This window comes from Nicotiana sylvestris, chromosome 3 (genome assembly GCF_000393655.2).
Source record: "Nicotiana sylvestris chromosome 3, ASM39365v2, whole genome shotgun sequence".
NCBI lineage: Eukaryota > Viridiplantae > Streptophyta > Magnoliopsida > Solanales > Solanaceae > Nicotiana > Nicotiana sylvestris.
Window position 1 is genome coordinate 190139436 of NC_091059.1, and position 72089 is coordinate 190211524.

General features: G+C 36.6%; 4 protein-coding genes across 4 annotated transcripts; 1 reads left to right on the forward strand and 3 right to left on the reverse strand.

Annotated features, from left to right (window-relative positions):
* The first annotated feature begins 16157 nt into the window (after positions 1–16157).
* Positions 16158–16493, forward strand: LOC138888506 (uncharacterized). Its single transcript, XM_070170376.1, has one exon. The coding sequence runs from the start codon at positions 16158–16160 to the stop codon at positions 16491–16493; it is 336 nt and encodes a 111-aa protein (XP_070026477.1).
* Positions 16494–17649: 1156 nt separating this feature from the next.
* LOC104241910 (casein kinase 1-like protein 2) lies at positions 17650–25328 on the reverse strand. Its single transcript, XM_009796871.2, has 14 exons — positions 24868–25328; positions 24739–24779; positions 24220–24289; positions 23978–24126; positions 23805–23900; positions 23645–23715; positions 20108–20169; positions 19943–20006; positions 19768–19852; positions 19560–19686; positions 19357–19439; positions 19219–19282; positions 18734–18870; positions 17650–18280 (listed from the first exon to the last, which is right to left on the reverse strand). The coding sequence occupies exons 1-14, from the start codon at positions 24941–24943 to the stop codon at positions 17987–17989; spliced, it is 1419 nt and encodes a 472-aa protein (XP_009795173.1). The 5' UTR covers positions 24944–25328; the 3' UTR covers positions 17650–17986.
* A 2679-nt stretch (positions 25329–28007) lies between these two features.
* LOC104241909 (probable phospholipid-transporting ATPase 4) lies at positions 28008–34862 on the reverse strand. The gene is made up of 11 exons (XM_009796869.2): positions 34673–34862; positions 31892–33865; positions 31693–31803; positions 30717–30993; positions 30537–30625; positions 30355–30442; positions 30061–30270; positions 29853–29978; positions 29376–29474; positions 29019–29210; positions 28008–28919 (listed from the first exon to the last, which is right to left on the reverse strand). Exons 2-11 carry the CDS (start codon positions 33694–33696, stop codon positions 28272–28274), a joined length of 3645 nt encoding a protein of 1214 aa, XP_009795171.1. The 5' UTR covers positions 33697–33865; positions 34673–34862; the 3' UTR covers positions 28008–28271.
* A 1640-nt stretch (positions 34863–36502) lies between these two features.
* Positions 36503–40186, reverse strand: LOC104241908 (coatomer subunit zeta-1-like). The gene is made up of 6 exons (XM_009796868.2): positions 40047–40186; positions 39509–39668; positions 38887–39034; positions 38709–38786; positions 37361–37445; positions 36503–36782 (listed from the first exon to the last, which is right to left on the reverse strand). Exons 1-6 carry the CDS (start codon positions 40059–40061, stop codon positions 36723–36725), a joined length of 546 nt encoding a protein of 181 aa, XP_009795170.1. The 5' UTR covers positions 40062–40186; the 3' UTR covers positions 36503–36722.
* Between the last annotated feature and the right edge of the window lie 31903 nt (positions 40187–72089).

Below are 72089 nucleotides of genomic sequence, written 5' to 3' on the forward strand. Positions count from 1 at the left end.
AGTTAGGACTGCATTTAAAGGGAACCAGTTATAGGCCCGCAGTTACCTCCACAAACATAACAAGTAAATGCACGTCTTCAAAAACAGTCAAGTATTTAAGACAAGATCCTCAAACATGATATCTAGGTGAGCAGGGATTATACAGTAGTGAATTAGGACAAAGTATCAAAATCTTATTTAGCTTGCCTATTGATTTAAACCTGTTAAATATGGACAGTTTTAAATAACCAAAGCACAGTTTCAGAGCTGCAGAATTTAAATCGCCCTATAGGCTTGCCTAAAAGCAGAACAGTGATGTCCTAAGAGCATGATATCTATATTGATGCAGTAAAACAACGAACAGTTTTAAACGGATACTTGAGATCCTATAGACATATTTTCTAGCGGTAGTAAATTAAGGCAGTGTTTGAAAACTCATTAAAGAAGCGAACAGTTAATTAAACCAGTTCAAAAAGGAACTAACATGGATTAAACCGATTTATTTAACTAAATTGATTTTAAGCTCTATAGGCAGGATTTCTACTAAAATTGATTTTAATTCCTATAGGCATGGTATCTAATTGTTAAGAGCTAATTTTGGAACTTATAGACATGATTTCTAGTGAAAACAAATGTAAATACCCGTTGTAACAGAAACTGAACTTGATCACCATACATTCAATAGGCATGATATCTAATTATAAAGCCATTTAGGTCCTATAGGCATGATTTTTAATTATAAAGTTGATTTTAACCCAATAGACATGATTTCTATTATTGAAGCCATTTAAATCCTATAGACATGATTTATAATATTGTGAAAGTAAAGCAAACATACCAAGTGCACTAACACAATCCTATAGGTATGGTATCTACCCGAATTACCCAAAAAATATGTAACTACCCACCCCTTTTCCACTAATCACCCCAATGTTGTTTATAAATAATTATTACAGGCCAGCTGAATGAATTACATAAATAAAGAAAAAGAAGAAGTTAGCTATAGGGATCCTGAAGCATGCCCAAATGACTTCCCAAGCCTCCAATAGCATCAAATGCCCAAGTTCCAGAGACAATGTCATGTCTAGGTGTGTCAAAGTTCCCTAAGAACCGGGCAGTGCTCATACCTAGACTTTTCTCAAACAAGAACTGATTTAAGTGCAGTGTGGAAAGGCCAACTCTAACATGCCAGAGTTCAGAGAAATCTCAAGGATCTCAAGGCAGTAGACATGCCAGAGGGGCAGAACCTAATACTCTAGGAGTAGTGTGAGAGCGCTTGACATAGTTTTGTTTTGAAAATAGTACAGAGATGACTTTAGAAGTAGGAAAGTTTTTCAGAAACAGGGAATAACTTAGTGGTAGAAGATAGTTTGAGAAGAGTACCAAAACAGCAGACAATCAGTTGGTCATAAGAGACATTCAGACTCAGGAGAGGAACACTTAACAAACAGATCTCACATGAGAATGGTGGCACATAAGAATCACATTAGAGTACATGGATAGGGATAAAGGAAACATATACTCACAAACTGCATACAACACTTAGGATCTTGGCGACTTTAACAGGTTAGTCATGTTAGGCAAAGAAATAAGTAGGAAAGAGTGCATACATTGAACATGACAGAAATTTAGACATGCTAGGAAAGGAAGTAAGCAAGAAAGAATGCAAAATGTAAAAGAATACATTGAACAGGAAGATTTTAGACATGCTGAGCAAAGAAGTAGGCAGGAAATTGAACTCATAACTGATGAACTAGTGCAAGAATGAAAACACATAGGGTTTGAATCTCAAAACTTAATTAGAGACATACCAGTTGAAGAAAGGTGTTGAATATGAAACAAATAAAGTTCCAATATCTAGCCTTGGCTTTCAGTCGGCTAGATCAGCAAGTATCACAAATAACAGAAGAGAAAGAGAACTTTAACATGTAAGTGTGCTTTTTGTGAACTCAATCTGTGTCTAGTGAGAGTGGAAGAAAGCTAGGTAAATAAGGTAAGAATCAAATTGTTCAGTAATAGGAGAATCTCGAAATCAATTAAACTAAAATCATTCCAAGTCTTCCCTTAATTAAGGGAGTCATTTCTATCATACCTCCTTTTTCTACCCAAAAGGGTATATAAGGGAGTTTTTCCAATTAATGCGACAATCGAAACAGGATTAATTTATTTAAAATTCAGAGTGGCCACTTGGGATAATTCATGGTGTCCCAAGTTACCGTTTTAAATCCTGAATCGAGGAAAGATTGACTCTGTTTTACAATCCGCGAACACAGAAATCCGGGTAAGAAATTTTGTTAACCCGGGAGAAGGTGTTAGGCATTCCCGGGTTCTGTGGTTTTAGCACGGTCGCTCAACTGTTAATATTGGCCTATTTATTTGATTTTTACAACACTCTTGAAACTTATGTGCATTTTTATTCCTTTTAAAATCGCTTTTAGTAATACAGTTGCTATACAATTAATTATTTGATTACGCATTGAGAATCATGTCACGGGAACCGTACCCACGATCCACAACGTGTTTAATTTATTAACAAGATTAAATTGTGGCCGGATCACATAAATATACCCCCGAATTTTAGAAATTAAACGTCACAACTACATCACGGGAACCGCACCCGTAGCTATGACCATTTATTTAATTAACGCGCCTAAAGCAAACTACGAGATTTCAAGGCATTTTCTTCACTAATTAAGATATCAATGTGATGGCCATAAACTAGATGATTGTATGGCACACCTCAATTTTTATTAAAGGAGAAGGCATTCAACTAAGTGAATTACGGATATTCATATTTAAAACTAATTTGAAATTAAGTATCACAACTACGTCACGGAAACCGTACCCGTAGCTATGATAATTTTATTATTTATTGCGCCTAAAGCAAGCTACGATGTTCAAAAGTCATTTCCTAAGTTCGAGATTATTGTGATGCCAAATTTATGGACAAAATATTATTCGGGAGCAAATAGGCTAGCTAAAATGATCTATTATTTGGCCCAAATTTCTTATAGTTCAAGACCCACTTTATGGCCCATTCTTATTTCTTGCCCAGAAAGAAACAACTCCAATTTTCATCTAAAAGAAACGACTCCAATTTTCATCTACCCAATTAAAAGCATATATTCAAGAACCAAGACTACATACATCCCAATCGAAATAAAAACTAATTGAAAATAATTTAAATGAAAACTAAAACATGCTACTCAAACAACGTAGAGTCACAAAGCTGAAAATTGCAAATCAATCGGGCTACACAAAGCAACAATCCTTAGATCGAAATCCCAAAATTACAAACCGGAACCTCGAATCGACACCAAAAAACCTTGAAGAATCTTTGTGCCATTGCAGCGACAGTATTTGCAAGGCTCATTGTTCGACTTAACAACAGTGGTGGAGAAGCAGTTACTTTAACCATTCATGCTTGCAATTTAATCTTTCTCGTTGTCAGACTGGTTCACCTTTTCGACATACTACCATTCTCTCCAATTTGCACCAAACAACAATCTTTTTAAGTAATCAAATGGCATAACCATCCCAAATAGCAATTCCACTCGTGCAATTTCATTTAGATAGAACATTATCAATGTACCACTAGTAGTGGCTATTACTGAATGTAGAATGCATATTGTAAAAAAACAGATGATCCCATTCACTAAAATCACTATATCTCAAAAACCCCTTTCCAGATTTTACAAATTCAGAAGCTTTTTATTGTCTTTTTCCCAAAAGAATGAATTTTTAACGAGAATTCAGACTAAAACCCTCAAAACCCATCTCAGCTACTTATATAACAGTCAATTCATGGCTCAAAAGTTTATTGTATAATCACGTGATTTGAAATTGGGAAGTGAAACTCAAAATATTAGATCATGGTTTTGTACAAAAATTGCAATTTTTACATAGAGAAGTAAGGTCCAAGTTGGGTTATAAATAAAGACATATTTGTATGCATATATTGAGAGTATCAAGGGGAATTGAGAAAGAAACAGAATTCAGAGAAATAAGAGATCTGGGATTGGGAATCGAGAGTGTTGAAGGGCGTCGTTCTAGCTTAGAGTGCAGATCGAGGTCCCTTTGATTTTAGGAGTTAGGTGTTAATTTATAGGGGTAGAAATTAGGTTAGGTCAAATGGAAAATACGTATGGGCTCAATGTTTTGGGCTATGGAATTATGGGCTAGGTCCGAAAATTAGGCTTAAAAATGGGTTGTTTGAACCCAAATTTTATTCTTTCTCCATGAACAAGACTAAAATACTACCTTGTTTACTAATTAATCTTATTTACATAAAATAACTATTAAAATAAGACTAATCGTTAAAACAAACCTTTTTTTTTGTATTTTCAAATATCATATTAAAATAAAAATAAGGTACTATTTTTTTGTATTTTTTAGCTTTACGAAAAATAATAAACTAAAAGCAACTAAAAAGAAGAAATATTTTTGTAATTTTTATTTTTTTAAAAATAAAGTAAAAGAGTCAAAACTAATTGAAATATCGATAGGCCTAAACTAAATATTTTACGCTAAAATGGGTAAAATCTCGGGGAGGGTCAAAAATCACATGTCTACAATTTCAAACGGTAAAGAATAAGTACCAAATAAGGAAAGAGTTCAAAGACCTAGGTACAGAATAAGCAATTAGGGGTAGATATATAAAGTTCTAATTAAGAAAATAACAGTAAGAATCAAGTAATAACGCAGACAAGGTAAGGGAAAATTAATTAAGGCAAGCAAATCAATCAAATCGAGTAGAAAGGTAAGAATCGAAAGTTTAAGGGAAAGTATTCAAATCAACCCAAGAAGTAAGGAATTCAGAATATTCAATGGTTCAATCAAAGAGAAAGTCATGAAAAGAGTCAGCATGTTTAGCATATAAATAAGGTAAAACATGGATAGTCAGGAATCGTCATATAACTTTAACAAAACAAAAGTTAAACAATACTGATTCAATGAGAAAGATATAGGTCTTGATGTGAATAGTCAAGATGAACACAAGCACATAAAATCAGTAAAAGCTCAAACTAAGAAACTCAGTAGAAGTATATTAAGGCAAGAAAGTTACGATAAATTACAAGAACTCAAAGCAAGAACCAGTCAGATATACTAATACTCAGAAACCAAACGAAGTACCCTAAAAATTAGGGCTTTCAGCACAGGCGAGTTAAGGCCATAGTAGACTCATAGAATCAATCAAAATATGTGAGAAACAGAAGTTTAAACACAAAAAATCATCAAATAAATTTTAAAAAGAAATTCTGGAAACCCTAGTTTTAGGAAAAGATGAAAAATCACTTGAAATCATATGATTCTTGTAAAGAATCTCAAGGCTATTGTAAAGCACACAAGACACAAACTTAAATCATCTTAGATATGTACAGATCTAGAAGGTTTAGAAAAGAAATTAGGGTTTCGAAGAGGACCATATAGAGATAAAGAAACATACTGAAAAACCCTTAGATCGTAGATAATACAAGACGTTCTCACTCGAAATCACACCAAAATGGCCAGGAACAGGCGAGAGATGAACCCTAGATGCAAGTCGACATGGCCCTGGTCTCTTGAGGGCCTTAGAGATGGAAAGAATGACATGAGAGAAGTCACTTGAGGCTTGAGAGATGGTGAGAGGTCACTAGACATGGCCATAGATGGGGGTCAGCGCTTTGAGATTAGGGTTTAGGTTGAGAGTGTTTGAGAGCAGAGAGGATTTTAGGACGGCGGGGTTGGTTGTGAAATGAATTAGGTTTGGGGGGTATAGGTTAGTTTAATTAGGAAAGGGAAAATCTGGGTCGTTGATCAAAACGATCAACAACCACGATTTGGTCGGGTATTGGGTCGGATAGGTGCTCCTAAGTTGGGCTGGGTAATTTTGCGGTCCGGTTTAGGCTAAATTGGGATTGGGGAGGGGTTGGAATTGGGCTGGAATTGAAATGAAATTAGGCTGGATTTTAAATATCCATTTTCAGTACTATATAATTTATAAAAATAATAAAATGATTTTCAAAAAATATTTTATGTACTAAAATGATTAAAAATAGTTGTTTAACATTTAAAAAATATAAAATACCAAATTATGTATTAATAATGTAATTATGCATTAATATGGCTAGTATTGCAAATATACGCAAATTAACTAAAAATATAAAATGAAATTATAGAAAATGTACAAAAATATTTAAGTAATATTTTGGCATAAATATAGAATTTAGATTGCTAAATTACCACAAAAATAATTTGAAGGATAATTATTGGAAATTTTATAAGTAAAAAGGAAGAAATAAATCAATTTGAGGCCTTTAAGATTATAGAAAAAATTATAAAAATGCTTATGCATGCCTATATATGCATATATGATATTATATATATATATATATATATATATATATGAAAAAATTGGGTATCAACAGCAACGTAGGTGGCTTGAGCTACTGAAGGATTATGACATCACCATTCTTTATCATCCGGGTAAGGCAAATATGGTCGTGGATGCCTTAAGCAAGAAGGCAGGTAGTATGGGTATCTTGGCATTCATTTTAGCAGAGGAGAGGCCACTAGCTTTGGACATTCAGTCCTTGGCTAACAGACTTGTGAGGTTGGAAATTTCAGAGCCCAGCCGAGTTCTTGCATGTGTTGTTGCCCAGTCTTTATAATTGGGATAGATCAAGGCTCGACAGTTTGATGATCCGCATTTGGTAGTTCTTAGAGAAATAGTACTAAAACGTGGTGCCAAGGAGGTTTCTATTGGCGAGGATGGTGTTCTGCGACTCCGGGGTTGCCTATGTATTCCTAATATTGATAGCTTAAGGGAGAGGATTCTAGAGGAGGCACATAGTTCTTGGTATTCTATTCATCCAGGTGCTACAAAGATGTATCGTGACCTGAGAAAATATTATTAGTGCCGGCGGATGAAGAAAGACATAGTTGAGTATGTAACTAGGTTCTTAAATTGCCAGCAGTTTAAGTATGAGCACCAGAGGCCAGGTAGCTTACTTCAGTATATGACTATACCTAAGTTGAAATGGGAGCGCATTACTATGGACTTTGTAGTTAGATTGTCGCGGATCTTGCGAAAGTTTGATGCAGTTTGGGTCATTGTCAACAGGTTGACCAAGTCGGCACACTTCATTCCGGTTGCGACTACCTATACTTCAAAGAGGTTGTCCTAGATTTATATTCGGGAGATAGTTCGGTTGCATGGTATGCCTATTTCCATCATATCAGATAGAGGCCCTCAGTTCATTTCACATTTCTGGAGAGCCGTACAGAGTGAGTTGGGGACCCGTGTAAAACTCAGCACCATTTCATCCACAGACAGATGGGCAGTCAAAGTGGATAGTTCATATATTCGAGGACATGCTAAGAGCATGTGTTATTGACTTCGGAAAACAGTGGGATCAGTTCTTGCCTTTGGTCGAGTTTGCTTACAACAACAGTCATCAGTCCAACATCGAGATGGATCCATTTGAGGCTTTATATGGTCTACGATATTGTTCTCCTATCGGGTAGTTTGATCTGAAAGAGGCTAAGTTATATGGTACTGATTTGGTAAAGGATGCCTTGGAAAAGGTAAAGTTGATCCAGAAGCGATTTCGCACAGCACAGTCTAGACAGAAGAGTTACGCAGATCAAAAGACGCGTGATGTATCATTTAGGGTCGGGGAGAAAGTTATCTTGAAAGTCTCGCCGATGAAGGGTATTATGAGATTTGGAAAGAAGGGCAAGTTGAGCCCCAAGTTTATAGGCCCATTTGAGGTGTTGAGGCGAGTTGGGGAGGTTGCTTATGAGCTTGTCTTACCTCCCAGCCTATCGGGGGTCCATCCAGTTTTTCATGTGTCCATGCTTCGGAGATATCACGTCGACTTGTCTCATGTGTTAGACTTCAGTACTATTCAGCTAGATGAGAGATTGGGTTATGAGGAGGAGCCAGTTGCTATTGTTGATAGACAGGATCGCCAGTTGAGATCCAAGAGGATTTCCACGGTAAAGGTTCAGTGGAGGGGCCAACCAGTCGAGGAGGCGACTTGGGAGTCCGAGGAGGACATGCAGAGCAAATATCCACGCTTATTTAGCACTTCAGGTATGAATCTAAACCCATTTGAGGACGAATATTTGTATAAGAGGTAGAGAATGTAACGACCCGACCGGTCGTTTTGCCTTATAGAACCCTGTTACCCTAAATAAGGCTTTCCGTACTTATTTTTACTGATTTATGACTTGCGGGGATGGTTGATTCAGGATTTGGAAGAGTTTGGGTTGAAATCGGAACATTTGGTTCCTTAAGATTGGCTTAAGGCCAAGTTTGACTTCAGTCAACATTTTGAGTAAACGACATCGAAATTGGAGTTTGACGATTCCAATAGGTTCGTATGATGATTTCGGACTTGGGAATATGTTCGGATTGGGTTTTGGATGAACCGGAAGCATTTTGGCGCCTAATAGTGAAAATTGATTCTTGAAGAACTTTGAAGTTCTTTAAATTTGGTTTAGAGCGAGTTTTGGTAATATCGAGGTCCAAATGAGATTCCGAGACTGGGAATAATTTTGTAATGTCATTTAAGACTTGCACGTAAAATTTTGTGTCATTCCGAATAGTATAAGTACGTTTCGGCATATTGGAAGTAAATTGAAGAACTTGAAATTCATAAGTTTGATTCAATTGGTTTTAGGGTGTGATTCTTACTTTTAATGTTGTTTCGGGCATTCCGAGAGTTTGAGCGAGTCCGTTTTATGATTCCAAACTTATTGGTATGTTCGGGAGGGCCCCGGGGGACCCAAGCATCGATCGGAGGAAGCCCATACCAAGTTGAAAGTTGGAGCAAGAGCTGAAACTCCAGCTTCTATCATAACCGCACCTGTGGTTGGTCAGCCGCAGGTGCGAGACCGCAGAAGCGGACCTCGCCTCGCAGATGCGGCCTAAGGAGAGGAGCCCAGGTTCCGCAAATGCGGCTCCTTTTTCGAAAAAGCGAGACGGCATGAGCGGGAGCCCATCCGCAGAAGCAATTCCAGCTGGCCCAGCCAATACTGCAGAAGCGGACATCTGGTCTACAGAAGCGGATCCGCAGGTGCGGCCTATGCACCGCATGTGCAAAAATTGCTAGGGCAGTGAGGTTCAATTAATATGGGACTTAAGCCATTTTCTCTCATTTTCTCTCGTTCTTTGGGCGATTATTGGAGCTTTTTGAGAGGTATTTCCACATAGATTTTGGAGGTAAGTAATTTCTACCTATTGTGTGTTCAATCATAGATTTTGGGTAGATTTCAACATGAAAATTTGTAGAAATCCTAGGTTAGATAAAAAAATCTAGGGTTTGAGAAGAATGAGATTTTTTTCCACGAAATTGACCATGAAACTTAGTGATAATCATATATTTATGTTCCTTGGGTTATGGGTAACAACTTCTTTCAGAAAAATTCAGAATCCCCTGGGGGTGAATTTTAGGAATCTTACCCTTGGGGTTGGGTAATCATTTTAATAGTTAGAATATGAACTTTTGAACCTATAATGATTGATTTTTATACTATTTGAATAGTTTTGGATTGTTCGGCTCCGATTTGAGGGTTTGAGCGCATTCTTGAGTTTGGAAGTAGGCTTTGAAGCGAATTAAGTCTCTTTTCTAAACTTGTAAGAGGTGAACTTAATTAACATGTGATTATTTATGGGTGAAGGTGAACTTAATTAACATGTGATTATTTATGGGGGGGCTACGTATGCACGAAGTGACAAGAGTCCGTACGTAGCTACTATTTCTGTTATGTCCGGATAGTTTTAGGTTTACACCGTGCTTTGTAGACACTATTCTTTAATTATACGTGCTAATTGTAACAAAAGGAATTAAGTTGAGGATTTCCGAGGATTTAAAGGCTTCAAGTTGAATTGTCTTCATTTTTAAAAATAATCAAGAAAGGGTTATGATTTAAATGATAAAATTATACTTGACCGCGTCGCGCGCATGATCCGCGAGCAGGGTAATTTCTTAAATTTATATTTGACCGTGTCGCATGTATGATTCGCGAGCGGGGTGAATAGATGCATATGGTTCACGTCGTTCGACCCTCGGCAGTGCACAATTTACATTTATGTTGGATCAGGCCGAACGTCCTCGGTGGTATTTGTGTGTGATAATAAAACTGGAGCTCTTTGTAATTTGTATAATTTGCTGCTTGAAAGGTTACTTGTTTCTAAATGAAGAAAGTGATTTGAATTCTTAAATATGATGGAAGGATTTTCCAGTTATTATTCTTGTTTTAAGCTTACTGTTATCTACATACATTATGATTTAAAATTGGGACTTCATATTATTATATCGTTGGCCCTAGTAAGTGTCGGAGTCGACCCATCGTCACTACTTCTTCGAGGTTAGACGAGATACTTACTGAGTACATATTTTTATGTACTCACACTACACTTCTGTACTTGATTGTACATTATTTGAGACAGGTGCATCTGGTCACCATTCCGGCACGTAGATCGGATCCCCCTTTCGAGATTTCACGGTGAGCTGCCTTTTGAGCTGTCCTGCAACAGTTGGAGTCTTCTTTGTATTATATTTTCTGTCTATTTTCTTTCAGACAGTAGACTAGTATTCTTTTGTACATTCTACTAGATGCCCACATACTTGTGACACAAGGTCTTGGCACACACGCTAGTAGATTTATGATTTTGGATTTCTTTACGTGATTTCAATTTTACTTAATTGCTTCTGCTTAAATTGTGTTTTATTTGCAAACTCCTAAACCTTAATTAAATTTAATTAATAATATTCACTTAAAAACTTATTTAAAATGGAGAACCACTAGATTGATTAATGTTGGCTTGCCTAACAGCGGCGTTGGGCTATCACGATCTGAAATGGAAATTGGGTCGTAGCATCTACTTTACCTCCAAGGCGGAAAGAAAAAAACAAGTACTTATTGCAATAATCTTCAAATATTACACCATATTTTGGAACCACCAAAATATATGGCCAAAGTTGTGGTCCGCACCCTATACACAAGTTACATTATTTGTGAAATTGAGGTTTTGAGGCTACAAACCCTCATTTATTAATAGGTATCGGTGTCCCCTTAGTTCCCCTTTCCCTTACCTTTCTTCTCACCTAATCCATTTTAGCATGATTCAAATAGTATGATTTTGTCTATACTATTAATTTAGTATGGTTTTCGGTTCATTTTAATTGATTTTTTTAGTATTTTTCTTATGGTACATAATACTTGATTTTTTCAGATATTAAAAAGAATTTTTTTTTTTCAAAGTTATCTTTAGAATAAAGAGCTTAGAAGTATTTGTTATATTTCGAATGAACAAATTAAGATTAATATGATCATTTTTATTATTAAGTCATGCTAAAAGGTAAAGTGCTTAATGTATAAAAATAATTTAAAAATTAATTAATGTGAACCGAAGAAAATATCAAACAACATGCAATAATTAATTAATGTTGTAAATAACTACGTGCAATAGAAAACAAGTGTGTAACCACCGAAAGGTGCAGTGGTTGCTTAGGATACCGCATCATTTGCATGGTATGGCGTTTATTAAAATGCTCTTAAATTATATCTAACTGTTAGCTCAATGGCCTAAATTTCATCTTCAAAAAGTAGTTGAATGGAATTTCTTTTTTCAGATAAAGTTGGTTTATTGGACACTCGGTTAATGGGGTTACGAGAGACGTACAGCAACAATAAACTCAGTGCAACCCCACACATGAATTTTTTGGGAGGATAATATGTACGCATACCTTACCCTACCTTATAAAGAAAGATAGATTGTTTTTGATAGACCCTCGGTTCAAGAACAGTGAAAAGAACACAATAAACAAACAGTAACAATGGCAAGGAAATAAGATAATAGAAACAAATAGCACAACATGTAATAGCAAAGAAACTAGGAATACAAAACTATAAGAGAAGTGCGAAAACTACAGGCAATAATGTCACATCGTCTAACAACAAGAAACTCGGAATAGGAGAATACACGACTAATACTAATACTACTAGTACGACTAGAAGAGACTCTCTACTACCTGTCAACCAACAACTCTAATCCTCGACTTCCACGCCTCCCTATCGAGAGACAGAAGTTAGAAAAACAAAAAAAAAAGGTTATTTGTGCAAATGTTTCTGGGATTTATCGATCCTTAATCAGAGATTTTTGTTTCAGCTCGTGGAGACATGAAGAGCCTTTTAAGTAGGGAATACTTTATTCTTTTAATAGATACTAGTGCTAGGATATGCGCTTTGTGCGTGTACCCCATTTGAATAAGTAAAGTTTTTAAATCATATAATTATTATATTAAAAGCTATATTTGAGTTATATAGTAAAAGTGAAAGAAAAAAATATAAATTTCTGAAAATTACGATTGTTGATCTTATTTAGTTAACTCAATAAAGGAAAAAACTTTCACATAAAAGTTCTCAAATTATCTCAATCAGTATACTAAGCTTAAATTTGTTACATTATATATAAATAATCTTTTAGAAATTTATTAGGGAAACTACCAACTATATCCATTTATAAGTAGCTCATTACAAAAATTAACCAATTCATAAAATATTATTAATATTAGCCAAATATTACTAATATTAGCCAATTAGCTATTTGCAGCAAAAAATATCAAATTTTTACTTTCTTTTGAGTGGATGTTATTAGAATAGATTGGGTACATCTTACGAAACGTGAATCTCAGTTTTAGGATGAATTGGTGAAATTTTGAGGTGGTTTGAATTGAAAATTCGAAATAAAAACTGAAACATGAAAAAAAATGATATGTATATCACACTGTATATCATTTGTATATCACATATGTATCATACTTGTATCAATTGTGTATCACATGTATATCCATGTATAGCTATGTATAAGATACATGTGTCACAGAAGAATTTTTTGAACTCGATTTAATCATTAATTTTGATACTAAACCAGTCCAAATCACCTCCAATCTTCCTCAAATTTGTATATTGACTTATCTATATGTTTTCAATGAAATTCAACTATACCCATTGAAAAAGTTCCTTTTTTATTTAGATTTTTGGAATATTGTATTTTTTTTGTATTTCATCACCTTATTTGCTACCCCATTCATGAAATTTCTTTTCCGTCTTGCATTTAATGTTGCTAATTACGCTTAAAAATATGGAAGGTGATTTTTGCATGTGATTCTTTGAGAGAAAGAACCTTATTTATTTGATTTTTTAATTTTTTTATGTACTTGGCTAGTTTTGGTAAGTGTATGACTAATGGCTAGAGATTGGTAAGTTGAGAATTATTTAGGACATTTGTGTAAGTTTTCTAATTTATTACATATCTACCTGTATTTTATTTAAAAAAAATCTTGTATTCGTATAATGTTAATTATCACATATTCATTTGTAAATTCAATCATTGAAATCATGTGCGCACAAGTGTTCATTTAGTAATTTTTTTAAAAGAAAATTTAAAGGAAATACTTGAACCCATAATAAGGATTGAACATATAATAAAAATTATTTGCTAATGCACTGATGTATTTTGATCCAATCGGAATGACCGTACTAACAAAATATTAAGCTAGCAACTTTTTATTTTGTCATCACGTTTGATCGAGTTAGACATTTAGACTCCTTCAATATTGCAGTTTTCTTCTGGAGAACGACGGTCCTCCAACAATAATATATTGAATTAGCATATAATTTAAATAAAATTGATATTACGCACAATATCTCGATCTCAAGGCTCGAGAAGAAATATATATATATATATATATATATATAAACTGCAACAAAGACAATACTTTTCAAGACGTACTAAAATTAGGCACTGCATAAAAGAGATTACATAAAATAAAATCTATGAGATAAGAAGAATTGTTTACCTGAACCAATAAAACTATCATAATTTTGTATAGATGCAGGGATGCTAATTACCAAAGGCTACTCTTGAAGAACACAAATTTGAAATTATAATATATTAAAGTAAAAGAGGTAATCAATTTAATTTTTTCGTACAAATACGAGCAGCTTGAGCTGGCATAACAATTAGTAATTTTAACTAGAGAACATAGAAAAAAAGATGGCATAAAAATTATAGTAATTTTACTATAAACCATTGAACAAAAATAATCTTGAATTGATAAAATCTTCAATTGTTACTTAGAATGCCTAACCAATTTTATGTTAGGAATGCAATGATCGAAACAACATGTAAAATATGTGTAAATAAGTCAATTTAAAACTAATGATCATATATCAGATATTATAAACAAAAATCACAATTGACAACTTTTCAATATGCAGTTATTTGCTTAACCTTAAGAACATGTTATAGGTTAGAAAATTTACCTCAAATCACAAGCAAATTTACCTATATAGATATCGATAATATGAAGAGCTTATGATAAAAAAGGTAAAAATTGTGGCTTCTTTTATAGAAGTGGTCAGCTCCTCCATATTGACTACCTTATTCTAAATTATTTTGATCCTAAAATTCTAAAATCCGAAAGAAAAGACACAAAACCTACTATTGATAATCTAAACCCAAACGAAATCCTCACCCTAATTAAACAAAGAAAAGACACATCGTACGTAACAATGAAAATAAAAGACACAATGTAAGTAAAGCATTGTAAACTAAGAAAAATCTATTCTAGTCTAGAATTCTAAACCTAAACGAAACAAAAAAAAAAATATAAAAAAGAAATACGGTAAGAATCTTAAACAAAGTAAAATCTAAAGAATCATAAACCTAAAGGAAAGCACACGCAATTATATTTTCTCCTAAAAGAAAAAAATTAATTACTACAATTACAATTATATCCAATGTAGAATTCACTTATTAAGGGTAAAAAAGGCGATCAACATTTCAATAGGATCTTCGTGCTTTAAATATAGTATAAAATAGTATAGATATATACACGACTCAAATTCGAATTAGTTCAATTACCTAATGATTAAACCGACAAAAGAAAAAGATGTGTTAAGAAAGAAATTAATTTATGTTAACTATCACACTCTAGGTAGCTCTAATTGTCTGATTGGGATTTCTACCCATTCCTTTTCAAATACAGTCTGCTAATGATTTATTTAAACAGAAAAGTTCCATCTCCTTTTTTTCCACATGTTTTATATTTTCAAAGAATAAAAGAAAGAATTTCATTGTGATTTTCGACGGTCAACATTGGCTGATATATGGCATGTGATTTTTCTCCTCTTTTTTTAAAAAAAAAAAATCTTGGGTGAAGGCGGCCATTGAGTAGTAGTAGAGGACAAGATAGAAAAGAAAAGAATTGATATTTAACTAAACCATTTACATAAATTGATATAATATGAATAAGACTTAACTTATATGTATATTAAAATCTTAAAGAACTTTTATATTAATGCATTCTAACGTGTTTTATTAAATAATTTATTTTTATATTTTAAAATTCCTAATTTCACCTTTTTTATGAATGATCATATGTAATTATAATTTTATAATATAATTTTTTTATTATATTGAAGTGCACCCTTACAAAAAAAAATTATCATGACATGCAAAGTTGCAAATTAGGATCCTCACTCACCAGTACTGATGAGTCATGCCCAAAGGCAGACCTATATTGTAAAGGGTGGGATACCGGTACCTGATAAGTTTAGCCAAAATTCCACGTCTACATATACAGTTAAATTTCTCCATAAGCTTTATTTGTTTCGAATATTTTTGGATATTATAATGTTGTTATAAAGAGTATATATTATAACATAATATAAAAATTAGTTCCGAAAAAGCTTGACTTTGATAGTAAAGTATTGTTATATAGAGATATTGTTATAGAGAGGTATGACTGTATATATCTTTAAAAATAGTAATATATTAATAATAACACATTGTACAAAATAAATTTTAATTAAATATAAAAATATACACTATCTTCAAATCTTGGGTCCGCATGTCCAATGATACCTGCAAATGGTGGGAATAACATTTAAAAGCATACAATAATTTTACATCCATTCTATCTTAGGAAAAGTCAAAGCATGCCTTTAATAATGTTAAAAAGTAGGAGAGCAAAAAAGAGACACTCAAAAATTACAATATAAAAGATCAAAGCCACAACCACTTTCAGTTGTTCCCATATATCAATCCATTTTTACACAAAACAAAAACTCAATCAAATACCAAAACACCCCAAAAAAAAACTCTCTTTTTGTGTCCAAATATGGAGAATTTTAGATCTGTATCAACAAGAGAAGGAAGGATGCAAATAGAAAATTATTATGGGGGTCCAACAAATATGCAAGATTTGAGAAGTTTTAGTACTAATTCTTATGTTCCTTATTCATATGGAGGCATAGATAAAGAAGTGAAGATCAAGAAGAGCAAAAGCACAGCATCTTCAAGAAATTGGGCTTTTAATGATCCTGAATTGCAAAGGAAAAGAAGAGTTATTGGATATAAATCTTATGCTATGGAAGGTAAAATGAAAGGTTCTTTGAGAAAGAGTTTTAGGTGGATCAAGAATACTTGTAATCATGTTGTCCATGGATTATGGTGAAACTAGACCTTCATCCAATTGACTAGTAATTTTCTTGTATTTGTTTTTTAATTTTAATTTAAGTATTTTTTACTTCCAAATGTACTATCATTAAGTGATAAAGTGGGGGGTTCTCCACACCCCCCCCCCCTTTTTGGTTATTTATATGAAAAAGGGATTTCAGAATCCTATTTGTTAGAGCTTAAAAGATTGTTCATTGTCGTGATCTTGCAAAAATCTATCAATGTAATATATATAGATTGGTCTCCTCTTGAGAAAGAAATTGGTCCTTTTGTTCTAGAGATATATTTAACAACAATAATTACGCCTCAATATTAAACTCAAGTTAGAATTAGTTGTACGACTATTTTCTTTTATTCAAGTTCATCTCACTCCAATATTATACAAAAATAAAAACACAAAAAAGAAAAGAAGAGAAACAGATATGTGATGATATTAATTCAAGAAAGCTGCTTTTTAGTCATAAAAATATAGTACTAAAAGGGAATTGGTGTTGGGTCGGAGTTTTTGTCTTTAGCACAAAGGGAATTTGGTAGAAAGGGAAAAGAGATATTTGAAGATTGTGCGAGGTTAGGCCTATTATTAACCTTTGTTATTAGCTTTTCGTCGTTATAAATATGTTTCGTAAAATCCAAATGCAAAAACTCACTTCGCTGGCAGATTTTCTTGATCGCTGACTGGCACAGAAAGAGAAGATAGATTTCCTTTTGGCTTCCTTTTACTTTTATTTACGGGTGCGTTTTATTGGCGAAAGTTAATTATCTATGAAACATATTTTCTTATAAAGAAAATGACTCACGTCGATAAAAAATAAGAAGTTATTTTTGCTTTTGGTGAAAAATTATTTCTTTCTTAAGCAAATACTGATATCTTTCGTCATATTCAAACACAATATCTTTATTTACTTTTTCTATCGGACAAAGAATGATTTCCTATCACACATCCTTAATATTTCTTTCCAAAAGATGGAATCTGCTAATAGAGATGGAGTCTCTTTCTGCTTCTTTTTTTACTTTATAGTTCACTTTTTAAATTGGACAAAAAGTGTACCACCCATCCTAGATATTTCCCTTCAAATACAAGGAATCTGGCCTAATATTTTGAATATCTAGCAATTGAGATTCATCCATAATAGCAAAAAGATTGACACAGTATGTCTGTCTCCAGTGAATATTTTAGTCTCCGATCATACAAAAATATCTTCATAATTCACAACATAGCACCATTTGGAATACTAAGAACTCTAATAAAGGAGAGGGAAAGAGATGAGGAAAACAGACAAAGCACCAAATGTATAGACAAGCATAAATCAGATTACAAGGGGGATCTCAAATCTGGCTTTGTGACCCATTAATCTCCTCATCATGTTATTGGTGTCACTGTAAATTTCTATTTTTAGTCTTTCGTGATGGCAACTCGTAGCAAAGTGCATCTTTATCCCCCAAGTTGGTGTAATTGTTTTGCCAAGATTTACAGTAACCAGAGAAGCACAGCTAGTAATGCAGCCTCTCATCATTTTTATTAACACTCAGGCCTTCTATTCCTTTAAGGGCGGCCTCGAAATTCTTGTCCATTTTAGTGGAGGAGCTGCGCTTCTGATCTGATGACAAAATTGGTGAACTTCTCTGCGCAGCACTGGTAGTTTTACGGAGATGTCCTGGACTGGCATCTGTTTTCCGGGTGTGAGAGGAATCAGGTTCACCACCAGCGAACACTGGGTCACGACTGCTAGACACAGCTGGACGCCTTGATGATCCACTTGTTCGGAAAAAATTAGAACTAGATAACTGCAATAAGAGCTCAATCAAAATTCTTTTATCTTCGCTGGTTGTCAATAGAATCACAAAACATGAGAATATATTAGCCTGTGATCTGCAAGCTGTACTACATTTTTTATCGCGCTAAATCCTGCTTCTACCATGTGGAATGAATTTTTTCTCAGGCAAGCAGTTATATTGACGAAAGAAAATGTCAAAGGATGGAAGGTTTTGTGATGTCTACTAGGAAAAGTGCAATGCAGATGAGAGATAAATACAAATAAGAAATAGTAACCAAAGAAAAAAAGGCACAAAATTGATGATATCCCTATTTGGTAAATTAAAGTAACACAAATTATGTCATCTATAGCTTAACAAAGTTGGTTGCACTCACAATCTTGTGAATCTTGTGCCGGCTGGTATTCTGTAAAAATGTCACAATTTGCTGCAAAACAACAAGAGCGACAAAGCGAGAGGACTCACCTCTTTACCCATGGATAAATCATTGCCAACTGTCCCTTTTTGCTTAGCTAAGCTTCCAGAGTTGAAATGCAGCCCTGTGTTCCTATTACGTGTAAGATTTGCTGAAGAATAACCATTAGGCCGACCTTCTTCACCACCTGCATAATATGTCTAGCATGTTATTTGTAGGTCCCATGGAAATAGCAAACTAGCAGATTGCATACTTCCCTGAACAAAAATAATTAACATTATGAACTAGTGAACACTTCACATGCTAATTGTACTTTTTCCATTAAAGGCTAAAGATAACATTTATTAGGAATGATCTGAGGATGCAATTCTATGGGCAGTAAGTAGTAAACGGCAAAGAAACTTATACAAGCTTTGTCGGAAGTAATGTCCAGTTTCATTCTAAGTCTACCATCGGCAAACCCCAAAGCTCTAACATGTACTGATTGCTCATAATTTTCTTTTATGCTTGAAGTAGAGATACATAAGAGACCCACCTGATTGCCTCTCAACATTAGCAAGAGCATGAGGCATCCCTGAACTGGGTCCAGCAGTACCACCCTGTACCAAAATACCATTTCATTTCAACATTTTGAGGCCAATTAACACACAACTGATCTGCCTAAGTCACTCACAAGAGCACGAGATGGAGGATTGGCAAGTTGTGACTGCTGATATTTCAAAATAGTCCAGTCAAATACATAATCAAACTGAAAACCTGAAAGGACAAGAAAAAGAGGAGAAGAAAGCAAAAATGAATAGCACGGATTCTAGAAAAAAACATTAATTGAGCTTATACAGCTATTATTATTTCATGAAAAGCAAGAAATGATCATACCTTCACGAATGAAAAGGTCACGAAAAATTCTCTTGAGATAAGCATAATCTGGTTTATCCTCAAATCTCAGCGACCGACAGTAGTGAAAATATGATGCAAACTCTGTAGGATAGCCACGACACAATGTCTAGAAAAGAAAATTTTGTGTCAGCATCATCATTAAAGATCATATCGCTAGCATAAGAAAAATGTTAAGAACATAAAATGCCTCTATTGATGTTGAAACTTTCTTCTCACTGATCCTCTCATACTTCTGCTTCTTTGTGCCTGCTTTCAGTCCCTGCCAAGGAAGACTACACATTTTGAAATCAGTAAATAGATATGTCAAGAAAGAAGAGTGAAAGCAAATAAAGAAAAAGGAGATACACATAAAGACATTCTACCTTCCTCTTAAGAAATACATTAGAACATAACCCAGTGACTCCAAATCATCCCTTCGGCTTTGTTCTATAGGTTTGAAAGCAACAAAGGAATCAAGGATAGCTTCAAGAATAAGCGCAATCCACATACACAAAGTTGTACAAAAGTTTAAAAACCCAAAAGCTTACCTATGCCAAGGTGAGTATTCATGCTTGCATATCTGGCAGTTCCTGTCAAATTTTTGTTTTCTCTGTATTTGAAAATTAGAAGAATAAAATAAAATTACTCATTCATTATCTAGAGATAAATCATTTCCTTAGCTAATAGATTGCATGAGAAAAGAATCTCAAAAGTGTACCATAACGGAACTCAACACAAAAAATAAATACTACAACTTTGACAAGCTCAAAAATCAAATAACCTACCTCAATACAAACCAACTGCAAAACTCTCCTTAAATTTCAGTAAAAAGTGCATCTTTCGAATAAATAATTAACACAACTCCATGGCAATCAGACATGGTGGCACTAGATTGATGAAGCCTTCTCCTTCCACCAGTAACTCAGAGAGAGAAAGAGAATAAATCAGGGGAACTTAGGAAAATGAACTATAACCATAGGAAAAGCTAACCAACATGCCTCGACGCCAAACTAGTTGAGGTTGACAATATCATGATTTGACTATTTTTACATTGGCAGTCAACTTACTGTAACTCTCCACCTTTATCTGGACTTGAGAAATAAGTTATCAGATTTTTTTCTGACGTCACTACCTAACCGAAGTTAGTGAAAAAAGAGGTAACTACAATTCATTATAGAGGTATAGGACTTGAATGGAAGCCAACATCCAGACCTATCTATATTATGTTAAAAGCACGAAGGACGTTAGCGAAACATCGTTCGCCTTTTTTATTCCTTTAAAATTGAATTCACACTTGACAAAATAGTCATTTGATTATTCTACTAATATTTAGAAATAGTCATTTAACTAATTTTCTACTATTTAGGAATAGTCATTAATTAATTCCCTACTATTTAGGAATAATCATTTAATTATCCAAGTCTAAGTAAAATAAAAGAAAAATAGCTTTCCAAGAAGGAATCAATATACTTTCAAATTATACCTTATTAAAAAGAAAATACTAACTTTTGTTATGAGAAAAACTTTCGGCAATTTTGCTGATTTGTCAAACAAAAATTTAGGAACATTTAATTTTACCCCTTTTTATTTACATTTTAGATTGTAGAAATGTATGTTTCCACTTTAACACAATTTAATTTCTTTTTGGGAAGTGGCAAATTTGTCTAATTTCAAGTAAGAAAAGAACTATCCTTAGATCTCTATAAAATTAATTTCAATGCGAATTTATTTTCAAAACAAAGAATATTACAACTCAAATAATTATTTATGGACAAACATATTATTGTAATATTGACATTTCCTCTTACCCTTCAATTACGTACTATTTCTTCAAAACAATATACATCTAAAATAATAAAATTATTTAATATTATAATGAATAATAGGTCAAACTAAAGCATATTATTTGTATGAAAACTGAAGTTGGACGTAAATTTGTGATATATAAAAAAAAGTAGTATTTGAAGTCAAGTTAAAAAAGATATTTAAAAATAATGTAAAATTTTTAATTTGTTTCCTAAAAAAAGTTTAAAGGTCATAGATGGACTGAAATACCGTTGTGACTTGTGAGCAATGTTAACACAATTTTTTCCCATAAAATTAGCTAAACACAATCACTATTCTTTAATTTAAGGAACTTACACTATTTTCTTTATCCTTGTATTTATAATTCACGATATTTTTTAATACTATTTATGCGAATTTAAAAAGGTTTTACTCATGACACGGAATGCGTTGCACGTACAAAGACCCTTAGTGAAATATTATTCATCTTATTATTTTCCTAATATCTAGGTTTTAAATTAACTAAAACTTTGACTATTAAATCTTTCCTTAATTGAATTATGTAAGAACTACTAACATTTAAGGTTTTAAATCTTTCCATAACTATAACATACGATAGAAGAAGGAATTATAATCAGGTGTCCATGACTTCTTTAGAAGTCCTTATTGTCATAAAAAAAATTATTTCAAAGAAAAATATAAATAATTCGTATTCTTTTATTTTCTCATAATAATCGGAAAAATTAAAATTGGACAACTAAATTGGGATGAAAAAAGTAATAAATACTCTCTAGTATAATAAAGAAAGGTTAATAATCTGAGCACCAAAGTTATCCACCAAGCATCTTTTTGTCCATATTTATATGATTTTTCAAAAAAAAAAAATTGTTTAAATAATTCATTGTCACTCTATAAAATTAAAAAATGAATATAAGCAAGCATTTGAGCTGGAAAAACAGGAGAAAGTTCCACAGCAGAAGCTATAAATGATGTAAGTTTCCTTTTTTAAGTTAATAATGTACATTTCATGTATTTTGTCTGTGTAGGAGCTAACTCACCTATTTTATAACCTTTAGCCTCTTCTTGATGCCTTTTCTAATGAAACTTCTTCCTTCATTAAAAAAATAGATATTTCATATTCAAAAATTCATAAGCCATTTCATCTGCTGCTTCTTGCCTCTTAAGTGGGAGTCAGTATTGTCAAAGGCAAAAAAGCCTAGAAAAGAGTCAAGATCTTCTAGGGTTTTAACTTTTAAGTACAAAGATCAAGTGAAGTGTGGGCTTGAGAAAGATGCCAGTGAAGGAAACAAAGTGTACTTCAAGAAAAATAGTTATAAATACAAATAATAATCATTTGGATGAAAAGCAATTGATTTTTTTAGATGAACGGTGAAACTCTTTTACAAAAATATCACATTTTAACATCACTTATTTCACTAAGATATCAAATTTGATATCTAAGTGAAATAAGTGATGTTAAAATCATGTTAGATAAGATAAAAACCCATTTTAAATTTCTGATGCAGTTCTAAGTTTCTAATGACTAATTTGCTTATACCAAAATTCTGATACCAATTTGTGATATACTAGTGATACCAACACATATAACGATCCTCGTAACTCTACATCACATTGTGTCAATACCAAGAAGTCCAGGAGACCCAATGTAGCTGGTAATTTTGGACTCACTTGGTGTTTGACTAGGATAGTATCTTATGATTTAGAAAGAGAAAAGAAAGAAACTGAAATTCCCTCCGGCTTTACTTACAACTCCCTCAAACCATAAGTACTTGTTTTACTTTTCTGTTTGGGATGTCTACCATCCGTTTTCTTTGAAAGTAATTTCTTGATTCATTTTACATGCCAAAAGAGGTTTTAACGGATAAATATATCATTCTTCTCAGTAGACCTTTAACCTCTACTTTGTTCTTCTGCAACACAAAAGTCAAACTCTGATCACAATAATTCCCTACAGGTATTAAACAACTCTTATCTTGAACTCTTCTGTTAATAAATCTCCCAAATCAAAAAGGGACAAACTAATTGAAATACAGGAGTATCTCTGAAGGAGGAAGAAAGGATCATAGTGTTATATAGTTGATGCAAACTAAAAGAAATCATCTTTTTTGTCCCTTCATAGAAAAATCTGCAACAAGACAAGATAAAGCTCACACTTGTTATGAAACCTTCCTCAATCCCATAGATAGAAGATTATCTTATCTTCTCTTGAAAAGTTCAAAGGAGCTAACCTATATGATTAATCAAAAAAGAGATGGGGCGGGGTGTTTTTGGGAGCTTACCTATATGGAATATGCTGATGAGTGGTGGAGTCCCTATACTTCTTGGCCAGCCCAAAATCAATTACATAGACCTATATGTAACCAATGGTAGTAAAGAATCAATAATTTCCCTACCAGCAACAGGTGGATGTATAGCAACCAATAGCTTTGATCCCAATACCTGATTTGCACGTCTTCCTAATCCCATCAAGAAGTTGTCTGGTTTTATATCTCGATGAAGAAAAGATTTGGCATGGACAAATTCAACTCGATTAATCTGAAAATTGAGTACGATGAAAACAGGTTTATAGATAGTTAACGAAATAAGTAACAAGTGCAAAACTTCACACCTACCATCTGGTCTGCAAGCATAAGAACAGTCTTTAAGGACAGCTTCCTGCTGCAGAAATTGAAGAGATCTTCAAGACTAGGTCCCAGTAAATCCATCACAAGGACATTATAATCTCCTTCGACTCCAAACCATTTTAAATTGGGAATTCCAGCTATCAATGTCAAAAAAATTCCAACTGATAAGGACAAGGTATAAACGTCGTATAAAAGAAGCAATAGTAACCAACAGGAGAATGAGAAATTACTTCCTCCTTGTAGTATCTTATACAACTTTGATTCATATAATAGTTGAGGATGCTTTGTCTTCACATTTTCCTGAGTAACAGAAACAGAAGAAGTATTTCAATCACAATGACAAAAATGTTCCACCAATCTTCGAATATAAATAGGACTTCGAATACTGATAAGGACAAGGTATAAACGTCTAGTGTTCTACAAGTTAATAACTATTTCAATATCATGTTATGTTATTAAGATCCTACTAAAAACCAGGGGGTAAAAGAGCTACCTGGGAATATCCATTTACTTTGCTGGTGTAAATATTATATTCAAGATTATGCAGCTTCTAGATCTAAATGCGAGTGAGGAAAAAACTAAAGTATTTCATACTAACAAATAATGAGAAATACTCCAACTTTTAACTAATAGCAGCTCAAAATCCTTACTTAAGCAATCAGGAAGCTACAAAAATACAGAATTATACTAAAAGGTACGTGCTGAATGTTAAAAATTTGGAAAAAAGGAAATGAAAATTCAATATTTACCAGCTTAACTCCAACCTCCTCATTAGTCTGAACATTAGTCCCTGAAAATGACAAAATTATAAGTATCCACAAATGAAAAACAAAACAAAAAAATTAATTACAAAGAGCAAAATTGAAGAATGTGTATACCGAGGTAGATCTCACCAAAGGAGCCGCTACCGATTTTCCGGCCCAAACGAAACTTATTACCAACACGAGGCTCCATTAATTAGAGGTTCGATGATTAATTGGGAAAATAATTAAAAGATACAAACCCAGTTATAAATAGGAAAACTTTGAATCCACAAATTAATCCACAAAAATGGATCCAAAGAAGAAAATCGGTACTATTAGGTTTATCTTATGAAAGAAATGAATGGATAAAATATGATTTAATATTTGCAGATTTCAGCTTTTTGTCTTGTTGTTCCCTCGGAGGTCATGGCATTGGAGCAGGAGAAGAATCATCTTTTAATCTTTTACATTACTGCTTCAGCTTTGCTTTTGATCCAATTTGAATTCATCTCTCTCTCTCTCTCTCTCTCTCTCTCTCTCATCTTCTTCTTCCTACTGCATTTTACGTTTTCCCTTTTTTTTCGCGGGTATTGAATTAAGACCCAAACTCCGTTATTCCATTTTTAACCTGACTTTTGTCAATTAATTTTGCCTTAATCTCAAATTACTTAGATAAATCCTTTATATTCAGCTTTATCATCTTACTTTGATAGTAATTAATGGAAAAAATCAGAAATAATATACATTTAAAGTTGATAATTTAAAAATAAACGAAATTTAATCACTTTTCATATAAAAATAAAATATGTCCGAAGACATTTCAGCATATTGTACTGGAGTTCAAATTTTTCACATATAAGATTCCATCGTAATATGCTGGAGTGCCAATATAATATGCTAGAAGTTTATACGTAGGAGTTCCATAATCCAACATATTATACTGGAACTTTCTGTTTCAACTAGAATATTTTTTGTCCAAATTTTATCTCCCCATAAAATAGTGATTATTTTTCAATAACTTGATAAATATTGGCTATTTTTCGATTACAAATCTGAAAACTGGCTAGCCCATGCTATTTTCGCATAATTAATTTGTCTTAAAGGAATTTTGGAAAAACATTTGACCAACCCAAGGTATAATGTATTCTTAACAACAAAGCTCAATTCCAATTACTTGTTGTGGCACGTTTGAATCATTTGATTTCATTAAATTATGTTTTTTTCTAAGTCAACATCAATTCCAATTGACTGGACGACATTTAAGATAATTTGATTTCATGTATAATCATCCACTTTAGTAACAATAATAACACACTCAATATAATCTCATAGGTGGGATTTGGAAAGAATAGTGTGTACAATCAAATCTATAACAACATCTCTATATTACAGTCATTCACTATAAAGGTCAAGTTTTTCTCGGAACCGATTTTTATGTTATGTTATAACATATGTCTTCTATAACAACACTTCACTAAAGCAGCCAAAAAATATTAGAACAAACGGGACTTTTATAAAGAGGTTCCACTATACCTAAACCTTACCCTACCTTGAAAAGGTAGAGATGTTGTTTCCAATAGCCTTTGGGCTCAATGATGGGACAAATTCAAAAATAGCCAGATTTACAACTGATCGTTCAAAAATAGCCCAGTTTCAAAAGTAATCAAAATTTAGCTACTTTTCATGTAAAGATAAATCTGAACGAAAACATTGTACAAAACCCGGAAAATACGCCAGTATATTATACTGGAGTTCCAGCATTAGTATGCTTGAACTCCAGCATATTATACTGGAGTTCCAGCATAAGTACACTAGAACCCCGGCATAATATACTGGAGTTCCAGAAAGTATAATTGTCCAGTATAATATACTGGAGTTTGGAGCATCGGTGCTCCAGTCTCTAGTATATTATACTGGAGTCAGCAAAGTATACCGGTCCAGCATAATATGGTGAAGTTCATACACATGTGCACCGAATTCCAGTATATTATGCTGAACCGGTCTCTGTTACAGCAAAATAGTGGTTATTTTTCAATGACTTCGTAAACGCTGGCTATTTTTGAATGACCAGTCCGAAAACTGGTTATACCGTGCTATTTCTCCATAAAAAAAAGTAGCAGTAAGCAGTAACAACATCAAGATAATAAGAAACCGAAGTGAAAGAAATAGAAGTTATTAATAGAAATTTAAGAATAAGAAAATACTAAACTAACACTAATACTAATAGCATGGAAAAGGAAAACGCTTCTATGGGTGCTACTTGAGATCGATAACAACCGCGTCTATCCCAAATCATTTGATGCGGACAACAACAACAACATACCCAGTATAATCTCACATAGTGAAGTCTGTGGAGGGTAGTGTGTACGCAGACCTTATCCCTACCTTGTGGAGGTAGAGAGGCTATTTCCAATCAGTGGTGAAGCTAGAAATTTTTTCAAGGGTATTCAAATTTGAAAAAAAGTGAAAAAAAATTCCATACTAAGGGTGTTCAATATGTTTTATATACCCCTAAAACATAATATTTTACTATATATGCAGTACAATTTTTTAACGAAGGGTGGTCTGACTATGTGACTTCGCCATTGTTTCCAATAGACTCTCGGCTAAATCATTTGATGCGTAAAACTCTCAAAATCAGATGGTCTATTTTCTAGCAACATCTTCAAAATTGAAAGGAGAAATGGAAATATAATATAGATTTGGTAGTAGCCAACCGCAACCAAACCAATGTAGTGGATTAGGTAGTTTGGTCTTGAATTAGTATTTGGCTCAGTCTACTAAGTTTAATGTGAAAGTTGTTAAGACTCTTAGGTAAAGATCACTCAACTGAATTAAGCTAAACACACGTTTGCAGTGCTCAATTAGTCATCGAGGTAACCTTGACAACAACTTCATAAATAATTGACTTCGAAAATGTTTAAAGGATGACTAATCTTTTGATAATGATGTCATTAGAAGTTGAATAAAATTATAAAGAGGCCACACATTCGCATGAATTATTTTGATGATTATAACAAAAGAAAAAGTTACATATATATGTGAGCCTTGGCGCAACGGTAAGAATTGCCGCTGTGTGGTCACGAGTTCAAGTCGTGGAAATAATATCTTGCAGAAATACAATACAAAGTAAGATTACATACAATAGATCCAATGTGATCTGACCTTTTCAAGGACACTACACAGAGTATGAACTTAGTGCATCGGGTTGCCCTTCATACCTTTTCTATTATAACATTTCAATGAAACTAGTCCACAGGTAAGCAAAACCAAAATAAGAAACCAAGAGAAATGTGTATTAGCTATTTCTCAGAACTATACATGGATGTATAAATATTGTACACTGCAACCAAAGTATTTCGTAACTAATGAATGACCTCATTTGTTGATCACTATACTGGACAATAAAAGAATCTTACAAATCAAATTAGAAGGGCCAGGGCGGGAAAATTGCAAAATGGCCAACCTCCATTTCTGTTAGTAATCAAAACCTGCGAAAGAACAAAGAAGATAAGCAATGCACACAGTTATGCTTATGTTTACTCAATCTGTGCATTCTTTTTCTGCAGCCTTCCTTTCAAATTCCTAATTTTGGCATCTACTCGTGCTGTGAAACCGATATTTGTCTTCTGTCTTGCTTTAGTTTGCTGTCTCTTCCACATACGCTCATCTTTAACGTCTTTCTTATAATACTTGATTTCTTGAATAATGTGATGATCCATCGGATGGAACGATCTCTGGAAAGCTATGTGGGCAAGGTAAGGCAAAATGCAGGCTAAAGTTACAACGAGGGTGGTACACCAATAGATTGGCGATGGACCTAACTCTTCCTGCAGGATTCTGAAGGCATATTTAGCATAATCTGGTAATATCATACCGTAGAGTACAAGAGATAGGTACCAAACAGCTATGCTCCCCCAAATAAAAACATGTTGTATCCATGTGAAATGGCTCATTGTGAGCGCGATCTGGCAGTTGACAGCCCAGATGATGCAGGTAAACATTGAAGTACCAAGAATAGTCAAATCAGCAGTCTGGCCTTCAGCGCAGAATGCTTGATCATAGAAGAACATAATGTTGAGGAAGAAAATTACGAGGGAGGTGTAGACACCGTTGCCAAGCCAGCCAATTATTCTATACCAGTCAAAGAACAAGTTTTTGGGTCCTTGCTGGTACAGTGCAGGAAACTGCAAGAGGGCATTAAGGTTTAATAAAATTACGGACAGACTCCATTACTCTTTAATTCGATAGGAACTACAAGAAAAATTTATTGGCGGAGGGCTCACCTGTAAGCAAATTTCAGAAGACACGTCCTGCTCGAATACTCCGAGTGCAATTACAGGCAGTGAGGTAAGAAGCACATTGAATAGAATCATATACATATCATTATAGACTGACTGACCCGAAAATCCAGCGAAAACCTCAAAGTAAAAGAGTGTGAGGCCAAAAGCTATATTCTTATAGAAGAAGTAGCATATCTGCACACAGAAGATTATGGTGCATATTAGATGAAATTTGTAAAAGGATCAAAGAAATGTAGTGTTTAATTGTTTTCTTGTATCTGATGAGGGCATTTTATATTATCAGGCCACACATGTATTTCATGTTCTATGCATAAACGAAACAGATATATACACAATTACCATCTGAGCAATTCGTTTGTAGCACCAGTGCCCATGTACAACGAGAAGTCGCTCCAAGAACCGAAACTGCGCAACAGCAAAGTCACTAGCCATCACTGCCTGCAAGAAGCTGATAACCATTTAAGCGGAGCTACAGCAAGAGGATATATACTCGGCAACATGGAAACGTGGCCTTAATTCATTCCTCAAGAATCAAGATTGATGTAAGGATCCTTTTAAACTATTCAAGTAACCTTTTTGTTTTGATAAGTGAAACATTTTAGCTAGAACCTTTTTCTTTTTAATAAGTGAGATATGTTTTCTCGATAACCTTTTCTTTTTGATAAGTGAAATGTTTGAGTAAACTGTTGTTAACTTCTAATTACAACATTGATCTACTTAGGCAAATGAATCAAGTATGATCTTCTGTCCAAGAAGAATGTAAAGTTGCTTTTAATAGATTAATACGCCAAAAGACCCGCTAAACGCATCACCAACCTGCATTCCTTCTGCACCGCTAATGCCAACACCAATGTCTGCTTCTTGAATCATCCCAACATCATTTGCACCATCACCAATTCCTAGGGTGATTTTTCCAGTTCCCTCCTTCACTAACCTAGTTACCTGAAAAATTTTGAATAGCTCAACTTACAAAGGATAGAAGGGATACAATTGAAAAGGCAAATCAAGTTTGACATTATCTTACCAAAGCCTTCTGCTTAGGAGAGACACGGCAGCAAATGACTGAAGCACAATCAACAGCTAAATTCAAAAATTGATGCTTCGTATCATCCTCCAATGCATAAGATAGTGTTTTCCCATCAATTATCAATGCAAATGCGGCATGGGGATCCTTTTCAAGCTTGACCATCTGGGAAGCATTTGTGATTTGCTTCAAAATGTTCTCCTTTATAGCCTGATCATGACAAATAAATGGAAGCTGTCATTAATCATAATAAAATCGAGAAGAACTTAAACTGTTTGTGTTCAACAAACCTACCTGTTTAGAATCTTGGGCCACTGAGTCTGCATTCATTGTTGTTATGCATATCTGTTTCATTCCTTGTCGAAGCAAACTACACGCATACCTGAAAGAAAGGAGGTATTTCCCATTAGCAGTTGGCGTCCACCGACTAAATAATATGAAATGGTGGATGAAATTTCTCTGTTTGAGAGACAGACCCTATGTTTATGGCTGTTTCCATCTTATCACCTGTCAAAACCCAGATCTTGAGACCAGCTTGCGCCAGTTTATCAATGCACTGAGGAACCTGGTCAAACATATAGAACGAAATAGTTGAAAGGACAGTGAATTGGAAATGCACACTTTTCATTTTCTAGTAAGTAATTAAAGGAACATACTCCCTTCTGTAGTTTATCCTCCACAGCTGTAGCACCAACAAGGATCAAATCCTTTTCCATCATATCAGATACGCGTTCAAGAATAACATCTCTATCCCCACCAATTGAAGTTTTTGCTTTAGTAAACTCTTCATTCCAAGTCGAGTACTCTGCCTCATCGAGCTTCTTGTAGGCAAGCACAAGGGTCCTCAAACCCGCTTCCCCATATTCGTTCAAATGCTTTGTCATAGATTCCTCAAACCTCCTTCCATTCTTTGCTAATCTATCATAGATGATGCTGCATAATCCAAAATAGACAACATTTCACTTGAAATTTAACCAATAAAGGGCTACATTGATAAACTTAACAAATAGCACAAGCAAGGGAAATTCATAAATTATTATACTTCCTACTTCATGCAGAAAATGGACCAAGCCCTTAGAAGATCTCTAATACCATTTCCAGCTGACAAATAGGGCCGGGTAGAAAAGAAAAAGCCGAGAGAATTAACACTTCAGAAAGAAAATAGTTTCACCCTCATGCATGCAAGAAGTGAGGATATAGGGCAAATTTTGAGTAATTCATAAAAAATGTATTTACTGTCTCAAAAAGCTTTTGCCTATTTCCCTTTTTGGGATGTCGTAGACTACTTTCCTCTGACAGAAATTTTTAGTACATTCTAAATACCACAAGAAGTTGTATATGATACGGGTATATATGATACAGGTCTATCCTCGATTATATTCATTTATAGCACAAAACTCAAATTTATATCCAATGCTTCTCAAACCAACATTAAACAACTCATAGTTTCGACTCTTTTCTTGTTTACGATACCCAGTCAAAAAAGAGACAAATAATTAGGTGTGAAGGGAGTTGCTTGGAATTTACAGACGTGCCGGCTGTATTTTTTACAGCAGAATGGCTCTTGAATCACCAACTTTGAGAGATGCAGGAGCTAAAATTGAGAATAACAAAGGGTAGGAAAAGAAAAACCTGTCTGCTCCTTTACACAAGAGAAGAATCTGGCCACTCTCATCCCGAACGATGACAGACATTCTCTTCCGCTTACTGGTGAAGTCCAAAAGATTAAGAACTTTGTATTCCCTGGAGTAAATGGAACAAAATGTAAGTGTACTACAAGGGTAATGCAATTCTTGGAAGCAACTTGAGAGGTTTTGAGACTTGATCTTACCTTTCAACTGGATCTTGAAAAGAAGGGTATCTTTCTCTTACAAAAACACTCGCATGAGTTCTTTTGCAAAACTCAAAACCGAATTCTCTTGCTGCAACAAGAAATGATACTTCGTCTGGAGACTCTGATTCATAACTAAAGCTTCCGGTCTCCTCATTTGGCTCAGGAATAGCAGCATGACAAATTGCAAGTATCTTAAAGAATAGCAAGATGACATCTGCATTTGGCTCTTTCATCCAACTTCCCTTCATAAGGCGGCTATCCTCAAAGCTGAACCCTTTTATTGCAGGTTTAAGGATGCTTCCATCTTTAGAGGTGACGACCGTCTCTAACTGGACTTCCGATGCACCAAAACCATTCCCACCATCAGGTCTCTGTGAAAGTTCAAGATCTTGCCCGCCCATGTCCTCCGCCAACTGCTTTGCAGCCGCAAGTTCAACATCACTAGCACGTGTTCCATAAGGATTACCGGCAATAGAGCATTTTAGGAAGTCCATTTGGTTGCACGTCAAAGTGCCAGTTTTGTCCGAGAGGATTGTATCAACCTGCCCAAGCTCCTCATTTAAGTTTGAAGTACGAGCTTGAGCAGGAGTTCCTGACTCATCATCGTACAAACTGATATCCTGGTTTATGAACGATGCCTGTAGGACCTTCACAACTTCAATGGAAACATAGAGGGATATAGGAATTAAATAACCATACAAAATAAGTGCAGTGAACAAATGCAGAAGGCCAGACAACTCAGGCTTGCTTAGATCAGTCGAATTATTGGAAGTGTCCTTAGGCTGCAGATACCACCATTTTGGCAGGTCGATTTTGACGTTTATGGCAAAGCCAATAGAACTGACAAATGATATCAAGAGAAGAAGGGCAAAAAGGAGGTAAATAATCTTGTCCATCTGTAATTCAACCCTGCTCCTCTTTGAAGGAGACTTTGTAGAATTCTGCATAACTTTGCTATCATGACCAGTGAATATTGCGACTCCATAGACATAAGCAGTATTCCTAAGCTTTGAATCCCGGAGGAGAATCTGACTAGGATCAAGAGGATAAACCTGACGATCATATTCAAGGTTGCCAACAAAAGTGTAAAGGCTAGGATTAGGATCTTCACATTTTATGGTCGCGCTGAATTCCTTGAAAGTCTCATCTTCATCCAAAGGTAAGGTAACCTCCAAAGCTCTTCTTACCTTCAAATTTGTCTCTCCGTCCAAGTTCATAGTTTCCACATAACAAATTCCATCTTCGTAACTAGATGATAAAAGAAGTAAATCAGCTGGAAAAAATTGATCCTTTTTCACTTTCACGACATCTCCAACCCGGATCTTCATCCATGGCGTATCTTCAAACACACCATCAATCTTGTGTACACTAGCTTTTCGACGATTTACGTTCATATCTTGTATGAATCGCTTTGAATCTTCCAATCCTTCCTTCGCCATACTCAAACCAACAACAAAGACCAAAGGAGCCACCGTACTAAATGGATCAAATGGTGAAAGATCCGTTGTGAGTGTTAGAATTGCACACATGAGAAAATACAAGTTAGCAACACGCCTGAATTGCTCGAATAATGCCTTAGGTAGGAACGTGATGACATTGTACTTTGTGGTGGATATGAAATTGGAGCGATACTTGAGAGGTTTCTTTTCATGGAGTTCAGGTTTGTTGCAATGGACTACTCTTGAAGAAGTTGGGCCTAAATCACGAGGACCCTCTTCCTCAGATGTAGGTGGCCGCTTACGACAACCAAACGTGTAAATACTACTCTTACGAATCTTTGCTCTTATCCGGCCACCCGCCATTCTTTTCCCCTCAAGCCAATGCACACGTCAGTTGTATCACCACATTATAATATTCAACAACACACAGCTATAGGTTGCCTTCTCCAAGACAATTGAACAGCATTCTCAAGCAGAGCATCATAGCAAGAGGAATAAGTCACAATTCACGTTAACAACATCGAGATTTAACCTGAAAATACCCAAAACCAGACATTTTGGCATCAACATATCTGAATAGAATTTGAGCCCATAGAGCAATTAAACTAAAATCGACCAACTCACAAACATTAACATGGAAAAGAAAATTTTGAGAGCTGAATATTCACAAACCAACAATATAGGTACGTAATGCCACCACATATTATATAGAATGAAATTAACAGCTTGTTTGTATGGTTGTTTCATATCGTATTGTATTGTATTGTTACTCTAAATACAATGTTTGTTTTGATTGTTACTTAAATTTTATTATCGTATTGTTAAATCAATCGTTATGTAACGACGAAAAGTGCCACTTTATGAAACGATGGATTAGGTGTGGTGGCGTCGTTTCTTTACTTTTTTTCTCTTATCTTGCCCATCCTTTATTATTAAATAATCATATTATATCCTTTATCCCACTTTTTAATATAATAATTCTACTCCGCATCCTATTTTTTCTTAGTAATATTGCAAGTTTATTCTTCGTATTATTGGTGCATGACATCGTAAAACGAAGACAAACGATGCAATCTATCCAAACATTGTATTCATCAAACAATACAATACAATACAATACAATACAATAGAAAATCACAAAATTAAGCTATTGTAGAGAGCATTTATAACATGCAGAAACACAAGGTATTGACCCACAAAAAGAAACATCCACAATTACACATTCCAAGAAAGGGGTTGGAGGGAAATACATTGTGTTAACATGCACGTTTAATTCGTGAAAAAATACACAGAAAACAAGAAAATTGAAAATGAGAAGGAAGAGAAAAAAAAAAGTTACCTGAAGCAGGGAAAGGTTGCAAAGAAAGAAGAAAATGGAGATTAGAAAGAGAGACAGAGGAAGAAATGGAGCTTCTGATTCAACAACGTGTGAATGTAGGAGAGAGAGAGAGAGAGAGAGAGAGAGAGGAACAATATTTTTTAGGAATGAGAAGAAAAGCAAAGTCCTCTCCGTCCCAGGTCCTCAAGCAATGTCACTATTTTAGGGGCCTCCTCTTTCTCTCTACTATTCACTTTTCTTTTTATTTTCTTTATATTTATGTTTGTTTTTTTTTTATAAATGTGATGCCTATATTCATTTGTTACATTTTAAATTTGCAGGGAGAAACTAAAAAATAGCCAGATTTACAACTAGTTGTTCAAAAATAGCCCAGTTGTAAAAGTAATCGAAATTTAGCTACTTTTCATGTAAAGATAAATCTGAGCGAAAACACTGTTCAAAACCTGGAAAATACGCCAGTATATTATACTGGAGTTCTAGCATAAGTATACTTGAACTCCAGCATATTATACTAGAGTTCTAGGATAAGTATGCTGGAACTCCAGCATAATATGATGGAGTTACAGCATAAGTACACTAGAACTCCAGCATAATATACTGGAGTTCCAGCAAGTATAATTGTCCAGTATAATATTGGAGTTTGGAGCACCGGTGCTCCAGTCTCCAGTATATCAGCAAAGTATACCGGTCCAGCATAATATGTTGGAATTCATACACAGGTGCACCGAACTCTAGTATATTATGCTGGACCGGTCTCTGTTGCAGCAAAATAGTGGCTATTTTTTATTGACTTCGTAAACGCTGGCTATTTTTGAATGACCAGTCCGAAAACTGGATATACCGTGCTATTTTTACAAATTTGCATCCTCTCCTATCTGCCTAACTCCGTGTTTATTGTGAGTGAAAATCTCTCTACAATGGAATAACAAATGGATAAATGTGGTTGATTTTACTTTTCGAAACTAAACTAAGTGGGCGTTTGGACATAAGAATTGTAAATTTCCGGGGGGAAAAAGTGAAATCTTTTTTCAAATAAAAATGGTATTTAAAAATTAGAATTGTGTTTGGACATGAATATAATTTTAGGTTGTTTTTGAATTTTTGTGAGTGATCTGAAGTGATGTAAAATTTTTGAAAAATAGCTTTTTGGAGTTGTTCAAATTTATAAAAAATTCTCAAATTTATCTTTAAGTATTTCATGGCCAAATACTGATTTCGAGAAAAGTAAAAACAAATGAATCTTCTCTTATGGCCAAACGGCCGCCCTAAGTATTATTGTAACTCTAATTTACCCAAATTGCAAAATTCAAGCAAACGTCTATTTTTACTGGCTCTACTTTAGATATATTTTTATATCAAAATCATCATCACCCTCTCAATTTCAGTGGTTCACTCCATTATTCAGCAAGTAATAATCACAAGTATTTGTTCTTTTCCTGTCATTTTTCTCTTCTTTCCCCTCAAGTTATGCGTCATTTTCCTATTTTCTTTAAAGGATGGTCTGTACTAATTGCATAATTAAGTTTTAGCACATTCTAGTAGTTTATTCTCAACTTAGGATAATATTGAGACTGTGAATTGATTAATCTCCTTTAAAATGTGTCGAAGAATTGATATTGAATTTGGCGTGGTTCCAAGTCTTGTCAATTTCATCTTATAAGAGACAGCATACATGACCACCTCACTCTCTTGTAAAACAACAAATATGGCAACTCTCAAATAAAAAAGAGAAATGTTTTTTTTTTTTGCACAATTATTTTAAAAAATACACGGCCTAAGACACGGTTTGTTTATGATTTATTAGGCTTTGGGCAAGGTAAAGGAAATGGATTATAGAAGCACAAATTAATATGTTGATCCAAAATGCATAATAGCTGGCCTCCACTTACAAGATAGATAAACCAAAACATAAGCAGCAGAACATTTGAAATGGTATAAAATTGAACGACTCTATAGATAAGCAACATCACAATCCCAGAGAAAAATGACTACAAATATAATCATAAAGAATAATGCCAAAAATAATCGCTCTGGCAGACTTAGATATTATTCATCTGAGAAGTGATCTTGTCAAATGCTCGCGTGCTGTTGCCAACGCTTGAGTTATCGTCTGAAAATTGCAACACATATTAGCATACACGTTTTAAAATACTATATTAAAAGCACTCCAACTAAACAGGTTTAACTGGGGGGGGGGGGGGGGAAGGTGTTTCTAAAGCTTCGAAGGAGACTCTGACTAGAAAGTCATTCAAAACTTGATCAAAAAACCAGTGTTTACTAAAGAAGCTATAGAGCCGATTACTAATAGTACTAGTTAGAAACCGGGGGGGGGGGGGGGGTTGCGTAATAGTGGTAAAACTAACTATTATCTAACAAGAAAATGAATTAACTATGAACATTACCAAAACAATTGCTTTTCTTTATAAGCTAAACAAGGCCCCGGAGCATTTTGGGACAATCCAGGAGAGTTCTAACTACAAACCTTGAATAGAAAACATTGACTGCAAAATGGTTCTACTAAGCTTAGAGCATGAGATGTCTTAAGCCTGTTAGTTTACCTGTTCTATAACAAATGAAATTCCGAAGGACTTTTATACGAAGTCAAGGAAAGGTAAAACAATTTTACATATGAGAGAATTGTACCACAGTTAGAGTATGATTCGGCAATAGAAAGAATGTGTTGCTTACCTGTTCAGACAAGGGTGCTCCATCATCCATAGTATGACTGGAAACTTTTCCCGCAATAATATTACCATCAGTCTCAAGAACCATCCTGCAGCATACATTCGAAACACCAAAACATTTTAGTAAACCTTCCGGTTATAGAAGTTGGAAAATAAGGCAACAGTGCAATGTGGTTAATAGGATGAATATGGTATCGAAACTTAACTGTAATAGTAGTTGTTAATTATCTATCTCATAAAAGCAATCAGATATCTAGACCAATAGAAGTATCCTCTAACAAGGGAGCATTTGAATAAAAATTCTTTCAGTGCACTTATGAAATGAATGTTCATTTACCCTAAATATTAAAACTGCTCTTCCGTCATGGCAAATAAGAAGAAGAGAATTAAAAAAAGGCAAACTAATTCTTGGATTATGGCACAATGGAGCAAAATTTCCTGGTCACAACAGCATAAAATGAATCTATTCTGATGTACAGTGAACTAGTTGTTTACATCCTCAAACTAGCAGCCATTGGTTCAGCTTTCACATGAAAAATTCTGTTTGTTCGATTTCCATAACACACAAAAGCTGATGAAAAGACCATGGCAATTAAGTCTAAATAGCATGGTGTTCTTTAGATAGGAGGATGCCAGGAAATGCAAAACTACTGAGGGCAACCATATCCATGGCCAAGTCAGAAAAGCAGCATGTTGCAGTGCTATCCTCAGTTCACTCATATTGGTGCTTTTAAATGTGTGATAAGGGATTATTTAGTCTTTGTACGAGGCTTGCAAAAACTATGAACTTATTATCTTTCTTTTTTTCTTTGATAACCCAGAAATCATTCGTTCCAGTGGCCGTTCAAAACTATGAATTTGTTATCTACCTATACACAAACGAAGACCAAATGCCCTAGAGTAACTACCATAGTCTCTCCTGTAAAAAGTCTGTATATATCTGCTCAAAGGCTTCTCTTCTAACTTGAAAACCCAAGGCTAAATTCTTATTTGCATTAAGCTTTTCACTACACTCACCTCCCAAATCAGTGTGCCAATTATCTCTTGTTTTTATATTCTTTTGGCTTGAACAAGTAATTAATTTAATATTCCACTTTGAATTAGAGCATATTTGAATTGAAAGATTAGTTCAATTACAAAATATACACATGTATCTAATATGCCACAAGTTCTAGCATCTATTAAAATGCAAGTATTGTTTGATCTTGGAAAGAATAGCATGACAATTTCCTTAGTAGCAACAGAACACTAAGCAAAGAAGGCGAAGGAGGGACGACAAAATAAAAAATGGAAAGTGAAAACCAAAGACAGTAACATGCTAGAATACAACTAATAGAGAGCCAATGACTTACCCTCCATCCACAATCTCATCAAGGCATAAAAGAATGAGATCTAAGTTCTCAAGTGCTTCCCTCTGTTCAACGTTATTCCTGAAATCATTGCACAATGTATCAGACAGAAAATTTGCACAGATCAGAAGACCTCAACCCCTAAATCAAGGAGAACTTTTAGTGCCTTCACTCTCTATACCTGAGGAGAAGGGTAACTGCATCAAAGAAACCCTGAAGAACTGTGGCTAAAACTAGTTCATTTTCATCATCACCTCCAGTCACAAAGAAGTGGAGGTCTTGCACAAATTTATAAACAATAATATTGTTGTCGAACATTGTTATTTCAGCTGCAGATCAAAACTTGAAAAATGAGCTCAAACAAATTAAATTTAGAGAATCCTAAGTACATGGGATTCATATTTCACGCATAATTATGCAGAGTATTTTAACCTAGAATATCAAACAAAAGTAAAAATCAAACCTTTATTCAAGAAAAATAGGTCACTAAGCAATCCACTAAATATGTACAAAGATAAAATTCAGAACCCAGTTACTAACACCTAATTTCGCTAATCTTAGAATTTAGATCCCATAAAGTTCAAATACCAGCTACACCTCTGGAGGTCGCTGTCCTAGCGTACAGAACCCGTAAAGTTCAAATCTTGGATCCGCCTTTGCCTATACAAGACAGCAAAATGCAACCATATTTGCAGAAGCATGCTAACTATTTCAGAATGCAACCGTATTTGCAGAAGCATGCTAACTATTTCAGACACGAAAATCAAAGATCATGCAAGCAAAAATAGGTCACTAAGCAATACCTTCGGTGCGAGCATTTGTCTTTTGAGTCTTGGTAAAAATGGACTTTTCAAAGGCAATCTTGGCGCTGTTTGTAGGCCAATCATCGGAGTAATATTTAACAGCTACACGTTTTCCTTCCGAATCCAAAAGAAGTATGTTCTTTACTACTGGACAAGAATCCTATACAATCAAACGATCATCATTCAATCACAGCAGGCAAGTTTCAAGCTCACTAATTTAACTGGTAGTAAAAAATAACACATGGAAATAATAGTCCCAATTCCATGCCTATAGCTATATGGAGTGAGATCTAAATTATAAAAATCAAATGGCCAATGACTAACTAAACCCAAGATTAACTACAATCGCAAACATTGATACGAAAATTAGAAATCCTAAGCGAGAAAACAGAAGATTATCTAGATCATTATACAATTGACTGATTGAGCATTGCAAACTCAGATCCTGCGGAAACTGTAATTTTTTTTGTTTTGTTTTTGGAGAATTAAATCGTGCGCCAAATAAAGGTGCGAGAGATAAAGAGAAAGAAGAACGTACATAGTTTAGAGCCATTGAAAGAACGATTCACTATGGAAAATTTCTTCTTCGATTTGCAGTGATAGAGTAGCTGTTCGCTTCAGATTTGGAAACTTGTGGGGGTTAGAATAAATATTTTTTGATGAGGATATAATTGGGCCGTTTAGACAGAAAACATGGGCCGTTAATGAAGGACTAGCGCGATGATCCTTTTCTTAAAAGAAAGGATCCATTTTCTATATCCATTTTCTTAAAAAAAAATAAAAAAATATACTCACTTTTTAAACAACTACATGCTTCTTTCTCCTCCGTTTTTTTCTTCTCCTTCTTCTTCTTCGGGTGACAATGATTTCATATGGTGGTTGTGAACATATTTTAATGTAGTTTATGATGTTTTACAATAGTAAGTTGTTATGACGCTTTTATTTTTTACTATTGCTTAGGGTTTCTTCTTCTTCTTCTTCTTTTTCTTAATTGCAAAATGGGTTCATTAGATTTATTATTATTTTGATAAATTGATGATTGAGGTTTGTTCCTGATGATATTTGGAGGTTATGTTTCAAATTTGAGCCTATTTGGAGTAGAATTAGGTATTAAATCGTATACTGGATTGTTATAATTCGAAGAACAAACTTCTGTTTCTGGGCAATTTGCATTTTAGGCCAAGTTGGCTTAAGTGCATAAAAACGTTGGGTGCACTTCAGACCTTTTGACCTTAAGTGCATCTGAAGTGCAATTTTTCACTTCAAAGCTATTGGCCTTAAGTATAGCAAAACGTTTGTTGCATTTCAGACCTTTTGGCCTTAAGTGCATCTGAAGTGTAATTTTTTATTTCAGACTTATTGGCCTTAAGTGTAGCAAAATATTTGTTGCACTTCAGACATTTGGCCTTAAATGCATTTGAAGTGCAATTTTTCACTCCAGACTTATTGGCCTTAAGTGCATGAAACCATTAGTTACACTTTAGACCTATTTGGCTTTAAGTGCATCTGAAGTACAAATTTTCACTTCAGACTTTTTAGCCTTAAGTGAATGAAAATGTTTGTTGCACTTCAGTATTTTTGGCCTTAAGTGCATCTGAAGTGCAATTTTTCACTTCAGGCTTATTGGCCTTAAGTGCATCTTGAAGTGCAATTTTTTACTTCAGACATATTGGCCTTAAGTACATGAAACCATTGATTGCACTTCAGACCTATTTAGCATGAAGTGAATTTTTCACTTCAGACTAATTTTTTTTAACTTCAGACCCGATAAATCTGAAATTGATCATAAAGTGGGTACACTTGCAAACTTTTTTGCAAAAATGATATAAGTTCAATTGTGACCCCAAAATCGGGTATAGATACAAAAGCCCCATCCTTTTGAGACTATAAGCAAAAGCCCAGCCCGATAGTCTATAGTTCTTATATGTTGTATGCTTTTATTTCATTTTTTTTTTCTATTAAAGAAAATTACTAGTAACAATTAAAAGACTACTAATTCAGTTTTTCTTTTTTGTTTCACTATTTTCGTCTCTTGTCTCTCGTTTTGCCAGTTGAGGAATCATGTCGATCAGACTATCCCGTTATGTTTGACATGTGTTTACCTCGAAAATACGAGTAACAATTAAATTTGATTGGCGATTTTAAAGATACGTGATTAAGTTCAATACTAATTCATAACCTAGAAATCTGATGTATAAATGAAAGAAATAAGTAAAACCAAACCAGAATGCAGACCAGTCTCGACCTCGAGCCAAAGTGACATCGAGATGGATAAAGAATAATAAAGCAAGAATGATAAAGCTAAAGGACAATTCTGATAAATAATGAGTGAAAAAGTAAAAGAGTATATTCTTTGTCAATGATTAGATGATGGTTACAAATGATTGGGGTCCCCTTTATATAATAGGGGAATCCTAAATATGATACATTTCTATTTACAGTAAGGAATATCATTGGGACAGCTGTCTAACCGCCCATTACGGATTAGTACTAACTCGTACAAATTATTCCGGAATTTACGCTATGATCTTGGGGACGTGACATGAATCTTGCTTATTCTGTTATAAACTTGTAATGGCATTATCTTGAGGTCAGTAATGTTCGGCCTATATGTTCATCGGATACTTTGACCTTCGAAGCCTCCCATCGGGCTCGCTCCTGGTCTATTCCGATCTCTCTCTCGAAGTGATCCTCGAGCTCACGAAATCGGGTAGCCCCAATTTTTTCGAATACAGATAGTCCCCGTGTTTCTTAGAGTATAACGATAAGAAACGAATTGAGTCTTGATTTTTACCCCGATTTGCCATGACATCATCATCGTGATGCAAGCGATTAAGGAAACGGAATCTTGGAAGCTAGTCTTTCCCGAGGAAAACTCCGAGAACTTTTAGCGATTCCGGCAGCGGGGAAAATTCTGAGGGCGAAGACACTTCTGCCGATAAGGACCATGATGTTTAGGTTTTGTGCTCTTAGTAATTTTTTACTTTTGAGGTTGATCGGCCCTTGCGGGGAACTCTTAATCGTGACCTATAGCTCTTGTAAAAAGGTTTGTGAAAAGCCTTTTTCCTTCCATGGCTTCTGAATTTGTTACCCTTTTGTGCGGGTCAAAGCGTCTCAGCATAAAATTCCTTTCGAATGTCCAAAGTTTGATATGGTAATGACCGACAATAAGTTATGTCCTTGAACGTTTCTGATCAATGGTCCCCGAATGACCATTCGAACTTGAGTTTGAGTAGCTCTTAGGCTCAGCAGTCGATGAGGTAAGATAGCCCTTGGGTGTCATGACCCGGATTTCCCGCCCTCGGGAGTCGTGATGGCGCCTACTAGTGAAAGCTAGGCAAACCAACCAACTGAACTATTTACATTGTTTCCATTTTTAATCCGATAACAGTTAAGAGCCAATAATTATATAACAACAGAATTGAATAAGCGGAAGGCTGCATTGTAAAGTTTTAATAGTACTGCTAATACCAATCCATAACAAATCTACCCAAGACTGGTATCACAACTTCACAGACTGTCTAGGAGTACTACAAATAAAGGTCTGAAAGAAATAAATACAACAGTGTCTCTGGAAATACATGAAGGAAACAGTAATAGTAGATAGAAGGAGACGTCAAGGCTTGCGGATGCCTGCAGGACTACCCTCGGGCCGCCTGATGAACAAGAAACAGCAATCTCACTGTGGTCTGAAGTCTACAGCACTGGGATCTGCACAAAAGAGTGCAGAGTATAGTATCAATACAACCGACCCCATGTGCTGGTAAGTGCCTAGCCTAACCTCGGCGAAGTAGTGACGAGGTTAGGACCAGACTACCAAATAAACTTGTGCAATATAGCGTACAAAAATAATAGGAAGCATATAACAATGATGACAACAATGATCAACCACTGATAAAAAAAAAGCAGGCAACAAGAACACCATAAATATTTCTCAACAAATAATAAATACAAGTGCAATCAATTAATCAAGTCCTTCAAATATAAATCTTTCAAATAAGCATCTTTCGAATATAATTCTTTCGAGTAAAGGTCACCTTGTGACGCCTCATTTCATAATCATAAATAATATAGGTCTCAACCCACTTTCACATTTTCACGGCACCTCGTGCCCATATTTATATCACAATTGCATGACAACTCACGAGCCATTAAATAAAACCATAATATTTTCCCCGGCACCTTATGCCCACATATTTTTGTCTCACATTGCACAACAATATTCTCATGTTACTCAGTTCATAGGTTCCATAATCCAATACAATTAAGAACGTTCAAGGAGCCTCATTCACTTAACATAAAGTAGAGTACAACTTCCAACCCAATTAGGAAATCAACAAGAAAAAATAAAGTTATTTTTAGAAATCATTTGATAAAGAAAATACCCCTTTTAATTAAAGTACAATATCGAATGAATCATTACCCTTAATACGAGAAATCAATAAATCAAAACATAGTAGAAATTCCTTTTAAGTAAAGTACAACCTCAAACGATTTAAGGGGATATATTTGAGAAACTAATTGAATTAAGGATGTAACAATTATTGAAGTTTGAAGTATTGGAATGTATATATATGTATAAATGCGGTGAGATATTGCAAACACTGTAGGTTCTAACATGAAGGATCACAACAATAAAGGAATTCAAACAATTTAAACACTTGAATTGATAACAACAAATAAACACAACAGTAGAAAGTGCAAGTCATCACCCTTCGTGCTTTTTTTCTCGTTCTCACCATAAGAATCAATATTCACTTTTATTCTTTCTTGTTGCGGCGTGCAACCCGATCTCATTTCATATATCTCGTTGCAGGCGTGCAACCCGCTCCCATTTCATGTATCTCGTTGCAGGCGTGCAATCCGCTCCCATTTCATATATCTTGTTGCAGGCGTGCAACCCGATCCCATTTCATATATCTCATTGCAGGCGTGTAGCCCGCTCTCATTTCATATATCTCATTGCAGGCGTGCAACCCGATCCCATTTCATATATCTTGTTGCAGTCGTGCAACCCGCTCCCATTTCATATATCTTATTGCAGGCATACAACCCGCTCCCATTTTATTTATCTTGTGGCAGACGTGTCACCCGCTCCCATTTCAAATCAACAACAATCACAAAGAATCCCGGGAAGGGAACAAGAGCAATATAACATCCCGGCAAGGAAACAAGAGCAATATAACAACATCCCGGCAAGGGAACAATAATATTTCAATAATATCCCGGCAAGGGAACAACAATATTTCAATAACATCCAGGCAAGAGAACAATAATATTCCAATAACATCCCGGCAAGGGAACAATAATATTTCAATAATGTGAAGTGCAATAATTTATAACGTAGTCATAACAATTACAATACAAGACTCACGGGCATGCTTGACACCGACGTATAGATACTCGTCACCATGTCTATACGTCGTACTCCACAATTAATACGTAGAAAATAAGACACAACTCCTAATCCTTCAAGCTAAGGTTAGACCAAACATTTACCTCGCTTTGCAACCAATTCAAAATTCCAACAGGCCTTTGCCTCGCGAATTCGTCCGAAGCTTCAAATCTAGTGATAATAATTCAATATACTCAATATAAATCGTACGAATTAATTCCATATGAAAATACTAATTTTCCAACAAAAATCCGAAATTTAACTCAAAATCGCCTGTGGGGCCCACGGCTCGAAATCCGACAAAACTCATAAAATCCGACAACCCATTCAACCACGAGTCTAACCATACCAATTTTACCAAAATCCGACATCAACTCGACCCTCAAATCTTCAAATTAAACCAAGAGGGTTTTCAAGATTTTACCAACTAAAATCACCAATTAAATGTTAAAAACAACGATGGATTTGAGTAATCTAACCAAAACTGAGTTAAGAACACTTACCCCGATGTTTTCCTTGAAAATCTCTCGAAAAATCGCCTCACCCGAGCTCCCTTGGTCCAAAAATGGAAGAGTGAGACGAGTTTGTACTTTATTCTGCTGCCCAGGGATTTGTTCTTCGCGTTCGCGAAGAACAAAATTTCCCAAAAATCATTTTCCAAACTCTTCTCGGACAGCCTCTAGTATAATGGCCATAACGTTTGCTGCAGATTTCCAAATGACTATTATAATATATTTCTGGAAACTAGATTCAAAGAGCTACAATTTCGCTTTTTGTATCATCTCAAAATTCATTGTAGATTAAGAGATATGAGCCTCTGAAGTAAGACCTGCGCAACAGAATTTCTTCTTCTTCGCGAACGCGAGGCTCACTTCGCGAACACGAAGAACAAAATCCCATAAGCCAAATCCTTCTTCACGAACGCGAGAGGAACCTCGCGGACGCGAAGAACAACACCAGACACCAGCTTCAGCTATTGTAAAACAGCCCGAAATGATCCGAAACCACCCCGAAACACACCTGAGGCCCCCGGGACCTTAACCAAATATGCCAACCAATCCTAAAATATTATTCAAACTTGTTCCAATCTTCAGAACGCTCAAAACAACATCAAAACACAAATTTTACATCGTATTCAAGCCTAAGAATTCCAAAAACTCTCAAATTACGCTTTCGATCAAAAAGTCTATCAAACCTCGTCCGAATGACCTGAAATTTTGCAAACAAGTCATATTCAACAATACGAAGCTACTCCAACTTTCGAAATTCTATTCCGTTCCTCAGATCAAAATCTCACTATCGAAGAGGAAACTTCAAAAATTCAACTTTCGGCATTTCAAGCCTTAATTAGCTACGGACCTCCAAAACACAATCTGAACCCGCTCCTAAACCCAAAATCAGCCAACAGAGCTAAAGGAACCATCAAAATTCTGTTCCGAGACCGTTTTCACACTATTCCGACTACGCTTAAATTTTGAGAACTTAAGCTCTCATTTAGGGACCAAGTGTCCCAAAACTCTTCGAAACTCCAAATAATTCCTCTCGGCAACTCATAATAGTAGAAGTAAACACGGGAATGCAGTTAATAGGGGATCGAGGCGTAAATTCTTAAAACAATAGGTCGGGTAATTACATTGGGCTTGATAGTTGAGTGAGTGCACGCTCGAACTTGAAATGAAAATAGCCCTTAGTCTTTATGGCCAAGTGAGGGCATGCTTGAAATTGAGATGAGGTGGACTTTGGGCTTGAAAGATAGTCCCCGAGTGAGAATTTTCTCAAATTCGGGTAGCCCTTGGGCTTAGTAGTCAAGTAAGTACTTGCTCGAACTCGAAATAAAAATAGTCTTTAAGCTTTATAGCCGAATGAGGATTTGCTCGAACTCGGAGTAAAGTTAGCCCATAGGCTTTATAGATAGTCCCCGAGTGAGGGTTTGCTCAAACTTGGGTTAAGATAGCCTTTGGGCTTTTATGATCGAGTTGGGACTTGCTTGAACTTGAAATAGAGTTAGCCTTTAGGCTTCATAGATAGTCCCCGAGTGAGAATTTTCTCGAACTCGGGTAGCCCTTTGGCTTAGTAGAAGAGTGAGTACTTTCTCGTACTAAAATGAAAATAGCCCTTAGGCTTTATAGGTGAGTGAGGATTTGCTCGAACTCGAAGTAAAGTTAGCCCTTAGGCTTTTTTACATTGGCCTTTAGGCTCTTTTAGATCGGCCCTTGGGCTCTTTAAGTTGGGCCGATTCGGCCTCTAAGACAACTATAGTTTTTCCCTTTTTTTGGCTAAAAGACTTAGTGAAAATTTCTTTATGCCTTAGCACGTGTTTTTTGTACCCGTTTGGTTTTTCGAGGGTTCAGTAGATCAGAACCCGTTGGTATTAATACGTCTTGAGGCTTTTTCGAAGGCTGATGTTATCGAAGCCTTTAAATTATTTGAGGGCTGATTTTATCGAAGCCCTTTTTGTTTTTTCTGAGGGTAGCCGAGCTTAACCATTTTTTCGAAGTATTTGAAGGCCTTTAATTTATGGCGAAAATCGGACGTCTCCAAGCCGCATTATTTCGATCGTAGCCTTTTACATGACCGTATTCTTTAATATGGCCGTAGCCTTCGGGTATATCTCTTAGACTTGTTTTCTGATAACCTTTCGAACTTGTCCGAAAGGTTAGTCTCCGAGTATGATGGCCTTGGCCTTTGCGTCGAAGGATGCCTCTTTGAGGTCTTATAAATTCGGCAGATACTCGAATGTGTTGATTGTCGATGACGGTCCGCGACTATTCGAGGTGTATTTGAGTTTTGGCCCTAGAGCCATTTTTCGTGGAATCACAAGTATGATGTTCGTATAGTAGCAAGTTTCTTTGATACACAAAGTGTGTCGATATAGAAAGAATGCTTCTTTGGATAATTGATACATGCGTATATGTTTCGCTATTGGGGCTCGACTATTTTATACGGACGCGGTTCATCTGACCGTTTGGCCCATTACAAAGTTCTCCTATCGAGACCCGATGTCCTGAAGTGATTTTTTTGCAACAAAGTAGACATTCGAGGGCAATGCCCTTCAGTACTCGAGGCTTATTGTAGGGAACCTCGGATACCATTGAATTGCTCTAAGTTAACACGACAATGGTTGCCTCGTTAAAAACTTTGCCGAAAAAACTCATTTGGGACAAAAATCGGTCTAAGGGAAGAAGAGTGCAACGCTTGCATTAAGGACCAAACCTTCATGCCGATCCTTGTCGAAAACCTGCAAGTGTTAGTAGAAAAAATAGAAAGGATTGGACTGGGGTTGTACCTTTATTCAGATGCTGGATATTTAACGTGATCTTCCTCGGCATCAAGCCCCCGTGAATTTTGACCTCGATTATTTCTCCTCTCATTTCGTGCAAAGCTTTGCCCAAACCCGTTGCTTTTACGATCTACATTATACGGTTGATATCGATCTCTATTCGACCTCGGCTCTCGATCGACGTTCCTTTTGATCCCACCCGTGGGTCTGCTAAGATAAACGGACCCTGAAGGAGTCCCAGTTGATCATCCTCGATTCTAATCTTCGACTGGTATCGATTATGTACATAGGCCTAAGTGACAGGCGGGTAGTCGAGTAAACTTTGCTTCAACTGAAGTGAAGATAGAGAACTCTGAGTGTTGAGACCTTGAGTGAAAGCTTGAACAACCCAGTCATTGGTGACTGGAGGCAAATCCATTCTCTTTGCTTGGAACCGAGATACCAATTCTCTGAGCATCTCATAATCTTTCTGCCTTACCTTGAAAAGGTTCAACTTTCTCATTGCAATTTTAATGGCTTCGGCATGTGCTTTTACAAAAGAATCTGCACGCATAGAAAACGAATCTACAAAATAGGGGGTAAGTTATGATACCATATCAAGGAACCCGTGGATAGAGTCTCCCCGAAATTCTTCAGCAGTACGGATTCAATTTCGTCATCTTCCAAGCCGTTTCCTTTGATGGCGCACGTATACGAGGTGACGTGTTCATTCGGATCAGTCGTCCCATTATACTTGGGAATCTCGGGTATGCGGAACTTGTTGGGGATTGGCTTTGGAGCCGCACTAGCGGGGAAGGGTCTTCGCATGAACTTTTTAGAATATAGTCCTTATAAGATCGAGGTGCCCCCAGTATTTGATTAACACGAGAGTTATATGTCTCAACTTTTTTGTCATTATCCTCAATCTTCTTCTCCCCGGACTCAATTCTCTTGGTGAGTTCCTCGAGCATCCGCATAATTGTGGGGTCAGTCCTCGAGCCATTACCGTTTGGTCTCTCCAGCACTGGCTCAGTACGTCGAGTGTTCCCTGGTTCGACCACACTTGGAATTTTATTCTGGCTTTGAAGTTGAGCAATTGTAATCTGTTGAGCTTGTAGCATCTCGAATATTACTTGGAGGCTGATTCCCCCGTCTCATATACCCTGTGTCATTGGCCCCCAGATCGGGCTTCCCTGTGTACACTTCCTCCGGGGTTTGTGCCTGGATCCGCATTCAAAGCAATGTGTGAACTAATATCAATTTGGTTCCACATTTGGCATTTCCTCAGGGTTTATCCATGGTACATCGACCCCTACATTATTGTTTTCCCCATGAAATCCAAGACCATTGTTATCGTGTACATGTGCGTTTTACGAGGTTGACATGTTTTTACCTGAGAACAAAAATTCTTGACAAGAACAAGTGTGAAAATAACGTGCGTTATCAGAATCAGTACTGAAATAATCACTATTATCTTTAGGCCCACGGTGGGCGCCAAACTGTTTACCTCGAAAATACGAGTAACAACTAAATTTAATTGGTAGTTTTAAAGATAAGTGATTAAGTTCAAAACTAATTAATAACCAAAGAATCTGATGTATAAATCAAAGAAATAAGTAAAACCAAATTAGAATGTAGACCAGTCTCGATCTCGAGCCAAAGTGACCTCGAGATGGATAAAGAACAATAAAGCAAGAATGATAAAGCTAAAGGATAATTCTAATAAAATATGAGCGAAAGTAAGAGAGTATATTCTTTGCCAATGATTAGATGATGGTTACAAATGATTGGGGTCTTCTTTATAAGATAGGGGAACCCTAAATAAGGTACATTTCTATTTATAGTAAGGAATCTTATTGGGACAACTGTCTAACCACCTAGTACGGATTAGTACTAACTCGTACAAATCTATTTCGGAATTTACGCCATGATCTTGGGGACTTGGCGGGAATCTTGCTCATTTTATTACAAACTCGTAATGGCATTATCTCGAGGCCGGTCACGTTTGGCCTTGATGTTCATCGGACACTTTGACCTTCAAAGCCTCCCATTGGGCTCGCTCCTGGTCTATTCCGCTCTCGCTCTCGAAGTAACCCTTGAGCTCACGAAATCGGGTAGCCACGATTTCTACCGTATATAACCTGATTGCCACTTAACGAGTGAATTCATATAAAAAAAAGTATATTTTTGTTATGAAATAAAAGCAATTTAGTAAAACATGAACAAAAAATGAAAGCAATTTAGTAAAACATGAACAAGAAATAGAGATAGAGAGAAGGATGAGATTTTCTTCTTCAATTGTGTGTATTTTCGTATCTATTACAAGGCTTTTATATAGGCATAAAAAGTGAAGAAAATATGTCATGGAATATGTCATTGAACACATAAAATATGTCATTGAATATGTCATTAAACATTTGAGATAAAGATCATGGAAGAAGAGTACACATCCACCATAATGTATATTTATCATAACACTCACCCTTGGATGTCCATAGATAATGTACCTCGTTAAAATCTTACTAGGAAAAAACCCTATAAGAAAAAAATCCTAGTGAAGGAAAAAGAGTACACAAGTTTAGAAATACGCCTTTTGGTTGCCTCATTAAAAATCTTGCAAGGAAAACCCAGTGAGACAAAACCTTGTATGGGAAAAAGAGTACAACGCGTATTAACTCCCCCTGATGAGAGCATCAATTCACATCCTTGATCATTCACATCCCAATCTTGTATACTAGTTTCTTTAAGGTTAATGTCGATAGAGATTTGGTGAACAAATCAGCCATATTATCACTTGAACGAATCTGTTGCACATTGATATCACCATTATTTTGAAGATCATGTATGAAAAATAACTTTGGTGAAATGTGCTTTGTCCTAGCTCTTTTTTGTGAATCCTCCCTTTAATTGGGCTATGCATGCTGTATTGTCTTCATACAAAATTGTGGGTAGTTGTAACGCTTCAAACTACATTTGTCTCGAATAATATGTATTATAGACCTCAACCATACACATTCTCGACTTTCTTCATGAATAACAATTTTCTCAACATGATTAGATAAAGTAGCCGCGATTGATTGCTTTGTCGATCGCCAAGATATGGAAGTGCCTCCATATGTAAACACATAGCATGTTTGAGATCAAGCCTTGCGTGTCAGATAAATACCCCACATCGGCATAACTAACAAGATCGGGATTGCAATCATTACCATAAAATAAGCCCACATCGGTAATCCCCCTTAGATAACGCAATATGTGCTTGATTTCATTCCAATGTCTCCTTGAGTGGAGATATATCTTGCTAAGACATTAATTGAAAAAGTTATGTCACGCTTTGTAGTGTTAGCAAGATACATTAGTGCATCAATTGCACTAAGATACGGTACTTCAAGACCAAGAAGTTCATTATTTTCATAAGGTCAGAATGGATCTTTATTTATATCGAGTGATTTCACAACCATCGGGGTACTCAATGGATGTGTTTTATCCATATAGAATCGCTTTAAAATATTTTCAGTGTATGCTGATTGATTGACAAAAATTCCATCTTTTATATACTCAGTTTCTAGACCAAGACAAAATTTTGTCTTTCCAAGATCTTTCATTTCAAACTCTTTCTTTAAACAGTCTACTCCACCACAGGAGAACATGCCTCTATATAATCAATGCCAAGATATTTACAAATACTCTTGTGACACAAGTCGTCTTTATGTCTATCGACTTGACCTTTTTCGTACAAGAACACATTTACCTCAACTGAATTTATACTTTCAGGTATTGGGACTATCCGTACAACTTTATATTTTTCAAGTGAAGTCAATTTTCGTTGCGTATTTTCATTTGGCCAATCATTTATCTGTCCAAATTTTATCACAGATTTGAGCTCAAGATCCTCGTCAATATTAATAATATTGAGCACTATATTATGTTAACAATATCGCCGACGATCATTTTATATCGGTTCAATTATTACACAATAAAGACATAACTTATTGAGATCTCTTTATCTCATTATTTTCAGGTACCTGAGCCTCTCACATGAGATCTTACGAAGTGTTATATCGTGGTGCTCTTCTAGAGCACTTGCCTCCTTATTATGACCATCTTGAACATTTGCCCCTCACCTACTTCTAAAAGTTTTATCTTTGGAACCGGTTGGTCTGTTACGCTTCATGCGTGCCATAGACTATATCCCTTATGGACTTTATTCTATTTTGAGCATTAGCAGCTAAAATATGACACGTATCACTTTCTCAGCTGTCCATTTTCTCTCCCTAATGTTGGGATCACCAACACATTTCCCAACCTTCTTTGGGAACTCATCTCTGTGCATTATGGTGGCATAATTAAATCATATAGCACATCCATATTTCTATATAGAAATTATTTAGTTCCTGATCCTGAACCGATTGTGATAGGGAGAAATTTTCATAACTTGGCTAGATGCGTACAAGTGCCGCTGTATATTAAATAATACATCTCATACCAAATTTAGTTTTTGGAAGTTTTGTTCTCATAACCATTGATTTAGCTATAATTGGAGGCATATAATTTCTGCTAAACCAACATGGATTTAAACCAGTATTAGCAAGATAAATCATCATAATTTATAATTTGGAAATGTGCTCTAACAATTTGAGCATGCTATCTTGCAAAAGCCAAACTGCAAGTTGATAACAAATGCACATGTGACCATAGAATAGATGTATCTATTAAAATTATATAATAGTAAATGGTCCACATGGCAGGTGACTGGGCCCATATATTTATCACATTTTATTCGTTCCACAAACCAAGGGATTCAGTCCTAACCTTAACTGGTATATCATGAGAATAAGCAGCACAAGAGAATTTTTGAAGAATCTTTTATTCTTCAATATATGCCAATGTAATTCTCAATTAATTTTTCGCATCATAATTGAACCAGGATGGCCAACCGGTGATGCCAACTAATATTTATTTCAGTAAACCTCTAGTTTACTTGTGGATTGTGATTCTATCACCATGCTTATACTTGTGTAGTACAAATAGAAGATAAATCAAGTAACCTTTCATATTTACCCGGTATGATTATAGTAATATGAAAGATATTCAATCTTCATTTCATTTATAGTCTCAACATGCCAACCATTTTGGCTAATATATTTGAAACTCAAAGTTTCTTTTGATACTTATTACAATATCATCATCATGAACAATTTCATCCGAGTAGTAACAAATTAGCTCTTCTGAAGCTCTTAGTTAATAAGATCTTTTATCACACCATCCATATGGTGAATGTCTCCTTTATGGAGAAAATCATATCATAATTATCATGGTCAAACTCATCATAAGCAAAATCATTTCTTGCTTTAATTTTACCTTTAATAACTTTTATAAGGCATGGCAAAATATTTTTTGCATATCACATATAAGCAACGAATAACATATTTTTGTAACCACATAATAATATTTATTATCTTTATTTCACTCAAACCTCCTTAGAGGTGAGTTATGTGGTATTAATCCAATCATGCATTGCATGCCTTTATTCATTACTTTTATCTCATATTGCCACATTTACCGTCATGAATTAGTATGCATTCTCAATGTTTATCACAAGTCACATTCTCTTCCAAGAATGGAGTATAATCACAGCGATGTATTTTATTATTTTTCATACCAATTTGATGGTAAACATTACTCTCACCTTTTCGAAGATATATTTTGAGAACCATTATTGTTCTCCCTTTTTATAATTACCATAATGATGACTATTTTTTTTTATTTGTCACAACAATGTTCATTCGTCAACCACTTGTCTCTATTTAGACTTATTATGCCAACTACTAGGGCTGTGCATTTGGATCGGATATTCGAAATCCGATCCGACCCGCTCTATTTTGGATTTTTGGATATAAAATTTCGGATTGGATACGGATTATGTTTTATAAAATTTTGGATTTTCGGATTAGATTCGGATTGGCATGATTTTAATCCGATCCGATACGAAAACCGAAATTATATGGGCCTATATATAAATACTACCCTAAAATTTTAGGGTTAAGTATACTTATTCATTTATCAGACTGACCCTAGGTTATATCGATGTTCACTTCGTTCAGTCCTCTTTTCCGCCTCTCTTCAGTCTTCACAGCTTAGTGACTCAGTCTTCTCGAAATCTTCACTCTCATCTCAGTCCGACCAAGCTTCCGCCTCTCGTCTTCACTCTTTATCTCAGTCCTCTCGAAGTCTCAAGCCAGTGAACTCCAAGTTCTCTCGAAGTAGAACACTAATCTCGAAGTCTCAACTCTCAAGTCTTCACATTCAATTTCCAATCAAGAGCAAACGACGCAAAACCCTAATAGACGGTAACCCTGGCATTCTCTCTAACTATTAGTTATTATTGGTTCATTGTTGCTTTCCCCCTCTCTCTTAGAGCTCAAATGTGATATTTTCCACCTTTTATTTCACAACAGAAATCAAATAATGTGTCTTTTTTGTGTCTTTTTTTTGTGCGAGTTAGAGAGATATTACAACATCTTTATTTTGAATTTTCATACCGTTTTTTCAATTTTTGTATGTATGTATCGATTTGTCTTTATGTTCTATTTTTTATCTCTATTTCATTTTCTATTCTTCTATTTCTGATTTTATTTTGGTTTTTTTGTTTGTTTTGGTAGATGGAAAACGAGGCAGAGACAGTGAATGAACTTCAAATTGTTGAAAAAGTTGGTGAAAGTAATGCTTCAACTTATTCAACAACCAACAACAGTGAATCTAAACCTGGTTCGAAGAAAAGAAAAATGGTTAAAGAAAGATCAATGGCTTGGCGCTACTTCAACAAGTTCACTGATGCCGAGGGTGTGAAAAAATCGAGATGCAAGTTTTGTTCAGAAGAATATGTAGCTGATACCAAGCATAGCGGCACAAGCAATTTGTTATTGCATATTCCCAAATGCCCGACCAATCCCTACAAGGCAGAAGGTAGCCAGACAACATTAGGTTTTCAACCGCAAGGTCTAACAGGTGATGTTTCAGTTATCCCTTGGTAATTTGATCAAGAGGCATGTAGGAAGGCTTTAGCTCGTATGATTATTAAAGATGAACTTCCCTTTATTTCTGTTGAAAAAGATGGATTTAGAGACTTTGTGAGTGTTAGCAGGTGATTTTTGCCCTACAAGAACTACTCCCAAAAAATTCAAAATAAAATAGTTTTGTGTTGCTTGTGATTTATTTGTACTTGTCTGTGCATGTTCATTTTTACTTTAATTAAGAAAAATAAAAAATATATGTGTTGCATTTGCATTTAGAATTTAGGATTAATTAAACAGTAATTTGTTTTACGAAAATGAAAAATCGAAAAATAACGTACTTCGCATTTTAGGGTTTAATGTCAAATTGTGTGATTATCTTTGTATTTAATTTTGTGTGATAATTATTATTAAGGGTTAATTAGTATTTTCTAAGTTAATTTTGAATTTTGGTAATTAGGAATCAAAAAGAAAATAAAAGAAAAAGAAGAAACAAGAGAAGAAGAGTTAAAAATCGGACTGGGCTGGTTTTAAAAGAAAGGTTCAGGCCCAATGTCACACCCCAAACCAGGCCCAAACCGGCTGGTCTCAGAGACGGCCAAAACAACATCGTTCTCTAACGCCCAATCTGGGCCGTTGATATGACTTGATCCAACGGTCCAGATCACCACTACAATAACTCGTTTTGACCCATTCCCCGTACCCGTTCCTATACCCGCCCCGACCCCGTTACTACTAAACGACCCCGTTTGGCTTAAGTAAATTAATCTGGACCGTTGGTTCCCATCATCCAACGGCCCAGATTAATCAACTTGTTTTCAATATATCAAAACACCCAAACCCCTTTCAACCGCCTTAATTTATCCCTTTCGTCTCTTTCAGAGACGAACCAAACGACCCAACCAAACCCTAACTGCCCCCATACCCCTTCGCCTGAAAGCCGGCGGCAACGATGCCGGTGACCACGAATTTCACACCCCTGAAACTTCTAACCACCCTCAACACAAATCCTTATCCCTTTAACCTCGAATCAACCCGGTTTGTTTTGAATCTTCAATCGAAGATTCGAGAAAAACCCTAAACCTACCCAACCAGTCCCAAGCTCACACCCAGCTCCACCTGACCCCTCTCGTTCCCAAACCACCCCTACTTTGGCTCGAATCTTGTTAGAATTGGTCGAATTTTAAATCTATTGAAGAACCCTAGAGAGACAAAACCTGGAACCTGTCCGAGTAAAGGGGAAATTTGAGGTCTTAACCGACTTTAGTCGAGTGTTCTCAGTCGAGAACACTCGATTAAGGTCTGTTTTGGCTTCAAAGTTTCAAGACGAAGTTCAGACTGAAACGGATTGGGTTTGGTCTGAAGTTTCGAGGTATTTCTTTTGTTTGCCTTTTTCTTTTGTTGTTGTTTTATTTCTGACTGATTAGTTCGTCATTTAGGTCAATTAATCCTCCTCCTCTTTCGGACCTTTTTCTGGTCCAGTTTTTCTCATCTTGGTCGATTGGCATATGTTGAATCAATTAAATGGTCTCGTCGATTGACCCGTTCATGTCTGTAGTTCAGTTGTCCTCCTCAAGTTATTGGATATTGTTTTACCTTCTGACCTTTGTATTTTCAGCCTCAGGGCTCATAGCCAGTATACTTGTTGTTCCAGCATTTTGTTCGAGGTTAATTTAGAGTTATATTTGTTCCCAATATAGATAACTTACTCTCATGCATCTGTATGAATCAATTTCTTGACCTTAATAGTCCAGTCTGACTATCGTCCTGAATCATTGAATCCCCATCTTGGTTGAAATGCTGTTGGATTTGATTTGAGTTCAATTGATGATTAAGTTTAATGATTTGAATCTATTTGCTTGTTCTGTTAAGTTTGTTCTGATATGAATCTAACCTTGTTGAATTGTCCTAATTGGGAGTTAGTTTCATGTATCTAATTAGTCAATTGATAGGCTTAAATTGGCTATAGCTGAGGTTTCATACAGATTTAAAGTGATTGGGGTAGGATAGTAATCACAGGGGTTTTAGGGGATAATTTGGTTCTTAAAAGTTTAAAAATGGTTGGTTTAAGTGTTCTGTCCAGTAAGTGCTAATGTAACATAAAACTAATGCATTTGTTTAGTGCTAACGAGGAACAAAACATAATGGTATGGGGAGGCTTAAAAGGGATTGATTAAAATATGTTGCTCATACCTGTTTGAACTTTAAATAAAGAAAAGGGTTAATGGGGAACAAAACATACTCTAGTGGAGTGCTAAAGGTATCATGGGCAGAATTAGTTTCTTAAATCTGCCTAGTGCTCTTACGGGCTGGCAGGGTGAGTGTTTGGGTATAAAGGGAGGAGTCCGGGATCAGTCTAAGGGGGGATTTTTTTTTGGAGAGAACATTGAAAAGAGGATCCACTTTTGAGAGCTGGAAAACACTTTCTGAAAATACTAAAGGAAATCAGTTCTTCAGGCAGTCTTTAGGGAGCTGTTTGAGAGTTCTTTTCTTTAGTTTTCAGTTGTGGATAGATTTGGAGAATTGAAGGAGTTTTCAGGCAATCTTAGACAGCGTTTTGAAAGCTGAAACATTCAGTTTTTCTTTGAGATTTTAGAGAGCATTTCTTTGAGAGTTTTCCTGAGAACTTAAACATCATCATTCTGAGAGTTGAAAAAAAAAAGAATACAAGCTGACACCGTCTCATTGATGTTTTGGTCCATTTTTGGTTTAATTCAAGTTCGGTTGAGTTATTTGGGTGTTGATTGTTGTTGTGGGGTCTTACAAATCTGTTTATGCGTTGGTTTGGGTGTGTTTCTGATTCAGAACTGGTACTGTTGTGGTACTGCTATTGTAACTGTTGTTGTATTGCTGTTGTTGACCATTCCTTTCTCGTATTTCAACTTCCAGGTACACAGTTGTAACTTTGGCATTTGTAAGCTGAAAACATGAAGTTTGAATATACGTGAAGAGTTGAAATTCTTCTTTAGTTTCTATATGACTTGTGTATTTAAATTCTTCTGTCACTGATGATAGGTAGATCCCTGTTAGTATGTAGTAAGTGGACTGAAATGGAGTTGTATGAGAGATTTGTTTTTAATATAGTTCATACTGAAGCATATTAGCATCTGGTAATTGATTCCTGTAGTTAAAAATGAGTTTGTTGGACTGTTAAATTAATCTGGACTGTGACTGTTAGATTACTGGATCGTTGGATTATGTTCGACTAGTTCTAAATATCATCTTTTTATGCCAATTGTTAATTCAGGAAAGTACTACATCAATTGAAAGGAAAAGGAAAGTGTAAAATGTAAATAGTATTGGAATTTGGTTAAAGCATTGACTGCAGGCATTAGCTATAGTTAGTTTAGCGTGTTTGTTCAGTTTAAGCACTTAAAGCTAGAAAATAACTGTAGTTAGCATTCTATTTTGGAACCTGTGATATAGTGCTTGCATTAATGGCCGTTGTTCAAATTGGTAATAACAGTCATGTAAATGTCGAACTAGATGTTAGTATGGCAGTGGCATAAGACGTTGGCTGATCCGTTAGTTAAAAACAGTGTTGGAGTGTCAATTGCATGTTTTGGAAATACAAAATCATTTTTGCGAGTTGCTTACCTACTTTCAGTGCATTATTAATTCGTTTTAATTACAATAGGTAATGAATTAGTGAATTAGTATTAAACTAGTGGCTTAGAAACTTCATTCAGGATCGTTTAAGTTAATATGATCATTCTGGGCTATATTGTTGCCCAATTCTATGGATCACTCAAATTTGGTAATAAGCCCACCTCCCTTTAAGCCACTAATATGCTTGCTAGCCCGATGCTTTGATCAAAGGCCCCAAAATCGGGCATTTTTTAAACACGCAGGTTTTTAAATATAGTAGTTCATAAATTAACTAAGTTTTTTATTATTATTTAGAGACAATAAAACTAAATAGAAAATCGTAGTTTGCTTTAGGTTTTCCTTTAATAATAAAACGAGCCGAGCCTCGCCATAAAAAATACAAAGATCGCGGGGCCCTCATTAAATGTATATATTAAAATACTTAGATTTCGGGACGGGCCGTTTAGCGAATTTCACGGCCTTCCCTAAAATAATAACGCGTTAGTCTCTTTAGGCGCGTATTTTAATAACATTACCTCCCTAAACTCGGGTGCGCATTTATGTGACCCAAATCCAAATCCCAACAATGTTAAAGTATGTCCAAAGACCACGGGTGTATTTATGTGACGTGGTTCAAGACTTGTTTTAACGACGTTGCAATTTTCTTTAAAAATGAATAAAAGCGGTTAAGGTTAAAATTTGCACATAGGTTCATAATTGTTAAAATCAGATAATTTAAGCCAAATATAACAGTTGAGCGACCGTGCTAGAACCACGGAACTCGGGAATGCCTAACACCTTCTCCCGGGTTAACGGAATTCCTTACTCAGATTTCTGGTTCGCGGACCGTAATACAGAGTCAAATCTTTCCCTCGACTCGGGATTCAATCGGTGACTTGGGACACCATAAATCTCCCAAGTGGCGACTCAGAATCTTTAAATAAAAATTCCGTTTCGATTGTCCTTTAATTGGAAAAATTTCTTTTACGCCCCTGCGGGCGCAGGTAAAAAAGGAGGTGTGATAGCTCTGGCGACTCTGCTGGGGAACTGAGCCCAGAATCTCTGGTTCAGGGTTCAGAATTCGAGCTTTAAATAATTGTTATAATTGGCTTGTTTTATCCGATTTTTACATGTTTGGGCCTAATGTGCTAAGTGATGCTTTTACCGCTTTGATATTATCTGAACTGTATATAAACTACTACGAAACCCTTCTCTTCTCACCTTCGGGGATGTGCTCGCTGGTCGAGACTCCCTATTTTGTTAGTGTCATACCTTGAAATAAGAAAGAGGCTCGGACAAGTTACTAAGCCGGATGGCCTTTTGGTTCCCAGTACGTAGCCCCCTGCTCGACTCGAGTTGTCCGCTCGGGTACACAGTCTAGAACAAATACCCAGGTTATAAACCTAGAATAACTCAGCTTCAGGCCGGATCCCTAGTAGGAGCGTTTATTTGCATCACGTGCATTTGACTTTGGAGGCTCAACACAGGGGTTGGGTCTGTCTAGGACAGGTGTACCAAAAATAAAAAAGACCATCCTGATGCATCTTACTTGCTACTTGTGCATTTATTTGCTTCGGACTTGCATGCTGACCGACTTTTGAATATTTTGAGGAAAGAGAAATAGCAGTATGAGGGTTAAAGAGAGTTAATCGCCTGTTCTGAAAAAAAAATAATGTCCAAATAGTGCCGAAACTCTACCGAATTTTTGAGAAAATTTTTTTTAAAAAAAAGGAGAAGGAAAAGGAAAAAAATTGTTTTCAAAAATAGTTTTTATTTTGCCAATAAAATGAAAAAAAGAATCTTGTTTTCAAAAATAGTTTGTTTTATTTGCTCGAACTACGCCAGTTTGATTTTCACAGGGTGTGAGATACGTAGGCAACCCCCATCGGGTCCAACTTCACTTTTGCGAAATTAGCCAAAAGAACAAAAAATTTATTTCAAAATAATTAGGGTGATGCCATTCTTGCTAGAAATAGCCGAATGTCCCTAAAAGGGCGCTGGAAGGCTGTTTTTGCAAGAACAACCGCCTGTGGTCATTTTTTAGACTTTCACTGGCTAGTCGACACAGCCTTAAAATCTTCGACCCCGAGGTGCTGAAAGGCTGTATTGGCAAAACCGGGTTTTATTTTAAATGAAAAAAAAGAAAGAAAGAGAAAAGTGTCCATGTTATCTTTGAGTCAATTGAATCGTGATTTTGCTTAACCACCCTGATAAATGTACAAAATGAGCACAAGTCAGAATTTACACGTAACAATTGTGAACAAGATCCCTTTGGAGTTGCATATGTGGTGGGATGACTTGGGCGAATCAGGGCGCGACACAGTCAATCTATACCTGTAGGCCTCACTAGGTTGCTGAAGATTAATCCTAGGGGGGATATCATAAAGGCCTTGGTCGCATTCTGGGACCCGGCTCACAATGTATTTTATTTCTCAAATTTTGAACTTAACCCAACATTGGAAGAAATAGCCGGATACATCGGGGGTCCCAAGGTTCCTCTGAGACACTAGTACCTGATTGCTCCAAGGGCCGTAGCCGTACACAGGTTCCTAGACTCTTTGAAAATAAGCAGGGGGTCCACAATCCAGACTTGGCAACTGGTTTTTGTACTTTGCGGTTTATATACAACAGATATGGCCATATAGGGGGGTTCAACAAATTGGAAAACAAAATCTGTAGCAAAGGAAACTGCCTTAAATGGGAAGAATATAGGTGTTTTGCATTCATGGTAGCCTTTTTGGGACTCCTGGTGTTTCCTAGAAAAGACGGGAACATTGACATACGAGTATATGGGGTTGTCAGCACTTTACTTACTCAGGCCAACAGCACCCTCGCACCCATGATAGTAGCTGAAATCTTCCGCGCTCTCACAGCCTGCAAAGCCGGGGGAGACTTTTTTGAGAGGTGCAATATGTTGCTGCAGATGTGGATGATCGAATACCTATGTCGTCGTCCTCAATTTATGAGTTATGGGTCGACAAAGAAAACGTGCATAGAGGAATTTCCTACGAGGGTTGACGGAATCAGATTACCAGAAGGGGTCATAGAGTGGACAACGCGCCTCCGTTCTGTCACTGCGGGCCAAATAGAATGGGCATTTGGATGGTTGCCTGTGGATGAAATCATATATATGCCAGCCACTGGACCCCATTTTCTTTTGATGGGGCTCAGGAGTATCTAGCCCTATGCCCCTTATCGAGTTTTGACGCAGTTGGGGAGATGCCAAATAGTTCCGAAAGATGAAGATCTCATTGGCCAAGTAGTCGAGATCGGGCCCAACAGACAATTTCATGAAGCAGTTGTCCGAAAAATTTGGAGCGAGTGTCAATACTTAATAGCAAATACATGTGTACGTGATCGGTCCAAGGGTGAAGTTTCGCCGGGATACCTTGCTTGGTTTAGGAGAGAAATCGAGTTTGGGAGACCGGCCAAAAGACCCCATCTCCAGGAGTTCGTCAAGGCGTCGCAAGAACAGTGGGATTGATTGGCTAAAGAAGAGAGTTACAGGGCAGAAATAGGCAAGCTGAAACAACAGATTAGAGACCTGGAATTTGAAAATAGCCTGCAAGTTGACGCCGATCAGGGGGAAAAGAACAAATTGGCCCAAGAAAATGAGGCGCTGAAAGCCCAAATCCGACAAATGAGGATATATGCTGACAACTAACAAAGGAGTCGATCGGATGAGCGGTTAATAAAAGGGTTGAAAAAAGAAATCAGTGAGTACCAGAATGATTTGAAGCAATCTGAGGGTACCATAGCACCACTCCAAGCACAATGGGCAAAAAGAACAAAACAGCGCACACAGTACTTACAACAGGCAAGGAAAGATTATGAAAAGACCATTGCCAGTCTAAAAAGGAAGGTGACCACCCTAGAGAGCAAGGCGGCTAAACAAGCCAAGGCTTTTGAAATTGAAAGTAAACATTGTTATAATCTAATGGCCTCGATGGAAGATGAAATACAACAGTTACAGAAACAACATCTGCATGATTCTCGAGTTTTGAAGGCTAGAGGGGATCAGATAGAACGCCTACTCCTAGAGAAAGACCGAACTAGGGACAAGATTTTGACTATTGCTCATGCTATTACCAAGAAATGTCGGGTGTGTGAAAACATGACCCGCACTACTTTCTTCTCGGCGGTGATGATATTTGTGAAGCAAATCATGTATGAATTGGAACAGCTGGAAAGGGGCCTTACACCTAAGCCCGCGGCGAGGCCGAATGACGCCCCGCGGGAACCCAAATTTAAAACTTTAATGTGTTTATAGTTCGAATCTGCATTTTCTTTTTCCTTAGAGTCTGTTGCTGTTAGAGTCTGTTTTTTCTTTCGCATCAGAGTCTGTCAGAAGTTACTGAGTTCGTACTTGGTTTGGTTTCGAGTCTGTTATTTTCCTTTCTAAAAGCGTCTGGTTTATAATAGAATGTTTATTAATGAAAAATCGAAAATTTCCAAAAATTGTCTCTTTGGTTTTCGCACTTACAGGACAGAACTACGCACGGTCTGATTCATGCGAGGACATGATACGTAGGCAATCTCTATAGGATTCGACCACCACTAAAAAAGGGAAAAGGGGAAAATGAAAAATAAATAAAGAAGGATAGAATAAAGAAAGCTTAAAAGAAGGGGCACAATTATGAGAGGCCGGAATGACGCACGCAACCGAAGCAAATGCATGATAGAAAATGGTTAATTGCCTAGGTGCATTGCATTCCAACGTGTAATTGCATATGTGTTAAACTCTAAAACTAACAAAGTTGTTGTTGTCCAGAGAATTCAAGCAGTTAGTTTATTTAGAGAATACTGGCACATTATCATTACCAAACCAGATCAAAGGGACCAATACCAGAAATCATGTCTATCCCGGAGGTCGACACTAGTGTTGAGGTAGAGGAGTTGGACGTCAATAAAACGAAAGAGGAGATGTTCAAGCTTAAGCAACAAATGGCCGAAATGTACCATGTCTGGTCCCAAGGGCAATCACCACCGTCTTACCCAGCCAACCCGGCTTTTACCCCACCATTAGCCCAGTATCAGGATCATCCCGCCACAAATCCAGGTTTTCCCATTTAATAACACTACCAAGGCACTACTTTTCATATGTCGCAAGCTCCGCCACCAAAATCGATTCCATGCCCTCCTTCGCCAGTCACCCCTATCTTTGTGACATCTCCACCAGCTGCACTCCATAGATCCCTGAGTGAACCCATGTTCCAAGCTCAGGACAATCAGTATTATCCCCCGGAACCCACCTTCAAAGCTCCTGAAACCTACCCCTATGATCCACGTTCTGATCTCCCGAGAGAAGCTGAGAGACCAGCCAAAAATCACGAACATGAAGAGATGTTCAGAAAAATGAAAAGCATAGAACAATCCTTCAGGGATATGAGAGGGCTAGGAGGTCAGGTGAGTGTAGCTTACAAAGACCCGTGTTTGTTCCCAAATGTACAACTACCGGCAGGGTTCAAAATGCCCAAATTCGACTTGTACAACAGACACGGTGATCCGGTGGCTCATTTGAGAGGTTTTTGTAGCAAGATGAGGGGAACAGGCGGAAGAGATGAATTACTGATGGCGTATTTCAGCCAAAGTTTAAGTGGATCGGTGTTAGAATGGTACACCAGACAAGATCATAGCAGGTGGTACACATGGGACGATTTGGCCCAAGCATTCGCTTGTCACTTTTAATATAATCTTGAGATCATTCCGGACTGACTGTCCCTGACCAAACTGGAAAAGAAGCACAGTGAAAGCTTTAGAGAATATGGTTTCCGGTGGAGGGAGCAAGCAGCAAGGGTATATCCCCCAATGAAAGAGAGCGAGATGGTTGATTACTTTTTGCAGGCTTTAGAGCCGACCTACTTTGGTCATCTGGTGTCCGCAATTCGCAAATCTTTTAATGAGGTTGTAAAAATGGGAGGCATGGTCGAGGAGGGACTTAAGTCCAACAAGATCATGAGTTATTCAGCGATCAAGGCAACCACCCAGGCCATTCAAAACGGCACTAGGGGTGTGCTCGGGAAAAAGAAGAAAGAAAATGTTGCGATTGTTGAGTTCGGAGCCTGGTTCGGATCTAGAGGCCCGTCACCCTACTATAGCCAATCATGACCCTACCACCAAAATTACCCCCACACTCCATACAGCCCTCCACAACATTACTACCCAACGCCGGATCCCCATTTTTCCGTCCATCATGCACAAGCCTATACCCAAACCCCGGCACACGCACAATGGCGTACGCCGGCTCCATAAAATCCATACCCAGCTCCACAAAACGCATATCCACCCCCAAGGGCCTACAGAAATCCCCCCGGGATAGGTTTCCGGCCAAACCCAGCCGTCAAGAATGAGAGGTCACAGAAGCAAAAGACTTTCACTCCACTGGGGGAATTATATACCAGTCTTTTCCACAGATTGAGGCAGTTGGGTATGCTGAATCCAATTGAGCCTAAAATGCCAAATCCTCCCCCTAGAAATCCTGACCACTCGGTGAGTTGTTAGTACTGTTCAGGGACCCCTGGGCATGATACAGAGAAGTGTTGGAAACTAAAAACAGCTGTGCAAGAGCTTATTGATACTCATCGGATTGAGGTTCAAGCCCCAGAAGCACCAAATATCAATCAGAATCCACTGTCAGCTCACCATGAAACATACATGATTGAGTTGATACACAAAGAGGGGGAGCCCAGGAAGCCCTCACAGACGGTAATGATGATATGTCCCAGCGAAACCAGGTCGAAGGAAAAAGTAACCAGTGGGAAATCAGTGGTCCAGTTGAGATGGTTAGATGATAAGCCAGTTGTGGTAGCCGAGAGAGGGTCGTCAAGCATTGTTGCCGTGAAACCAGATAAAGCTAAAGTGGTAGTGCCAGGGGTTGCAAGTAAACCTGTTGTGGTCGTGAAGGGTGCTCGCACAGAGCCTGTTATTATAAAACGAGTAACTCAGCTTTCAATAATCAACAACAAAGTTGTTCCTTGGAATTATGAACGGGTGACGGTGATTTACAAGGGGAAAGAAGTCAAAGAAGAAGTTTGTGAAGCGCAAGGTTTGACTCGCTCAGGAAGGTGTTTTACTCCCGAGGAGTTAAGAAGAGCTAAAGATAATCCAACGCCGGTAAAGAAAGCAGTAACTAAAGAAGAGGCAGAGGAATTTTTGAGGAGAATGAAAGTCCATGACTATTCTGTTATAGAGCAGTTGAGGAAAACGCCCGCTCAGATCTCATTACTCTCGTTGCTAATCCATTCAGATGAACACCGCCAATCCCTGATGAAAATCTTGAATGAGGCCCATGTTCCCGACAAGATCTCGGTAAACCATCTGGAAAAGATAGCCAACAAGATTTTTTAAAATAAACAGAGTCACTTTCTCCAATGATGAATTACCGGCAGAGGGTACTGAGCATAACAAATCCCTTTACCTAACAGTGAAATGCGAGGATGCCGTGGTTACCCGGGTATTGGTTGACAATGGTTCAAGTGCGAATATCTGTCCTCTCTCCACTCTAGTCAAGCTGAAAGTGGAAGATGAGAGGATCCATAAGAACAATATCTGTGTGCGGGGATTTGACGGGGGAGGCAAAGACTCAGTCGGGGACATAATGTTGGAATTGACCATAGGTCTATTAGAATTCATAATGGAATTCCAAGTGCTGGATATAGCTGTTTCCTACAATTTACTATTAGGGCGACCGTGGATTCACGCCGCTAAAGCGGTGCCATCAACACTCCATCAGATGGTCAAGTTTGAATGGGACAGACAGGAAATAGTTGTGCACGGCGAAGATAATTTGTGCGCTCACAGCAACACCATTGTGCCATTCATTGAAGTGGAAGATGACAGGGGACCATGGGTCTACCAAGTTTCTGACGCAATGTCAGTCGAGAAAGTTCCAGAAGGGAAGTGTATCCCAAGTCCTAAGATAAACGCCGCATCAATCATGGTAATAATTGAAATGCTGAAGAATGGTTTTGTACCAGGAAAGGGTTTAGGGTCAAATCTGCAAGGCATCATACAGCCCGTGTCTCTTCCTAAAAACTTGGGAACGTTTAGTCTGGGATTCAAGCCCACAGCCGCGGGCATAAAAAGAGCCAGGAAATTGAAACAAAGGGCATGGGTCCTTCCAAAGCCGGTCCCACGTCTTTCCAGGTCATTTGTCAAGTCCGGTACAAGGAGTCGCCCAGTGACAGCAATTCCCAGTTCTGTGATTGATCCTGACAAGGAGTTGATTGAAAGATTTGAGAAGCTGTTCGGTAGTGTGAACATGGTGGAAATTGGAGAAGTTCTAGCAACACGGAAGTGCAATTTGTCGGGCCAAAAACAAAGCTTAATGATTGGAAGACTACTTCTCTCCCTACTCGGAAGGAGTCTTGGTAGTTTGCTTTGATTTTCCTTTAAGTTTGTAGGGACTATTCCAGGGTTATAATCCATATTTCATTTTTTTTCCCAGTCTGTTTGAGTGTGCAAACCTTGTTATCTTTTATCAATCAATGAAATACAATTTCCCTTTCTTCATCATTCCTGATGGTTTGCCTTTTGTTTTGTTTTATTTTCTATACAGTTCTTTTTACGCTGGTTCTAATGACATGGCATGCATAAGGAATCCTCAGCCCAGTCTTAAAAATCAATCTGATCCCGAAATGTTAGTTCAAGAAGTAGATTGTGATTACGAATCAGAATATGACGATGAGGATGAAGCCTTCGAAGAGGTTAGTAAGGAGTTAATTCCCTTCGAAGAAAAACCCAAGCCCAATTTGAATGACACAGAAGCCGTCAATTTAGGGGACACAGACAATATCCGAGAGACTAAAATAAGTTTCCACCTCGAGCAAAAATTCCGGGAGGAGTTAATCGAAGCACTCATCGAGTACAAAGATGTTTTTGCGTGGTCATATGACGACATGCCGGGTTTAAGCACTGATTTAGTGGTCCACAAATTGCCCACTGATCTAGCGTTCCCTCCTGTCAAGCAAAAGTTAAGGAAATACAAAACTGATATGAGTGTGAAGATTAAAGAAGAAGTTACCAAATAGTTGGATGCAAAGGTTATCCGGGTCACCCGATATCCTGTTTGGTTGGCTAATGTCGTGCCTGTGCCGAAGAAGGATGTCAAGATCAGAGTATGAGTCGATTACCGCAATCTCAACAAAGCAAGTTAGAAGGATAACTTCCCACTACCCAATATCCACATTCTGATTGACAATTGTGCCAAGCGCGAGATTGGATCTTTTGTGGATTACTATGCCGGTTATCATCAGATTCTAATGGACGAAGAAGATGCGGAAAAGACAGCCTTCATCACGCCATGGGGAACTTATTGCTACCGAGTAATGCTATTTGGGTTGAAGAATATTGGGGCAACTTATATGAGAGCAATGACTATTGTGTTTCATGATATGATACACAAAGAGATTGAAGTATATGTAGATGATGTGATCATAAAATCAAAACATCAGGCCGACCACGTCGAGGATTTGAGGAAATTCTTCCAGAGGCTTCACAGGTACAACATCAAGCTTAACCCCACCAAGTGTGCATTTGGTGTTCCATCCGGAAAACTGTTAGGATTCATAATCAGTCAGCGAGGCATCGAGTTGGACCCATCAAAGATCAAAGCCATACAAGAATTTCCCCCTCCGAGGAACAAGAATGAAGTGATAAGTCTGTTAGGAAGGCTGAACTACATCAGCAGGTTTATTGCTCAGCTCACGACAACTTGTGAGCCTATTTTCAAGTTGTTGAGGAAGGATACTGCGATCAAGTGGACTGATGAGTGTCAAGAAGAGTTTGATAAGATAAAAGGTTACTTGACAAACCCACATGTGCTGGTTCCGCCAGAACCAAGGAGACCTTTGATTCTTTACTTGACAGTCTTGGAAAATTCATTTGGTTGTGTACTGGGGCAGCATGACGTCACCGGCAGGAAAGAACAAGCCATCTATTATCTTAGCAAGAAGTTCACAGCTTATGAGGTTAAGTACACTCACTTGGAAAGGACATGTTGCGCCCTAACTTGGGTGGCACGGAAATTGAAACATTATTTGTCATCCTACACTACCTACCTCATTTCGCGTTTGGATCCGTTGAAGTATATCTTTCAAAAGCCTATGCCGACAGGAAGACTTGCAAAATGGCAGATTTTGTTCACAGAGTTTGACATAGTCTATGTGACTCGGACTGCGATGAAAGCTCAAGCATTGGCCGATCATTTGGCCGAGAACCCGGTCGATGAAGAGTATGAGCCACTGAGGACTTATTTTCCTGATGAAGAGGTGATGCACGTGGATGAACTAGAACATGCCGGAAAAACCAGGTTGGAAACTTTTCTTTGATGGGGCTGCTAACATGAAAGGAGTCGGCATAGGAGCTGTGCTTATTTCTGAAACAGGGCATCACTATCCTGTTACGGCTCAACTTCGGTTTTATTGCACCAACAATATGGCTGAATACGAGGCATGCATTTTGGGTTTGAGGCTAGCTGCAGACATGAATGTCCGGGAAGTTCTGGTCTTGGGAGACTCGGATCTTCTGGTACATCAAATTCAAGGAGAATGGGAAACGTGAGATCTGAAGCTCATACCATACCGACAATGCTTGCATGATCTTTGTCAACGGTTTAGATCAGTGGAGTTCAGGCATATTCCAAGGGTCCATAATGAGGTCGCCGATGCTTTGGCTACCCTAGCGTCAATGCTGCACCATCCGGACAAAGCCTATGTCGATCCTTTGCACATTCAAGTGCGAGATCAGCATGCTTACTGCAACATGATTGAAGAAGAATTCGATGGCGAACCATGGTTCCATGATATCAAGGAATACATCAGAATGGGGATATACCCAGTGCAAGCCACGGGGGATCAAAAGAGAACAATTCGACGGTTGGCAAGCGGATTTTTCTTGAGCGGAGGAGTTTTGCATAAAAGAACACCAGACCTGGGATTGTTAAGATGCATAGATACAAGACAAGCTACGTTTGTTATGTCCGAAGTACATTCAGGAGTCTACGGGCCACATATGAGCGGATATGTGCTGGCAAAGAAAATTCTCCGAGCAGGTTATTATTGGCTCACCATGGAGCGAGATTGCATTAGTTTTGTGCGCAAATGTTATCAGTGCCAGATACACGGAGATTTGATTCATTCTCCGCCATCGGAATTACACACAATGTCAGCGCCATGGCCCTTCGTCGCTTGGGGCATGGATATCATTGGACCAATTGAGTCAGCAACATCCAACGGGCATAGGTTCATTTTGGTAGCCATTGATTATTTCACCAAAAGGGTTGAGGCCAAAACTTTCAAGTCTGTGACCAAGAAAGCAATGGTCGATTTTGTTCACTCAAATATCATCTGTCGATTTGGAATCCCGAAGGTGATCATCACAGATAACGGTGCTAATCTTAACAACAATTTGATGAAAGAAGTATGTCAACAGTTTAAGATTACACACCGCAATTCCACCCCATATCGTCCCAAGGCGAATGGAGCAGTCGAGGCAGCCAACAAAAACATAAAGAAGATAATTCGGAAAATGGTAGAAGGTTCTAGGCAATGGCATGAAAAATTACCATTTGCGTTGCTGGGTTATCGCACCACAGTCCGTACTTCAGTAGGTGCAACTCCTTATTTGTTGGTATATGGAACTGAAGCAGTAATACCTGCGGAAGTTGAAATCTCGTCCCTTCGGATTGTCGCTGAGGCTGAGATTGATGATGATGAGTGGGTCAAAACCCGATTGGAGCAGCTGATCTTGATTGATGAGAAAAGATTGGCATATGTGTGTCATGGCCAGTTATATCAAAAGAGAATGGCGAGAGCATATAACAAAAATGTACGTCACCGGAAGTTTGAAGTGGACCAGTAAGTGCTGAAACGCATCCTTCCACATCAGGCTGAAGCAAAGGGCAAGTTCGCCCCGAATTGGCAAGGGCCATTCATTGTAACCAGAGTATTGTCCAATGGTGCTTTATGTTTAACGGATATTGAAGGAAAATGCATAGACATGGCTATCAATTCTGATGCAGTAAAAAGATATTATGTATGATTTTCTGGTATAATTGTTGATTGTTTGTATTTGGCATTATTTCGAAGATTGAAATAACGAAGGCAATTTGTTCTACTATCTAAACACTTTACCCTTTGTTCCCCTTTTTGAGCCTTATTTATTTCTTTCATACCCTTCTTTTTGGAATCAATAACGAAAAAGAGAGAAAAAGAAAGAAAAGAAAAATAGAAAAGAAAATAAGTGAAAAAATATAACAACAAGGAAATTTGTGTGAACTACGTCGGACCTGATCCCTGTTAAGGGTATGTTGGCAGCTTGACGGCTCGGTCATAGTAGAATAGAATATCCAAAGATCCCCAAGCAAGAAACTGGGGTAGAGGTTGTATCTGTAATGAGAAATGTGATTCCAAAAGTTGTAATCTTAAACCCATGTCAAATTATTTTGAGCCTTTGATACCCTTTCTTTCTAATACCATCCAAAAGCCCCATTACGGTCCAAAGAAAGACCTTCTGATCAGTTTTTCGAGAGATGACAAGTCGAGCAAACAGAAGTGATTCATATCAGGGTAATACCCCGATCCAAGCAGGGAAATTAATGAAAATGAGAGAGTCATATGGGTGAAAACCTTCACTGGCACCATAAGGCGACGGAAGTTGAGAGAAATAAAATGAGAGAGTCTTGTCGGTGAAAACCTTCACAAGCACCATAAGGCGACGAAAGTTGAAAGAAATAAAATGAGAGAGTCTTATCGGTGAAAACCTCCACAGGCACCATAAGGCGACGGGAGTTGAGATAAACGAGAGAGTCTTGTAAGCACGTGATTTTTGCCCTATATGAGAATTACTCCCAAAAATTCCAAAAAATAAAACAATTTTTTTGATTGTTTGCAATTGTTGTGAATTTTGTGTTATTTTTCTTGTATTGTTTGCATTTGTCTGTGCATGTTTATTTGCTAAATTAATAAATAAAAAATACAAAAATATGTCGCATTTGCATTTAGGATTTAGGTTTGCAATTACGAGTAATTAAGTTTGTTTTACAAGAATAAAAATTACAAAAATACGCATCTTTTGCATTTTTAGCATTTAATGTCCAAATTGTGTGATTTTATTTTATTGATGTTTAATTTTGGGTGATAATTATTATTAGAAGTTAATTAGTATTTTAAGATAATTTTGGTTTTTATAATTTAATTTCATACATTTTAGTTTTATCAATAAGTGAAAGAAAAGAGAACAAAAAATAGACGAAAACCGGATTGGGATTCTTCGTCAATTTTAAACCACAGGCCCAAAGATACCCAACCTTCCCCTACGACCCGGTCC

Excerpts from the sequence above, each read along its gene's own strand:
- LOC104241910 (XM_009796871.2), bottom strand. The coding sequence starts at position 24,943 with ATGGAGCCTCGTGTTGGTAATAAGTTTCGTTTGGGCCGGAAAATCGGT. Across the intron at positions 24,290-24,738 it reads AGGAGGTTGGAGTTAAGCTG|GAAAATGTGAAGACAAAGCA; the intron begins GTAAATATTGAA and ends TCTGTTACTCAG. Across the intron at positions 18,281-18,733 it reads ATTTATCCATGGGTAAAGAG|TTATCTAGTTCTAATTTTTT; the intron begins GTGAGTCCTCTC and ends CTCTTATTGCAG.
- LOC104241909 (XM_009796869.2), bottom strand. The coding sequence starts at position 33,696 with ATGGCGGGTGGCCGGATAAGAGCAAAGATTCGTAAGAGTAGTATTTAC. Across the intron at positions 29,475-29,852 it reads GCGGTGCAGAAGGAATGCAG|GCAGTGATGGCTAGTGACTT; the intron begins GTTGGTGATGCG and ends AGCTTCTTGCAG. Across the intron at positions 28,920-29,018 it reads CTTCTGAAATTTGCTTACAG|TTTCCTGCACTGTACCAGCA; the intron begins GTGAGCCCTCCG and ends GCCCTCTTGCAG.
- LOC138888506 (XM_070170376.1), top strand. The coding sequence starts at position 16,158 with ATGGAGAATTTTAGATCTGTATCAACAAGAGAAGGAAGGATGCAAATA.
- LOC104241908 (XM_009796868.2), bottom strand. Across the intron at positions 38,787-38,886 it reads GCAGTTACCCTTCTCCTCAG|GAATAACGTTGAACAGAGGG; the intron begins GTATAGAGAGTG and ends CAATGATTTCAG. Across the intron at positions 36,783-37,360 it reads GAGCACCCTTGTCTGAACAG|ACGATAACTCAAGCGTTGGC; the intron begins GTAAGCAACACA and ends TGCAATTTTCAG.